General features: G+C 38.4%; 1 protein-coding gene across 1 annotated transcript; it reads right to left on the reverse strand.

Annotated features, from left to right (window-relative positions):
* Window positions 1-9,414: 9,414 nt before the first annotated feature.
* SPINT1 (serine peptidase inhibitor, Kunitz type 1) lies at window positions 9,415-40,208 on the reverse strand. The gene is made up of 10 exons (XM_014061460.2): window positions 39,216-40,208; window positions 20,759-20,913; window positions 19,040-19,175; window positions 17,602-17,772; window positions 16,861-16,887; window positions 15,802-15,927; window positions 14,133-14,180; window positions 11,975-12,145; window positions 10,692-10,748; window positions 9,415-10,034 (listed from the first exon to the last, which is right to left on the reverse strand). The coding sequence occupies exons 1-10, from the start codon at window positions 39,655-39,657 to the stop codon at window positions 9,826-9,828; spliced, it is 1,542 nt and encodes a 513-aa protein (XP_013916935.1). The 5' UTR covers window positions 39,658-40,208; the 3' UTR covers window positions 9,415-9,825.
* Window positions 40,209-72,089: the final 31,881 nt, after the last annotated feature.

Here is a 72,089-nt window from a genome sequence, read left to right on the forward strand (position 1 = left end):
ATAAGACCCTGTCTTATTTTGGGGAAAATACAGTAAGAAATGCGCTGTTCCTCAGAAAAGCTGAGAAGAATCATTTATAAAGAATCAATTATAAACCAATCCATTACCCTCCACTTAGAGACAAACAACCTAATCTCTAACATGCAGTTTGGTTTCAGAAAAAAAATGGTCCTGTAATCTGCAACTCCTACACTGCGGAAACATTTGGACTACATAACTCTACCAGGGTAAAGCAATAGATGTAATTTACATAGACTTCTGCAAAGTCTTTGACTTAGTGGTACACAACAAACTTGTCAGGCCTGCAGGTGGTTCCTTTTAGGATCTTTGGCCTGCCACACTAATATTCTTTTTACTATGCTGTTTCATTAGTAGGGAATTGGGAGGGGGAATAAAATGTGTTGTTGTCAAAATAAATTCCTTTCTCAAAACCGAAGGTCATCTTTTGTTCTCCACACCTCTGAGCCTGATCGGAACTGGACGGCATGGCAGTGGAAGATTGGACCATGTGATGGACTTGTAGGTGTGGGGGCAAGATCATGAACTTTCAACTGGATGAGGAAACCCAGGAAGCTTTCAGATTCGGGTTTCCACAGATGTGTCAACATGTCATTCTTAATAAATTGGAACTTTGAGGAAAGCTCTACCTTGGACTCTGATTTGATTTTGGATGATATTCGGAACGCTGACAAAACTACTGCTAAAACTAAGCTCTTACGGTATTTCCAGATCCCTGCATAAGTGGACAGCTGTATTCCTGTCAAACAGGCAACAAGTAGCCAAAATAGGGAATGCCCTATCAAACCCTGCATCAGTTAACATCAGTGTCTCTCAAAGTAGAGTTTTAGGACCCACACTCTTTCTGCTTTACATAAATGACCTTTGTGATTATATTATAAGCAGCTGCGTCCTCTTCGCTGATGATGTAAAACTATGTAATACCACCTACAAAGTGACCTTGACTATGTGTCAGAATGGTAGAACAATTGGCAACTCCAAATCTCAACCAACAAATGCTCTGTCTTACACATTGGCAACAAAAATCAGAACACCAAGTACAAGCTACGCGGATATGACCTTGTAGATGACTCTCACTCTGTCAAGGACCTCGGAGTACTTATCTCAAAAAATCTAAGCCCCAGAGTTCACTGTAACAGCATTCCTAAAATGGCATTAAGAGTTGCTAACCTAATTTTGTGAAGCTTCTTCTTGGGTAACATTGTACTGCAAATTAGGGTATACAAACCATTGGCAAGCCAATTCTCGAATACAGCTTGTCTGCCTGGAATCCACACTGTATATTGGACATGCAATTGAGCAAGTCCAGAGGTATTTCACGAGAAGAGTACTCCACTCCTCTGCTCACAATAGAATACCTTATGCCACCAGGCTTGAAATTTTGGGTTTGGACAACCTAGAACTATGCTACATTCTGACCTAAGCCTAGTACACAAAATTGTCTGCTACAAAGTCCTATCTGTCAATGACTACTTCAGCTTCAACCGCAATAATACACAGGCAAACAATAGGTACAAACTCAAGGTAAACCTCTCCAAACTCGATTGCAGAAAATACCACTTCAGCAACAGAGTGGTCAATGCCTGGAATGCACTATCTGACTCTGTTGTTACATCCTCAAACCCCCAAAACTTTAACCTTAAAGCATCTACCATGGACCTCACCCCCTTTCCTAAGAGGTCTGTAAGGGAACATACATAAGCACACTAGTGTGCCTACTGTCTCTGTCCTACTGTCCCCATTTATTCGTACTCATTTCCTGTGTTCATGTCCATGTGTATACCTATACCTGTTATCTCACACATGTTTGACAAACTAAAGAAAGAAAGAAAGAAAGAAAGAATGAAAGAAAGAGAGAAAGAAAGAAAGAAAGAAAAAAAGAAAGAGAAATAAATAAACAAACAAATAAATAAATAAATAAATAAATAAATAAATAATGGAGACATCTAGTAATGTGAATACAAGAAGGAAGAAGCAACCTCATATGACCCAAGGTTTCCATTATCCTGTGCAAATGCACAGAGCATGGGGAACTAATAGGAAAAATTAGAAATTTCATTGGAGGAAAACAAATTATTTTTATGCATTTTTTATTTATCAAATTTCTGTGCCACGCATGTCCCTTACAAGATGACTGTGGCGGCTTATAAATTACGAATGCAATTTAGTAGGCATTATATGAATCTGGTAGGATGAAATCAATGAGTTGTATGAAGAACTGAAAAGTATTGCATATTCAAAATCTGAACAATAATATTTGTTTTATTAAATTTGTTGTGACTGTCCACTTCAGCAGACTCTGGATGGCTCATAAAAATCCAAATACACATTAAAAAATACAAAAAAGCATCATGCAGAATATTTCCGCATGAACTAAAACAGCTGTAACAATAAAAACATAATAGAGATCCCACAAACAGATTAACCCTAGACCTGAAAGCAAAGCCAAGTCTTAAGGGCTTCCTGGAAAGGATCAGGACCATATGTTAAGTCATAGTTCATAGATTTACAGCTCAAGTCTGTACTCACAGGAATCTAGTTAACTGAAGTTCAATGCAAAATTGGCATCAGAGAAGGATCAAGAGGATGCAAGAGGGGTTGGGCTTGAACTGTTTGTGACAATGTAATGATTCCAAGCCGATGATATACTTAACTGTCTGTGTCCCCCCCCTCCCCAAACTCCCACCAGCTATGCCTGTTCTCCTACAGGAACAGACTGCCTTGATGGATTCTTCTTTGTTGCCAATACTTCATCAGAGGATGGAAGATGATTTGACAGGCTATATTCTTGTACAGGTAGTCCTTATTTAGCAACTGCCTCATTTAGCAACCATTCACAGTTTTGACAGTGATGAAAAAGTAACTTTAACCCAATCCTCATATTTGTGATCTTCAAAGATCTGTAAAGCAAGGAAAACTAAAACAAGATAATAAGCACAGTCGTGGCTTAGTTAATGACCATGTAATTGAACAACTGAGTTGCTGGTCCCAATTTTGGTTGCTAAATGAGGACTTCCTGTATCGACATAGGGTTGGTATACATGATTTCTAAGATACAAGCCAACCTTACATTATATGATTTTTTCCTATTATTGGCTTTTTCACTAAACAGTGATTTATTTTAGTCAAAAGCTACAACTGGATAGGTTTGCACAGCATACTAACCCACAAACTACAGTTAATAAAATGCAATGGCTGGGTTTATGAAAATAAGATTTTCCCAAGGTAAAATTGTCCAGCTATTTTGGACTCCAATGTCCATAATAGTCATTTAGTATGGCATGTAGGTCACTTGAGAAAGAAGGCTGATCTGAGAGCAGTAAATGATTGGCATCAATGGAGAGAATGTGTCTTTCAATCCTTAGGCTACAAATAATTTGTGTTACCACCAAACATCCAGTTTCCCCACAAGCTTTGAAACTTCACTAGTACTTCTGAACATAAAATACATTTATGGAATAATTCACAAGTACTACTTTCATCCTTTTAAAAGCAAACTTCAACACATGATAACAATAAGGGGATGGACTGACAATTAAGTGAATTAGAGAAATTGCTGATACATAGTATTGATATAGGGTTGGACCAATTCATAGATGTCATGGGGATTAATGACTATTGGCTTTGATGGTATTAGAACCAATTCTGAAGGACAGCAGATTAAAGGGCTCCTTTGTGCAGTTGTGAGAACAGATTACTAGACTAGATGAGTAGGACTCTGATTCAGCAGCGCACAACATATTCATCTATTTTTAAGAGAAACAAGATCTGAGCAGGCAGCACAACAGAATAACAGAACAATTTTTACTAGGAAAACTGGATTAATCTCATTTTGCAAACGATCAAGGTATATAGTAGGATGACATGCAAATTGTGAACTGCCTTGGCTACTATGAGTTTTACGTATAAGACATTCAGAAAGCAGATACTTGAGATGGGTGACTTATATAAATCTATTAAATAAATGTTAAAAGTGGTAGTTATTGTGGGGTCAATGAAAGTGGGATTCAGTTCACAATTGTTTGTGCCACAATGATTTGGTTTAGTCTTTGAGGTGCTACAATTATCTTTAATAGCTTTTAAATTAAGGAACCACAGCCCACTAGTGACACTCTGTGGCCTGTTTGAACATTTGAACCTCTACTTCTTTGTACAGACTGAAAATAACATTGCCTCATCCCAAGTGACACTTGGAGAAATTGACCTATTTAGGACAACTCAACTCTTGACAACATGAGACAGGTCACTGGATCAAACTCGACTTTTTAAGCCTTGGTTTCTTTACTGTTTCCAAGCAGAATTCACACAGCCCTGAAACAAAACAACATAAAATATTGCAGTGTATCTTTTCTTCCTCAAGGGAGTGCTCTTGTCACAATTTTTCTCAAACAAAAAGATTCAATTTTTCTCTGCTACCAATCTTCCCTCTCAATGTTCACACCCCTGCTTTTTCCAAGTGTTATTCAACTGTTTCAGGGGTGGGTTGCTACTGGCATTACTGGCAGCTCCGTGTGTGTGCACATTTGCACCTAAAAAGGTCTGCGCATGTGCACGTTAGAAAAGGGGGGGGATTATAAATTTTTGCAAATAAGATTGTTCGGCGCATGCGCATAACTGAAAATCAAGATCGCTCAATCGATAGAACCGGTGGAGGGGCGTGGCAGGCCAAGTTATTACCTACTTGGCCGAACTGGTCTGAACTGGTAGGAACCCACCGCTGAACTGTTTCACCCCCTGCTGACCTATTTGGTCCTCAATGGAATATTTGGAGTATTTGTGTTTATTGTCCCATTAAATTTGTTTTCTTGCATGCTCTCCTTTCAACTTCCTTGGACCTGAGGGCAGGGGGCAGCACTGGAATCTCTCAGACATAGTAATATTTTCCTTTTATTTCTCAGTTATTTTGTGTCAGTTCCATTCTTTCATAACTCTACAAGTTTGTTATTAGGCAGAATCTCTTATCTCTAATAACAAGCCTTCATAGAAGGGAAACACTTCCTCAAACTCAGCTCCTCCAGATGATGATGTGGATACACCCATGCAGTTTCTTCCTAACATTAAGGAAATTGTTTGCTATTGCTTTTCCATTCTACATTCTACAAAATGTAGCAATATCATACTAACTATATTTTATCTTCTTATCTGCCACAATCCCACTCTTTTTTCTCTCATCACTTGTTGAATAGGAAAGGTATAGGACAGTGATGGCCATGCCAAAATTGTGTGCACGTGCTATTGCGTGCATGCCCACCCACCTGTGCATGTGCACATAAACCCCTCCCCATATGCACATGACATGCTGGGGAGGGAAACTCCCAGAACCTGGGGAGGGAGAAAAACGGCCCAATGGCAAGTTTGGGAATGAACATCCGGTTTGCCCGTTGGGCCATTTTTTGCCCTCCCCAGGCTTCAGGAAAGCCTCCGGAGGCTTGGGCAATAAAAGAAGCTTTTGCTTGGCTACCCCATTGAATCTTATCATTTCCATTTTGCTAACAACAGATTGGGAACTAACGTGCAAGCTCCCTTCTACTGTACACAAATAAGCCACCAGGTCAGTGGTGAAATTCAAACATTTTCCCTACCGGTTCTGTAGGTGTGGTTTGGTGGGTGTGGCTTGGTGGTCATGTGACTGAGTGGGTGTGGCTGCACAACTGACTCACACACAATGCAAAAGCAGCTGGACTTTACCCAAAATGGCCCCTGCAAGAAGCAGGAACCTCACAGACAATCAGGCACAGCTGATTGTTGCACAGCTGATTGGTAGTAAAAGAAAATGCTTTTTAAAAAGTTTTTAAAAAATTCTGATGATTGCCCAGCACAGCTGATTGTCACACAACTGATCATCAGAACTTTTTTTTTATTTTTTTACTACCAGTTCGGGCGAACAGTAGCATTTCACCCCTGCACCAGGTTATCATATTTAGAGATATACGTACCGTAATCTTCTGCTCTAGCACACTGCTGGCAGGTAAAGATCATAATCTACCGATACTATCCCTCAAAATTGTAACTTAATATTTGTTCATTTCTATTTTTTGGTCAAGTGACATTGACAAGCTATTGAGAGCCAAGTGTCCCTGCATTAACTTTTTATGAACAAAGATGGATAATGCCTATACTTCTCAATGAGCACACTGATTTAAAGGTTCAAAGACTAGGCTATAGAAAAACATACACGAGGATGGCAGGGAAGATAGAAATATGCACAACAACTCTATTATTCTTTCACTGCACTCATACATCGCAGTAAACTGCAATGTAACTTGCTTGATTTCAGCTTAATATATGAAGCCATCCAGTGTGCTTTACAAATAACATCTATGATAATTATGGGTGAACCCAGACTTAAACTGATACAGCAAATTATTGCCACTAATATACTGTAACTAATATACCATATGTGCACAACTTGAAGTATATTTTATTAGCTATGGTTTACTAAAGTTTGTTAAAGTGGTTAAAGCATTAAACTAGAAACCGGAGGACCATGAGTTCTAGTCCTGCCTTAGGTATAATGCCTGCTGGGCCAATAACTTTCTCTCAGCCATAGGTAAGAGGCAATGGCAAACCACTTCTTAAATCTTGCCAAACTGCAGGGACTTGACCAAGCTGTTCCCAGGACTCAAAACTGACTTAAACCACCACTCCCTTCCAAAAGTCAAAATCAAGCCCAATATATTATGGCTTTACATGTTGTAATAATCAGGAGAGTCTGAATTCTTCAGGACATTTCCACTAGTGGTTCAATACAATATGTGAAGTCTTTTATTTTACTATTAATATAATGTCACCGTAGCTGTATATTTTAAACTGCAATCCTATTCAAATTCAGCTTTATACTAGTTGAGTAAACTATGGTTCCAGTCTTGGGGGAGGGTCATTTCTCAAAAATATCCAACTGGCCATTGCAACAATAGAAGAATAAACCAAATACAACTTTTCTTTTAATCAACCAAGTTGTTATTATCACAATAATCTATATTAACTGGTGCTTACTTCTCAGTAGTTCCAAATAAGATTGCACTGAACTTACATGTTTATAATACATCAAGGCCCCGAAGCCATGGTTAATTCCTCAAAAAGTACAATAGTCAAAAAAATACTAAAGGATGTTTATGATGGAAGTAAAATGTGTCAATTTTTATCCACTAGGTACTGATTAATATAATCTGTATTATAATTATCTGTGGACAGCCATTTCTTTAGTAGTGAATGCTTTCTGCTTCTTATGCTCCTAATTCCAAACTAGTCCAACCAGCTGAAATCATGTGTGCCCTTCCCTTCTTCAGTATTTTGTCCCAATGTACAGGAAATGCTCTCCAACCCACAGCCTTTCGAGCCTAATTTCAACCTATTGATATTGACATGCCATTGTACCATAGAGTTACTAAAATGCTTGTTTCTTGAATTATGATAATTTTGGAGCTTCTTCCTTTCTCAGAGCACAAAGATACCAGCAAGATCCTAAGCCTTTCTCAAGCTGGCAATAAATACCCTGGAGCCGAGGGGGGTAAAAACTGATCAAGCAAGCAAGTTGTAAAGAAAATATTTTATTAAAAATTTTACCGTCAGAGAAGAAATTCAGAAGTTGAGGGCTCAGAAAGCAGTAAAGAGGTACAGAAAGGGAGGGAGAAGGTAAGAGTTAACAGCTGTAGCAATGTGGAATAATCAAGTCAACTGCAAAGCACAATGAGTAATCTCTCGTCTCCTCCCCGCAAGGCACAATGACCAGCTCTGTCATTTCCTTCCCCACCCCAATTTGCGATTTCTCATAGATGTTCAGCCAGTTCTATGCTTGAGGTGGTTTGGCCCTTGGAGCAATTAACAGCTGTCTTCCCTTCAGATAATTCCCTATTAATCATTTATCCTGTTCACTTTGCTGCGGACTCTTCACCTTAGCCAGCAGAGGTTTTACATCCAAGCAAAGAATCCTTATGTACAGTACAATAAAACAAAATCTCATGACATCTACAAAAAAAAAGGATATAAACAAAATAATCATCTCATTTGCATCATAGAGTATGTCCAAAGTTATGTACAACTTCACACAGAGTGGATAGGAGTATCCTCACTGGCTTCACACGCTAACCTCCTGTGCTATATAGACAGAGAGGAAGATGATTCAAATTCAAAAGCAAGATTTGGATTTAAAAGTAATATTCAGCTTTGCTATTGGATTCTCAAGAAAGTCAGACAAGAGCTGGGCAATCCACTATAATACAAGCCAACTACAGGTCAATCTGTCATATATTCTTCCACCACTGTGAAATACTTCCTCCCTTTTAGTTCCTGGGAAGATTCAGTGTCCTCAGAAATGTTTGACGTCACGTGTAAACTTGCCAGATGATGGGAATGATCCAAAGTGACCCCAAAGCATAAGCCCTTTATCAAAACAGCCTTCCTTCCACGCATAAGCAAGTTCAGAGGAGTTTTCTATTCATCCTCAAATGATCAGAAATCAAGAAGTGTAGCCTGATCAACTATTTTGTTTTGAGGATGTTTTTGAAAAGAGATGGAGAATTTATTCCAAGCATCTCTATCCATAAAGTGAACCAGTATTCAGGCATAACTGTAAATTATCAGATGCCATAAAATGTAAGACAATAATTTACAAACTGGGATGTAGGTCAAAGTGGGAAGAGGAAAGAGATTAAAATATCTTACCTCAAACAAACAGGAAGGTAAATGAAAACATCACAGGCATCAACCTATATATTTCATACAACATATTTGTGAAAAATTAGGACAAATCTGTATTCTATCTCTATACCTGCTACTTTCTCTATATTTAAGGATGGCTGTGCAAGAAGCAGAGTCTGTCAACTTTCATGACTTTCCTTTTGTCCAAGGATCTTGTGAAAATTAGCTCTGAAGAAAAGCTAATTTTGAAACTGCCCCTATATAAGTATGCTATTTAACTACTTAATGAAATTGTATAGTTGGAGACAAATTAGAGAATGAGAAATGTCCTCTTTTCTGTCACAATTTCATTCTAAAAATAAATAGATATGAAGAAATCAAAACAGTAATATTGAACTAGAAATGATAACTAGAAGGTAGGGGAAATCCAGAAGAGAAAGGCAGGGCCAGATTTTCGGCCATGACCTAATTTCTGTTTCCTCTTATATGCATTCAGATCAAATCACAACGTTGTCTGTCTTCCATTTAACAATAACCTAGATATTTGGAATAGATGAGATGAGCTCAGGCCTCAGCACAGACATTAATAAATTTGTGAAAAGGATTCCACTTTTACTTAATTAGTCCATCAAAGTATTCCATCAAAATACAAGTCTCAAAACTGCAAAACTTTTTGTACCAGTTAAAACCCACAGAGGGTGGCTTTAAGGCAACATAGGTTTCCGCTCCCCCCCCCTCTCTCTCTCCCTCCCTCCCTCCCCCCCCCTCTCTCTCTCACACATACACACACACACTAATGAGTTTTGTGGGAAGAAGAATCTCATTCACTAGATTAAATTATGGTTCCTTCAATAGATATAACAAGTCCTTAAATTTAAAATAACCTTCATTATAAAACTCAGGGAAACATGAATGCAAAATGCCATCCATGTAGTATCAGAGCGGGCTAATCTTCTGGTCACTCCTTGTAACCTTAGAAACTATCACAGGATCAGGACAGGTAGAGCTTGTAAGCAGCTAATTGATAGTCTAAGGAAACATGGAAAAAAAGGAAGGAAAAATCCTTCAATAGATCCCCTCACCGCTCCCCCACCCCACCCCACAAACAAGTATTACAAGCAGTTGGTACGATTGTCCTTCCCAAAAATGGAGGGTAGCTCTACAGAATCAGATGGGCTTTGTGGTGCTGTTGTACACCAGATGTTCTGTGTCTTCAGCAGTTGATAAGACGGAAGAAAGAGTGGAATTAGCCACAGTAGGGGACTGACGACGTCTTCGATAGGTTTTTCGATTCTTTAGGAAGAAGTAGGCAAGGACAGCCAGCACTATCATAATGCAGACACCGAGGAGCACAGCGACGGCCACTTCAAAAGCACCTATGAGAGATGGAGCAGGAGTGGGAGATGGACAGAGAAAATCATGATTATACTGAAATTGTTAGAATGCTTTATTATGCAAAAAATTTAAGATACGTTTTTGCTTTATGCAGGCTGCCCAATCCATTCAAAAACAGATTAAATACTATGTTTGTAGGACGCTTCCTTAAAAAAAATGACAGTATAGGATCAGTCTAAATCCAGCTCTAGGTCACCTTAAGGAAACTATAATTATCACGTAACATTCTTAGATGTGCACACCTGCTGATGTGATATATACAAACAAACTGGGGGTGGAAAGGGAAATGCTGGTCTTAATACAGTTCCTAAAAATTGCTGCGCTTTGATATCTAAATTATACCATACTCCACAAAAACAAAAATGTTTTTAGAGGGGGAAGGTTATAAAGAATTCTTGAGCCAATATTTTTTGTGGGAGCAAAAGTGCAAGTTATGTAACATCTTATTTCCCCATTTTCCATAGTTTTTATTCTTTAGTGGTATATGCTTTGTTGTCAGTAAAATAAATCATTTTATTTAGAAGGACGTCATACTTCTTTCCACCACCCAAAAATTCCAGGCAAGTTGCTGTTAAAAATAAAAATCGTAACAAGAAGAAAACAGGGACTCAAGAGTTATTTGGAATGCTGTTACATACTTAAACTAGCTTGTTGATATTCGTATGCTCTCCATCTCTCACCAATCATATCTTCTTCTATATTAAAAGAAAATACAAGATTATGTAACAATGTTCAGAATAATGGAGACAACAATGTACTTATAATATTATGTTACTAGTAGTTGCTTAATAGTTACTATTAAGTAACCATCCTCAGGAGGGCAGGGGAGACCCAAGGATGCCATTGTGCCCAGAGAAGGTTATTTATTAGTTAGTTAGTATTTATTTGTATCCCACCTTTATTATTCTTACAGGTAACTCAAGGCAGCAAACACATCCAATATACCTCCCTCCTCCTATTTTCCTCAAAACTCCCACCCTATGAGGGGAGTTGGGCTGAGTATGTATAATTGGCCCAAGGTCACCCAGCTGGCTTTCATGCCTAAGGCAGGACTTGAACTCATGTTGTCCAGCTTTCTAGCTGGTACCTTTGCCACAAGACCAGATTATCATAATAATCAAATTCATATAGGCACGTATTTCCCCAAAAGGGTATTATGGACAACAGGCAACAATAAATAAAGCATCCAACATAAAAATGATAAAATCTAAATGCTCACAGTAATAAATAGCATAAAAACAAAAATAGTAATCCTGGGTGGATAAAATTGGCATTCTTAGTAGTTGAGACAAGACAGATCTCTGCCCCCCAGCAAACCCCAGGCCTGCCAGGATCACCAGATCTTGACAGCTTTATGGAAAGTCAAAATGGAGACATCATTTCTCCTGATGTCTACCACTCTCCTGGCCCACTTGACCTTTTAAATAATTTTTTAAATTAATGTAATTAAATAAAAACTAGCATAAGATAAAAGTAAAGGTTCCCTGGACATGCATGCTAGTCATTCCTGGCTCTAGGGGGCGATGCTCATCTGTTTCCATTCCGAAGAGCCAGCACTGTCTGAAGATGTCTCCGTGGTCATATGGCCGGTATGACTAGATGCCGAAGACGCACTGAGTGCGGTTACCATCCCAGAACTTTTTACATGCATTCAAATTGCTAGGCTGGCAGAAGCTGGGACATATAACAGGGTGCTCACTCCGTTACACGGTGCTTGGGATTCGAACCACTGAACCACCAAAATGCTGATCTTCTGATCGACAAGCTCAGCATCTTAGCCACTGAGCCACCGTGTCCCTTAAAAACGAAAAACTAGCATACTGCAAAGCAAAACACCAGCTTCTAGCAACAATACTACAGAGTGCTGTAGAAGTCTCACTACACTGATTAAAAAAAAACTTTTAAAAGATTTTCTTCTTACTTGTGATACCGCTACATGCTTTCAAACACGTTTCTTCCTGTTCGAAATTATTTTTGTTGCCTTCACAGCCTCCATAGGTGAAGCGACCACACTTCTCAGTGATAGGGTTGTAGTACCAGCGAGGTATACTTTCTTCACATCGTCCAGTGTCGGGCTTATTCACACAATAAGCTACCAGAAAGAAACAAGAAATATTGTTAGCTATTAATTAACTGTACTCCCAATTCTATGGACCTATCATGATTAAGTATTTGACAAAGCCATTAGCGCTCAGAGAATTGGCCTACTACCTGTGTAGCACAACTAGCTTTAAAACTTAAAATGTATGACAGGTAAACCTTGACCTATAACCAGTTGTTCAGTGATCTTTTAAAGTTACAATGGTGCTGAACAAATGGTAGCTTTGACCAGTTCTTGGAGTTCTGTTTGTCCCAGTCAGGTGATTAAGATTTGGGTGCCTGACAACAGGTTCGCACGTTCGACCAGTTGCTTTTGACCCTGCAATCACATGAACATCATTTGTAACCTTCTCTACAGGCTTCCCCAGAAAGTCAATGGGAAAGCTGGCAGGGTAGGTAGCAAGTCACTGGGGAAAGTCTTCCCAACCGGGCACCATCCTCTAACCCCTCTGCCTTTGTGCCATGCTGACCAATAGTGCATCCCTACACACCCATCTTGACATGTCGTACTTGTCACAACTACCCCGATCAATGCTTCTTGCACACATCTTTGCACCCTTCCAGTCCCAGGTCTTTTGCACATCCTTGCACACCATTTCCAAACTCCTACACTCACACTCTCTCTCACCTGACACCAATCATTCACCTGCCTGCTGACTTTCCCACTGACTTTGGTTGTAGTAAGCCAGCAGTAAATTTCTTGCCTTAACAATGACCACGGGATTCAGTTAACGATGGCAACCAGGAATGCAAAAATCGCTGTTGCTAAGCAATGCAGTTGCATTTTATGCACTGCTTGGCAACAGATGTTCCAGTCCCAATTGCTATCATAAGTCAAGGTCTATTTGTATTAATTATAATAGAAATATTAAACATACTAAATTTATATGCTGCTTGACCCTCGATGACTCTAAAATTTAAATTTTAGAGAAATACTATACCTTGCATCATTGTTATAATAGTTATTGTTCTTTTGCAACAGTTAGCTAATCCTAAACATTACAGGATGAAGGACAGTTAACAAACATTCAGAGAAGGTTTCATCTTTTTATGCAACTTATCAAAAATTCTAAAAAATATATAACAACGATTAACACTATTACAAAATGACATAGTTTCATGATTTCATTCATTGTGCTTATGTGACAAACTCTGCACTCCCCCTCTGGCAAGGATGATGTGCCCCAGGTGGCCTTTGGGGCTTATGAACTAGAAAAGAGGCTATGGAAGATCTCAGGGCTACCAAGTCCTTCTCAGGCGCTAGGAAGACCTCTCTAACACCAGATTTGCACTTGAGGCTTCACACAGGTTATTTGAAGTCTTGGCTAGGACGCATCCTGATTACAACTAACAAAGCCAACTAAAGCGAGTATAAGCTTAACTGTAACAATGAATTGCTATTGTTACTTTTTTGTAACAAGTTCTACTTATTACAGCTTACTTAAGACTTTGCGATAGTGGGGAATATCTGTAGTTTGGGTGTAGATGGGAGTGAAAGTTCATTCTCCAAGTTTGTGGGTTAGTTTCCAAACATTTAGTTACCAGGCGAGAACGAACCTTCACCCTCATTACACAAGACTGCCACAAGCAAATTTACTACATGTCCATATTTATACTATATTTGACTTTACAGTTCCACAATTTTTTTGCCTTTAGCTATTTTAACTATCAAATTGTGCTGCTTAAAGCAGATCTGTGTTTATAGAAACATGATGCTTTAAAACACTTGACTGTTGGACAATAGCCAATTGAGCATATCTATTAATGTGAGAGATTTCCCAATAATAAAAGTTATTCAAGATTACACTCAAATATGTCCAGAGTAGTTAATTCCTTAACAGAATCCAGTTCAAATTCTACATAAATACAGTCATCTTCTTCAATTATATTTGGAGTGATGCAAACATAGATTTTTAAAATGTGTTAAAATTTCTTTCAAATGTAATTCAAATATAAAATGTATTTTATAACATACTTACTTCTGTTAGAAGGATTGATTTTCTGTAACTTATTGAATCCTTGAATATCTAAAAGAGACAAAGAACAGACCTCAGAATGATTTACAGACATGCATTTTATTTGAAAATGGAAATCATTCTTATGAAGTGACATATTTTAAAATCATTTTTGTCTGGTCATTTTGTTAATTCCACTCTGCCTCTATTTCTTTACCTCATTTGCTAATCTGCTTTAGACAGAACTAGGTATATTTAATACTAAATTTTAAAACAATATTAAAACAATATTTGAGGCCAATCAATCCAAGGATGATGTAAGAAAAGAGAGGTTTTATAATAATAATAAATGATGCAAATATTCTACTTTATTTTGCACAACATTAATTTGCTGTTTTGTTTCGCATAATAAATAATTACATTTTTCTTTCTTAGAATAGAAAGCTATGCATGCAATTAAATGCACATTAAAAACAGCCATTTTAAATTCAAAATAAGCTATTCTGACCTTTTAGGAAGCTCTCCAATCTTACCAGAATTGTTTTAAGTTAAAAACAATCCTATTTCAATCTCATACCCGAGCCAGAAAAGCTTCTCTTCAACATAACTTCAAACTTATACCCACATACACACACACATATGTGCACATTAAGAGGTGCACTATATATATTATTTTCTCCCAGGAAAATTAAGAGGCCAGATCACACTAAAGGTCTATCCAACAGCTCGACTACATTTTCACAGTAACCTTTAGATGCCCATCAAAAATTGAACAGAAAAAAATGTAAGTCATATGTTTGGAATATACCGTATTTTTCAGAGTATAAGACGCACGAGTATAAAATGCATCAAGGTTTTGAAGAGGCAAATTTTAAAAAAAGTAGGTAGGTAGATAGAGGGATACAGAGAGAGAGAAAGAGAGAGAAATACTGTAAGTACTTAGGGAGGGAGAAAGAGAGAGTAGGTAGGTTGGTAGGTAGAGGAAGAGAGAGAGAAATTCAGTAGATACGTAGGTAGGGAGAGAGAGAGAGTAGGTAGTAGGTACGTAGGTAGATAGAGGGGGAGAGAGAGAAATACAGTAGGTAGGTAGGGAGAGAGAGTAGGTAGGTAGGTAGGTAGGTAGGTAGATGTTTCCAGGTGTATTTATCCATGTACTGGAGAAGGAAATCGCTGACAATCTGCAGACTTTGTTTCTGCTGGCACAGCACTTGATCAATGTAATTCTCATCAATCAATTAAAGAGCTTTCCAAAAGGGGAAAAAAACTTTTTGCACTCTGCAAACCTTCCCAAAACGGCCATTTTTTCACGAAAATGCCCCCCCCTTTTAAAGGCATGAATAGCCTTGGGGAGGGCTTACAGAATGCTCCTGGGGGATGGAAGGCAAAAAGCGGCCCATGTTTTGCTCATTTCTATCCTCCCCAGCCGCCAGGAGCGCTTTGAAAGCCTCCATAAGGGTATGCAGTGATTTTGGTGAAGGGGCGGGGCTTCAGGAGGCAAAAAAAATGCTGTATTCAGTGTATAAGACGCACACAGATTTTCAGCCTCTTTTTTGAGGAAAAAAGGTGCGTCTTATACTCCGAAAAATACGGTACTTAAATTTAATTTCTTGTAGTGAGCAGTGTTGGACTCAGTGGCCTTCAATTCCATTTCTATTGTTATTATTCCAAGACAGTTAAGGGGTCACCAACTTACATGAATCACAAGATTTCTCATCTGACCCATCTCGGCAATCTAGTCTCTCATCACATTCCAGAATTTTTTCAATGCAGCAGCCATCTTCACATTTGAAATAGTCTGGTAGGCAGTTTCCATTGCATGCTGTATGAGAAACATGGGTTAGTTCACAAGAGTTCTCAGCAAAGATGATTTATCTTTGTGACATTCTGGTAAAAAGATCTCTTTCTTCTTTGGGCACAGCAGAAATAGAGTACAGGTAGGCCTCGAGTTACAACATTTTGTTTAATGACGGTTGCAACAGCACTGAAAAAAGTGGCCCATGACTGTTTTTCACACTTGCTTGGCAACTGACTCATATTTTACAATGGTTGGAGTGTTCCAGGATCATATTGAATCTTTTGTGACCTTCTAACAAGTAAAGTTAAGGTGTGGCTCAATGGGTAAGACCTTAAGCTTGTTGATCAGAAAGGTAAGCAGTTCGAATCCCTAGCTCCACATAATGGAGTTAGCTCCTGTTACTTGTCCCAGGTTCTGCCAACCTAGCAGTTCGAAAGCAGGTAAAAATGCAAGTAAAAAAAATAGGAACCATCTTTGGGGGGAAGGTAATAGCATTCCGTGCACCTTTGGCATTTAGTCATGCTAGCCACATGACTACGGTGATGTCTTCAGGCAGTGCTGTTTTTTTGGTTTTGAAATGAAGATGACCACCGCCCCCTAGAGCCAGGAACGACTAGCACATATGTGCAAGGGGAATCTTTACCTTTACCTTAGATTTACTTAACAACTGTGTTACTAACTTAACAACTGCAATGATTCACTTAACCTCCGGTGAGAAAGATCATAAGATGGGGCAAAACTCACTTAACAATTGTCTCACCTAGCAACAGAAATTCTGGCTTCAATTGTGCTTGTAAATTGAGGAATAATTCTAGAAAAGTATTTGCAAGTGCTTCACTGCAGTGCTACAAAAACACAGAGTATGATATCAACCAAAGATATACCACTAAAGCTCATGTCAGTAAGGAAGTTCAAAAGAAGTTGAATGCTATCATGGAAAAGTACAGAAGAACTTACTTGGTTTTTGGGGTTTTTCAACAGCACCTGAAAAGAAGGAAATTAGAGTGAGAATATTGTCCTTTCAATTTTTCAACTAGCTCTCATCGAAACATTCAATCCAACCACTTTACCAATTTAGTTTAAAAAACAAAACAAAACAAAACAATAGGGATTAGAGATCTGCCAATCCAGGAAATACAAACCACGTCCTTTATGTACTTTTCTGGTATGCATAGAAGCATACCAGAAGCATACATCTAATGCATAGAAGCCACTTCCAATTATTTCTCCACACATAGAAACATAGTGGAGGCAATACTTTTCATTCAATCAAATGCCAATCGTATGCTTCCCTGTACTGGTATAAATAGAAAGTATCCCTGATTTTATAGCCTCGCTCAGCCTTCTTCAACCTGATAATGTCCTCCAGATATTGAGTGATAGTTAATAGTTGCGGCCCAGCCTTGCTAATTGGGAATTTATGTGGGTTTTAGCCCAGCAAACCCTAAAAGTTCCAGTTTGGAAAAGTTTGGAACCTAATAACTATGTATTGAAAAGCATCTTTTTTTGTTATGTGTGATTTGCGGCACTATGGTTTACTAAATAAATCATGATTAAAACATTAGAATGAAGCCAGCCAAATCAGCCTAACTCGATTAAAAGTTATAAGATTCAGTAGTGTCAAAATAATTCTGAATTGGTTAGGTTTCCCCACTTAAATCTTTAAAATAGAGAAACAATATCTTCTAATATACGAACCTTGAACATTCTTGCAGGCAAGATCACATTCCTCTTTTCTTACATAATTGTTCTTGTTGGGATTGCAGCCACCAAAAATGAACTGCTGACACTGCTCTATTTCCGGATTGTAGTACCAGCGAGGGAAGGAGCCTCGGCAGCGTCCCACTTTATAAGGAACCAAGCAATGATCTAGAAAGAACAAGGAAAGTGAATTCTCACAGTAAGGGTAAGAGAAGGCATAAATTCTATTCTAGCCGATTTCTCCAGATTTTATGGTGTGGCCAGTTGGAAGAAAGAGGAGAGCAGGCAGCTGTCAAGGAGTATATTCTTCCAGCAGAATCAGTAAATATATTTTAATAGCAAATATGAGATATCAGTGCCCCCAGGGATTTCTTAAGGTTACCTTACAACAGAATATTAAAAAGCCTAAAGTATATCAATATGTCTAGCTATCCCCAAATAAAAGTTTTGGGTCTTTCTTGCCATTTGGTGGGGAAGGGCTAGCATTGGCTTTAAACTATCACATAGTACAAGCATTATTGGGTAAAATATTCATGCTCCATTTTTCTTTTTATATATATTTTGTAATACCCACACACATATATAAATGAAAGTTTATATTCATATTCTTCTTACAAATAAAAAATAAAGAAAGAAGCAATAGATTTCATGGGGAAAACAAGGAAGAGCTTTTTGTTGTTTTAAAATGATGGTGGGAGGAACTTTAACAATTCTAAGAAGTAATTGCATTTTTCTTTGTGTACAAAGGCTCCTGACCTAAGATACCACTCCAATCAACACCATTTCAAGAGCAGACTATTTGGCTATTCATCTGCCTATCTGCCTGTCTAACACTATTCCATATGTGGCTACGCTGGAGTCAGTAAAGGAGAGAACAAAGCAGGAAATAATTACATACATCAGAATCACTATCAGCATGACTGAATATTTTCCTGAAAGAGAAGCTCAGAGACTGAAAATCCATATGTCTTTGGCAGTCATTAATAGGTTATTGCATAGAGTGCTGCCTGGACATTGTTCACAACTACCAATTCCATATTTTAAGGACACATAATGTTTTAGGCTTCTTAAAAATGGCCTTAAACATATTTTAGGAATTAATGTACAGTCTACATATTTTCTACCTCAAAATGTGGGCAATCTATGGCACCAATTTTTAGTAAAATGTTATTAGCACCAAAAATCAGATATATCATAGTTAAAACTATGAATAGCTTTGGGGCTATTTCATTGTGTTCCAAAACATTGAAAAGCTAAAGAGAATATTAACTTTTTAAAAAAAGAAAAGTTTACTATCCTTCTTAAAAGCTTACTTTTATTGTTTTCATACTTGTACCCTATATGACTCCTGAGTGTGATCTTGGCTGGCAATCTGCAAAAGCTAAATTGACACGTTTTGATTCCAGGCTAAAAAGTGCATCTACAAATGACTTACCTACAGTCTGATCAGAATTAAGTACAGTGACAGTGATGTTGATGGAGTGTTGCTGATCCGCAGTGTCTGTTACAGTGAATTGGAAGATGTAAATCCCTTCATTCAGATTTGAAAGCATCATAATATCATTCTGTTTCTGAAAGTACAAGGGGAAAAAAAAATCAGAAATAAAAATGACCTAAGCAAAAATAGGTCTCCTTAGTTCCCCTCATTTTAGAGTTTATCTATGCAACTCTGAGGGTTGATCATCAAAGATGGTATTTAGCCAGTTCGAACTAGCTTGCCCGAACCAGTAGTGCTGAACTGCGGGTGGGTGCACTCACCCACCCCCGGCTTGAAAACGTCCTATGTAGCCTCATTTTCAACACTGCATACATGCATGATTTATTTGAAAAAATGCTCTAATATTTTTGGGTAAATAGTTTCAATGTCCTTTGATTTACAGTTTAGATGAGCACTTCCCCTAACACTGAGATTGTGTAGGGAATAAATGTATGTGAAAGAAAGAAAAGAAAAGGAGAAGAGAGGGAAAGAAAAGAGAGAGAAAGAGAGAGAGAGAGAGGGAGGGAGGGAGGACTATCGTATTCCTCATCCCATCTTTGTACTTTGAATCTCTCTCAGTTATGTAACATACTTGCTTACATGGGAAAGGGACTAAAACATTGCTTTGATGGGGAGCACTTGTCAGGCATGGAGATGCCCAATATAATTATAATTAATTATTCATGCATGAGTCTTGATGTGTTTCAGTCATATGAGAACTCTTCATGTACATACATCATACTGTTCTATCCATGAACTCTCAGAAATAAGAATCTGTATTTAGATTAGATTTGACTACATTAAATCATGTTTACAACTTTTTAAAGCTGATTTTTTTCAGAACTGAATACAGAAATAATCCATTGTTCAAGCTCACAGTGGTCATGATGATGGAATTGATAATGTTTACAAAAAACTTCAACAACAACTAAATTAGCCAGTCTATAAAAAGATCATCTTTGTTAAGTTGCAAAAATGTACATGATATGAGAAGCCGGCAGGAAATTTCAGCAGCTCTTTGCTGAAAGATATAAAAGCATCTAGAGGAGTAAAGATAGTTTTTTCTATTACATGGATGGAATGTATTATGGGACGCTGTGGCTCAGTGGCTAAGACGCTGAGTTTGTCGATCAGAAAGGTCGGCAGTTTGGCGGTTCAAATCCCTAGCGCCATGTAATGGAGTGAGCTCATGTTACTTTTTCCAGCTTCTGCCAACCTAACAGTTAGAAAGCATGTAAACATGCAAGTATTAAAACAGGGAACACTTTGGTGGGAAAGTAACAACGTTCCGTGTGCCTTTGACGTTTAGTCATACTGGCCACATCACCATGGAGACGTCTTCGGACAACGCTGGCTCTTCAGCTTTGAAACAGAGATGAGCACTGCTCCCAAGAGTCGGGAATGACTAGCACATATGTGCGAGGTGAACCTTTACCTTTAATGTATTATCAGAGGAAAAAAGTCTTCATATTAAGTGTATCACATTCTCTACTATATAGTCATGCTAATTCCAAGGAATTTTTAAAAAAATCAACAAGTATTTTATAATCTCTATATTATCTTAATAACAATGTGAAGTTTATTTTTTTCTTATACCCAATATGGCTACAGTGGCTTAAGTGGGAATTTTTAAAGTGCCATAGAAGGGAATCTTAGTAGAGTGTTGATATATCTTACCTCCATTACCACTGAGGAATCACCAGAAAGAAGTGTCCATTCATAATTCACAATGCCATTATCATCAGTACTTTCTGAGCCATTCAATATTACTGGTTCATCCTTGGACTGGACCCTCACATCCATCCAGGCTTTAGCTTTAGGCGGCTGATCATCTAGTTTAAAAACAACAATCAGAATGCATTAATTTTAAAAAATCTCATAGGACGTAAACATTCATGTTGACCAACTTGACCAAGAACAATACGTATTGCAATCCAAGGCAATTTTAGTGAAACCACATTAAACATCAGCCACATTCTTGAGTTTCTCATGTGCTGTAAAAATTCAAAACAATTTGGGGGCAGGGGGCTTTCAGTTAAAAACAAGCTGATAAAATATTCAAAGGTGTTCTTTAGTCAGTAGCTCCAAACAGAAAGATGCTTGCTGTCACTTAGTAAAATAAACATTTGAAATGTTCAGAAAACATATAGAAGGACTTGGTAAATCCCAAACATGGCTTCATGTTACATACTTTTTCTTTTTAAATATGCAGAAAACCTGACATAGTAATGTGTTCAAACCGAAGCCATAAATTATTACAGAGATGTAAGGGCTACTGCTCTATGATAATTCTATGGATAAAGAAATGATACAAGTAGTTCAGCAGAATCACTAAGTCTAGTCATTCAGAACTTGGCAAAACAGGTTTAAGAGGCTCAAAGTAGGAAGGTACAAAATCTGTGCATGGGAATAACTTTTTAGGATGATCCATGCCTAGACCAACAGCATGTCTCATCCAGGCAAGGACTCAAAAGATGTGTGTTCTGGGGGGGGCAGCATTCTAGGATGGGAATCCAGTGTGGAATGGATAAGGCTATCAGCAGTGGCTAGTGAGATAAAGAAAAGTATAGAAAGATTGGGGAAGGATGGTTGTGCTGGCTGTGTATGTGACTAACAGGAAGAGACTGATCAGAAGAAAGATGAAGAGAAGACAAAAATAAAGCTTTTCCCATTCAACTTATCTTATCTTGTAAGACCCTAAGATTTGCACTTTAGCTGAAACCTGAAACCAAAATGTTCTGAGCTTTGGCCCAGCTAAGCAGTAACCTGTCCAGATTAGTTTGCTTCAACAATGTTTTTGTTTTGTACACAAAACAAAACACACATTTTTTCAAAGCCTGAATTCAAAGCAAAATAAACCATTCACTCAACCGAATGTATTTGGCTAACAGTAGCAAGATGCATGACACTGGGCCAAAGATGCAAATTAAAACATAGGTAGGATAGACCAGGTGGATGTCGTCAGCTGTTTTCAAGTTGTCTCTAGGAAACACTTAGAGCGAACTTGGCTTCGGAAATAGTACTCTGGCTAGTACCCTTGTTCCATCTCTTGTCCTATGAAACACCCATGAGATCAATTAGTGGTGACCATCTGTTCTCAGTGTTCAATAGGTAAACTTGAACAAATTAAGTTCCCTTATGTAGGTGCTCAAAGTGCTATGAATCTGGAAGAGCTGTGACCAGAATAATGCCTGCCAGGTAAGAGCTTTTATGCATATGCACCTAACATCATTTAGCAGCATAAAGAAGAATGTAAGTATGCCCAATAAAATAGCATAATGTGATGAAACAGATGCAAGATCAGGTTTAATCAGATACTTCATTTTAATCATATCACTTCCATCCCTGCTTCCGGGAGACTGTCTCTTCCTTTTTCCTTGTTTCTATTAAAAACCAACTAAAGGTGATGAAGGATACCAATTTTAAAAACAGAGAGAGGCTAGATTCTTCAGCAATGCTATTATATCAAATCTATGTCTTTTCTTCTTTCATTTCGTTTGAGCATAGAAAAAAAGAAATAAGATACTGAAACATCAGTCTTAGATCCTATGAAGACAGATACTGTATATACAATGTGACGATATCACATGTGGTTATATCGCATATACTGTATATGAAGTCATGTACTTATCTATTTAAGACTGTTGAACCCATTTTTCTCCACTAAAAGGCATCATTCACAGAGATTGCAAGCTAATGCCTCTTACATCCAAATACCTTACTAAGGAATTTCTGTCTGTAGAGTAAGGCTGTTGTTTAATGACCAAATTCTCCCAGACTCATAAATGCCAACAGCTCAACTGGCTACTTCTGTAGCTGCTTTACCTCTTACAATACTGATCATACTGTGGAACATGTGGAAATACTGTACTCATTTTCTCCTCTACCACTGGTTTCTGCCACACCCATCCTCATTTTTTGCCTCCTACCTAGTTGACTTATACCAGTTGCAGAGATTGATGGGAAGTTCGACCTACAGAATTCAAGTATTGAGGCAATCTTGTTACTGCTTAACACAGAGTTGAAGCATTGTATTGATCATAAGTTTGAGGACCAGTCATAAGTCACTTTGTTCAGCATTGCTGTAACTTTGAACAGTCATTAAACAAATGGATGTAAGTTGAGGATTACCTAGAGATAATCATGTTTATGCTAATATAAATTACAATACAATACAATAGCAGAGTTGGAAGGGACCTTGGAGGTCTTCTAGTCCAACTAGCCTAGGCAGGAAACCCTATATCATTTCAGACAAATGGCTATCCAACATCTTCTTAAAGACTTCCAGTGTTGTGGCATTCACAACTTCTGGAGGCAAGCTGTTTCACTGATTAATTCTTCTAACTGTCAGGAATTTCTCCTCAGTTCTAAGTTGCTTCTCTTTTTGATTAGCTTCCACCCACTGCTTCATGTTCTACCCTCAGATGCCTTGGAGAATAGTTTGACTCCCTCTTCTTTCTGGCAACCCATGAGATATTGGAACACTGCTATCATGTCTCCCCTAGTCCTTCTTTTCATTAAACTAGACAGTTCCTGCAACTGTTGTTCATATGTTTTAGTCTCCAGTCCCGTAATCATCTTTGTTGCTCTTCTCTGCACTCTTTCTAGAGTCTCCACATTTTTTCTACATCATGGCGACCAAAACTGAATGCAGTATTCCAAGTGTGGCCTTACCAAAGCATTAAACAGTGGTATTAACACTTCATATGATCTTGATTCTATCCCTGTTTATGTAGCCTAGAACTGTGTTGGCTTTATTGGCAGCTGCTACACACTGCTGGCTCATATTTAAATGGTTGTCCACTAGGACTCCAAGGTCCCTCTCACAGTTACTACTATTGAGCAAGGTACCACCTATATTGTACCTGTGCATTTTGTTTTTCTTGCCTAAATATAGAAACTTACTCTTTTCACCATTGAATTTCATTTTATTAGAGAGTGCCCAATGTTCAAGTTTGTCAAGATCCTTCTGTATCTTAAGCCTGTCTTTTGGAGTGTTGGCTATTCCTGCCAGCTTGGTGTCATCTGCACATTTGATGAGTTCCCCATTTATTCCCTCATCCAAATCATTGATGAAGATGTAGAAGAGTACTGGGCCTAAAACAGAGCCTTGGGGTACTCCACTGCATACTTCCCTCCATGTAGATGCAGGTCCAGTGAGGACTATACGTCGAATGCGGTTGGTCAACCAGTTACGAATCCATCTGGTGGTGATGCTGTCCAACCCACATTCTTCTACTTTATCTAGTAGTAGGTTATGGTCTACCTTATCAAATGCCTTGCCAAGTAAGCTATATTGACGGCATTCCTCTGGTCCACTAATTTTGTCACTTTGTCAACGAATGCAATAAGATTAATCTGGCATGATCTGTTTTTGACAAACCCATGTTGGCTTTTGGCTATTACTTTGTTTACTTCTAGGTGTTCGCTAATTCGTTGCTTAATTATCTTTTCCAGTATCTTTCCTGGTATTGAATCTTCCCGTGGAGATTCGCACCCTCACCACCGTCCAGACCTTCCGCACAGCCCTCAAGATCTGGCTATCCCGTCAGGCCTGGGGATAAGACCCTAACCTCGCCCCACCCGAATGCTGAATGAATGTTGTGTTTTACTGGTTTATTTTTTTATTCACATTTTTCTTTTTTTCTTGTGTTCTGTCTTGCACTCCCTCCCTATTAATTGTAAGCCGCCCTGAGTCCCCTCAGGGAAAAGGGCGGCCTATAAATGTCAATAAACTATGAAACTATGAAACTATTGAGGTCTGGCTGATAGGTCTATAGTTTCCTGGATCTGTGGTTTTTTTTTCCTTTTTTGAAGATGGGAACCACATCAGCTCTTTTCCAGTCATCTGGCAGTTCCCTGGTGCTCCAGGGAAGATATAGTTCAGTGGTTCTGAGATCTCGTCTTGACAGTTCCTTCAGAACCCTGGGGTGTAATCCATCCGGTCCTGGTGATTTGAACTCGTCTAGGGTAGACAGGTGCTCACTTACCATTTTCTTCCCTATTTCAATTTGTGCTCCTAATCTGATTTTTGTGCTGCTGTTTTGATAGGTTGGACTGTTTTATCCCTTTGTGACAGATGCAAAAAATGACTTAAATAGTTCTGCTTTCACCCTGTTGCTTGTCACCTTCTTTCCACTTTCTCCCAGCAATGGACCAATTGTTTCCTTAACCTTTTTCTTGTCTTTAACTATTAACTTTTAACTATTACTATTAAACTGTAGGATAATTATTAATTTCCTATCAATCAAACTTGCCCAGATTGTTTCAAGAGATAAAACAGTACTTTGATCATATTTAGGGAAGGTTTTGGTAGGATTTATAATAAGGACAATAAGTTAGCATTTGTATTGATCCATTTCTCAGAGAACTGTTTACCAGAAACTTCCCAAAAGAGCTTTAACATGCTATAGGTAGGAGGTCCTTGACTGGAAAAATTGTGCAATTAATTATTTTCCCTAGCCAATCAGGAAATATGCTGTTGTCCAGACTTCAGTATATCTGACATCATCCATAAAATTTCCCTGACGACTGCCTGGAAATTTTAACTAGACAATTTTCTACTGTATTCTAACTTTCTACCAAGGAATGTCAAATATGACTCTTCTACCATAAGCAGCTAAAGGAAGTTGCTCATAACAAGTAATCTTAAAATCCTTTGCTTACTGTAAATGTTTTGTTCTAACTCTGCTAATAATTAAATGGCTTATCTGGCTATATAACTGTGGGGGTGAGGGATGGGGGAGATCTCTACCTTTTCAAGTATTTCAGAGATTCTTATAAAACATCATACACATATCAGCCCCAACTTCCATTTTTCCAGTTCAGTTCCCTATGCAATGAAAACAGCTGTTCTGAGGACAAGACTGTAGAACACTCAAGGTGGCAAACAACATTAAAAGCCAAATGAAACCCACTTCAAAACCTACAAATATTTAAATTGTAAATTTAAAATGGAAGCATTTAAAATCTTCAAGAGATGGAAAATTCTTGAGTTTTAGTCATTTCTGAACTGTTCTTATCCCAAACAGCTTCTGCTACATAATTCCACAAATCAAGCCATGTGGGATACCTATAAAACTTTTGTTCTATAAACAGAAAACAAATTACACTTTAGAATTATATCAGGTCTTTTATAAAAATGACCAATCTACAATAATTCACTGAGACCCATAATCATAAAGACCTGTTAAGTTCTTCACAGAGTTACATCTTTTCTCGATACCTGTATAAATGCTTCTTCCACCAAAACTAGGGTAGCACAAATTTTCTCTATGATAAATCAGAGAATGGTACCTTTGCCAACTGCGCACTTCAACTCATGTTAATGAATATCATAAATGCAGATCTAAGATTAGCTTTATGAAACTATCCAATTACTTCCTGCTTTGGTTCTTAGCAACAATAATTAATTCACAGAGGGTTTTAACCTTCATTAAGCACTTACAAGGTTAGCTTTGATTGAATGCTTTTAAGCACAAGGCTTTATTGTGCAGTTGACCTGTCTTCTGAAAAAAATTTATATATATATTTATGTAAATAAAAAAGCCTTCCAATGTTCACCCTAGTATATGTGTTACTTCATTCTTCTTCCAAAGAAAATTGATTTTTTAAGGCAAAATTGTTGACAGGTTTAATTAGGAGACTTCTTGGTTATTGCAAAAATTCTTCAGTAAATCCACCAGTGCCACATCATAGTAAAATATTGTAAAACGTGCATTAAGTGCTCTGAATTAGTGCCTTTTCCAAAACTCTTGTGATGTAATCAAATTAAATGGGCTGGGTGAAATGCAAAGGATTGCAAGTTCTGAAACAATAGTGACCAAAATCTGCAACCCTGAGGTATACCTATCAAAAGATAGTGAAAGCATTTGAGATTTTCCAAGTAGTTGGAGGATAAGTGAAAGAGATCAGTCCTTTGACAGTTGCATAAGGCAGTGTTTTTCAACCACTGTGCCGCGGCACACTAGTGTGCCGTGACATAGTGTAAGGTGTGCCATGGGAGAATTACTTTATATATAGTCAATATAGGCACAGAGTTAAAATTTTTTAACATTTTCTAATGGTGGTGTGCCTCGTGATTTTTTTCATGAAAAAAGTGTGCCTTTGCACAAAAAAGGTTGAAAAACACTGGCATAAGGCACTTCAAAGGTCCATCCATTTGATCTGAATGTGACACCATGGCTACCATGGTCTGACTTAACTGCATCATCTGAAAATGTTTGCAGTGAGACAACACAGGGAGTGTTTTGCTACCTCAAAGGGCTTACGCCTGACTCTGAAGAATGCGAACTTTCTTGCTCATTGTGCAAATATTCTTTTCTTGGGTAAAATATTTGTTTCACTAGCTGTAAGTGGAAAAATATATTATCTAGCCAATTTCATTCTGAAATTGATTGTGGTTGCACTGACTAACAATTTGATATAAAAGAGGAACAGGAGAAAAGTTCCCTTTTCTTTGAATTGTTACTGATATTCGATATAATTCTTCAGATCATTTGAAATAGCATTGTGGATTGGGATGGGTGATTCACAATGGTTCCCCTCCTATCTCCAGAGACGTTCCAGGTAGTGGTACTGGAGCAGTATTGCTGAGCCAAAAAGTAACCATAGAAGAATTTTACTTGGCAGCTGTGTGATATGATCCTATAGAAATCTATCCTGCTTCTCCAAGTTACTCAAAATGATGGGATGATGCGATGGCAACTGATCAGATGGTGTGTGTTTCCATGCGCCTACACTTTGAGTCAGTGTTCATTCCTGGCAACTGCTGGACAAGTCCATGAAGTTTTCTTGACCATATTTTCAGAAGTCACCTGCCATTGATTTTTTCCTATGGCTGAAAGAGAGTAACTTACCCAAAGTCACCTAGCTGGCTTCGTAGAAGTCATGCTCTCCCAATGGTTTAAGCAATACATTAAACTGGCTCCAGATGATTAAAGATCACATTTTCAGTATGTAAGTCTTCCTTTTTCAATCCAACTCAAGTGAACTATACAGCTGCTTGATAAATGCATGGGGATAGTGAAAGGAACCCCTTCCTCAATCTAAGCCCACTTTAATTGTGTGAACTTCCTCTCCCAGAATTTTCAGAAGTAGCTAAGTGTACTGGTTGAAGAATTTGGGAACTGAATCTCCTGCACATTCATGAGTGACTTTAAATAAACTATCACACTTCACTGTTTGTAAAAAAGAGGAAATTAGCAACTTGCCAGGAAGTTGTTGTCTATGAAAATCGGAAGAACAAAAAGAACCCACAAAATGACAAGCTCTGCCATACTTCAGAGTCAAAATCTTCTTCAAAATAAACCCCTAATTTAGCAGTTATATCAAACTGATGGCTTTTAGGGCAAAGATTGCTTGTAGGATGGTGTCAGTTTCAAGCATTTTTCCCAATAACCCCCCCTCCTCAAAAGGAAAAAAGTTCAGGGAGGTTATTGTTATAGTCACCGGGACCCCCAGTCTGACTAGATCCAGAACAAAACAATGAAGTCATAACTAAAACTCTGGGTTATACAGCAGTACTTCGCATAAAATTTTCTCATCCCTCCATTTCCCCTCCTTCCCATACAAGGAGGGGAAATCAATATTCATATTTTATGGGGAAAGTGCTAGAAGAAACATAATGGCCTATGATTAAGAATATCACTTATAATTCAGACTAAATTCATATATCACACTCATTATAGTTTGCTGAATAAGCTATTAAGGGCTAGATACACCCACAATAAACTGTAGTTTATAAACTACAATGGCTGGATTCATGCAGTATGCTAAGCCAAGACCAAATAAACACATGATGGCTTAAAATGACATATAAACCAAGCTTTGAATCTAGGAATCAAATGAGTGCTGTACTGCTCTCTTAGCAGGCTAGCACTGATAGCTACTTTAGGGGCCCCAGTAGCTCACGGAAAATTCCATTTACTGTGTCATGTTCCTGCTCCTGTTAAGGTTCTTAAATAGAGGGAGCTGCCAGTAGGTTGGTGTCATAGGCCCAGATTACCTTCTTCACTCAACAGCCCATAGATGAGACCCAAATCCATGCTTGCTATATCACCCCAGTAGAGGAACTGTAGTACTTTTTCCTCGTGGATGGATTAGAAAGAGGTAGAAGCAACACTTGGCATGAAAAGAAAAGAAAAAGATCAGCCCTGTTTCACTTTGAGCAGAAACTCTATTTTGCTTCCCTTTCTATTCTGTTTACATAGACTTGATCTTGCTTTTAAATTCTGTTTTTGCTTTGCTCTCACACATCCTCTTTAGACAAAAAAATGTGTAGAGATGGCTAAATACAAGTTTGTTTTGGGGGAGAAGAAGAGCACTATTTCTTTGAATCTATGTATAAAGCTCAATTCTGTCTTCTTCCCCACTCTTGGTCCATCAACTTTATTTTGATGCAACTGACATGAATTCCAATTTTATCCAGATACATAAATAATTATTGAGCAATGATATGAAAAACATGATGGTTTCATCTTTTATATTTGACAGCAGATATTAAAAAATATTTTGGATGAGGAAATGTTACCATTTACAATTAGGGCATACCAAGCGAGTGAAGGTTGCTACCACCAAAACAGGGCAGGGCTCAGAAATCACATTAAACATACCAGTTGGAACACTTGACCTATTAAGATAACTAAAGAGGAAGTAAAATGCCATCTCAGCCTATATGGATACATCCTTTTCCAATATCACTAAATCACAATCTAACCATTTTTAAGATTTACTAACCCACATCTAGACAAACTGCCCACTTCTATTTAGGTATTTTGTTTTATTCTCCCCTGCTTTTCTCCTACATTGTTTTCAGGACATGGTAAATGAGAAGAAATGCACTATTTAGGGAAAAAAATGCAGTTAAGAAATTAAGAGAGTTGACTGTTCACACAGATTAGTAGAAAGACATCAAGAGAGGGGCCAATGCATACTTACAAGCTGGAGTTTCTACATCAGTCTATATCAGACTACTTTTATCAATAATTCTTTTAAAATATTTGATGCCAGAAACATTTTCTAATCATTCTACTCATTTACTACATGATATAAACTGAGCTCTGGGGTCTCTCTTTGTTTCATCCCACTGTGATGGAAGCTGGTGGCACCACTTAAAATCAAGCCTCTTTACATATCATCCTTCCTCTTCCTTGACCAACAAAGCTGCTCCTCTGTTCATGGTTTGATCCTTGTAATGAGACATATAGAGACATACGTGTCATGGGGTTGGAGAGGGGCAACTGTTATTTTAAGGGGGCTGTTTTGAAAAGCAAGGAGATGAGTGAGGAGAAGGAAATACCTCACTAAAATCACCACCTATCCATCCTATATTGACACACAGATGAAACTTACCAAAATACCTTGCAACTTCTGATGCAATTTATATATTTTGCAATGTATTCTTTTTCTCTTTTCTTTTTATTTCTTTTCCTTTTTATTAAAATTACAATAGCAGAGTTGGAAAGGATCTTGGAGGTCTTCTAGTTCAACCCCCTGCCTAGGCAGGAAACCCTACACCACCTCAGACAAGTGGCTATCCAACATCTTAAAGACTTCCAATGTTGGAGCATTCACAGCTTCTGGAGGCAAGCGGTTCCACTAATTGTTCTAACTGTCAGGAAATTTCTCCTCAGTTCTAAGTTGCTTCTCTCCCTGATTAGTTTCCACCCATTGCTTCTTAGTCTACCCTCAGGTGCTTTGGAGAATAGTTTGTCTCTCTTTTCTTATCTCAGACAAGCCCTGAGATAGTGGAACACTGCTATCTTGTCTCCCTTAGTCCTTTTTTCATTAAACTAGACATACCCAGTTCCTGCAACTGTTCTTCATGTTTTAGCCTCCAGACCCCTAATAATCTTTGTTGCTCTTCTCTGCACGCTTTCTAGAGTCTCCACATAATTTTTACATAGTGGCAACCAAAACTGAATGCAGTATTCCAGGTGTGGCCTTACCAAGGCATTATAAAGTGGTATTAACATGTGATCTTGATTCTATCCCTGTTTATGTAACCTAGAACTGTGTTGGCTTTTTTGGCAGCTGGTGCACACTGCTGGTTCATATTTAAATGGTTGCCCACTAGGACTCCAAGACCCCTCTCACAGTTACTACTATTGAGCAAGGTACCACCTATACTGTACCTGTGCATTTTGTTTTTCTTGCCTAAATATAGAACCTTACTCTTTTCACCATTTAATTTCATTTTATTAGAGTGCCCAATGTTCAAGTTTGTCAAGATCCTTCTGTATCTTAAGCCTGTCTTTTGGAGTGTTGGCTATTCCTGCCAGCTTGGTGTCATCTGCACATTTGATGAGTTCCCCATTTATCCCCTCATCCAAATCATTGATGAAGATGTTGAAGAGTACTGGGCCTAAAACAGAGCCTTTGGGTACTTCACTGCATACTTCCCTCCATGTAGATGCAGTTTAATTGAGGACTACACATTGAGTGCGGTTGGTCAGCCAGTTACGAATCCATCTGGTGGTGATGCTGTCTAACCCACATTCTTCTACTTTATCTAGTTTTATTTTTATTTTATTTCTTTTTTCTTTTCTTTCTCACAATAAAAAAGAAACTCGAACTGTGGAGGTTGCTTAAGAGGACAGGCAATCAAAACCCTCTGGTTAACAGGGAATTAAATAAATGATCTCTTGGAGCAATTCCTTTTTTTAAAATCTGCTCTCTAATTTTTCTCCAACGTAATTTAATATAAAAAGGTTTTTTTTTACAGTTCTGTCACTAGTCTTTAGATGTTTATTTCTATGTTCCAATAGTCCACCCAGTTCACAGACACTTCCAGCCTAAGAAACCAGCAGTAAGAATGTTTCCTGTTTTTGCACTGACAGCAGAATTCAAGAAATACAATATTATTTATTTATCTTTTTATCTAACCAAAAGCCAGTCTGGGCAATAACAAATACTCCAACTGCAAAGAAATAAAACATCTAATTAAGTAGCATGGACCAGAGCATTAAAAACTTATTTTCCATCTTTGTGGGTTGGAATTACATACAAAATCAATCAGCCCCACTCTGGATTCTATTTGGAACAAAACATCCCAAACACATTCATGCACAAACCATCCAAAATCAGCTTCATTACATTCATGGAAGGTTTTGAACATCTGTAGACTTACTTTGAAATTGCTGGGACAAAATCTAAAGAGAAAAATGACTTGAAAGAAAATGATTCAACATTCTTTCCTTCTTCATATGGTGTGTCCCAATACGTACATATCAGAACTCTGCACAGTTACTTTATAATACAATCAAAAAAGGATGCACACACAATATAACTGATGTTAGATTATTCTGCAAGCTGGAATTCTCACAGCAGAAGCCCCTCCATGAAATGCAAATGTCTGTCTGTCTGTCTGTCTGTCTGTCTGTCTGTCTGTCTGTCTGTCTGTCTATCTATCTATCTATCTATCTATCTATCTATCTATCTATCTATCTATCATCTAGTAGGCATGAGACATAAAGTCAGCAAAGAATTTAGCTTGATATTTTCCCTCACAAGCTAATTTTTGAAATAGTGTAATAAGAAAGCTGCAGTCTAGGGCCCCAGGTTTCCAAATGGGGCCATCCGGAGATTCTGTACTACTCTTTCCCAAACTTGGATTATAACTCCCACCCAGATTACCAAGCAATGCCATACTCTGTCCCAATTTAATATTTTAAAATACATTGCTCATGTATGGCATTTTGACATTAATTTTATTTTATTTAGGTAGTTGGGGACAGTGCTTGATGGTAAGTGATGTTGGCACTGTCAGACACCCCTTGTTGCCACCTGCAAAAATTTAGCCCAATGCAAGCTGAATATTATATCTATCCTAGAAATGGACAGCACTCTATTGCAGCTAAAGGCAGCTAAGGGTTTTTCTAGGGACTGAGTCTATTTTACATATATTCTCATTTCCTTTGTATGTGGTTAGGTGGAGCAAAACCAGGAAGCAGATACAGTGGAATAGGAAGCAGAGAATATGTAAAATAGACTCAGTCCCTAAAATAGACTCAATCCACAGAAGCAGAAAAGTATCTAGATTGTGCTGGAAGGAATAGGGAACATTTAACCCTATTTTGTGTTACGATATTGACAAAAATGCCATTCTTCTGAGAGGCAATTGCTTTCAGTACCATGGCAAGAAGAGAACATTAAATGCCTCCAGCACATGTTATTCTGACTTCTAAAGCATCGGTACTACTCACATTTACACAACTGATGCCAAATTGCATTCAGGTAGTTGTTTTGGGATTGCTTGTGGTACTTGTTTGTATTCTAGGTAAATTGAGGACAAATACAATACTGGTCAAGCCTGGGGCCAGGGCTAAGGAAACCCAAGGTGAAATTCAACTCAAGTGAATAAATGATTTAGACTAGTCATGCTCTCAGTTCAACCTACTTTCCTGGGTTGTTGTTGTAGGGTGGGGGGAGGAATTGGATCAATTCTATATATCCTGCTTATGTTCCTGGAGGAAAGATTGCAATAAATAAACATAACAGAAGAATAAGCTCTTACCCAAGACCGATACAAAAGCTGTTGACATAGTGTCATGACTGCATCTCTCCTATTTCAGCTTCATGAGCAGACAGATTGACATTAGCCATGGGGGGAGGGGGGAGGGTGGAAAGTAAGTCCAGCTGAGCTGCGGGGGTGGGGGGGGAGCTTCAGACAGCCAAGATCAACTATTGATATGCAGAGATGGGAAGCGAGAAACACCATACTGGACATTTACAGATAACTGGGGGATGGCCAGAGGAGGGAGAGAGGAAAAGTTACTTTGTATTGTTTGCACAGAAAATGTCAAATTCAGATTATACTACTTCTGTAACCACTTAAGCTTTAATAAAATATATCCTTGGCAAAAATAAATGGGCAGGAGTCTTTCTTTGCTAGATGACTGTGTGATGGTTGACACATAGACTTTAACAATTTGTAGGCAGGAAATAAAAAAAAACTAACAATTTCACCTCCTGCCCATCCCAATTGTGGTCACTAAATAAGGATTACTTATATTCTCAAATACTGTTAGCTATGATTGTTAGAAAAAGCTGTAACTCAAAGTACACAAAGTTGTCCCCAACTTACCCCAAGCATTCCTAAGACAATTACCTGAATGCAATTTGTTATCTATTGATTAACACCTACTGTATGCTTTAAAACTTGGACCAGATCAGATGTCTCTAAAAGTTTCAGGAAAATCAGAAGAAGAAAAAAAACCTAATGCCAAAGTCTCAACTAGATAAATGAAATCACCTTACGGTTCAGAGGTTTTGTTAACCCTGTCTACAACAAATGAACTCATGATGCTCTCATTTATCCTGTTCAAACAAACCATCTACTTTCTACACTATTCCCCACCTCCTGACCCAGTTCACCATAAGTCAGAGCTAAAAAATTCATATATTCTTTGGCTACAATCCAAGAGCAATGCCTTGCCTTCTCAAATATGATTGATTCATCTTTCTTTCTTCTGCCATTCCAAGGCAACTAACGTAACTATAAAATTAAAACTGATGCAGACATAAATCCATGGTCTGCCTAGAAACTGATTAAAATGGGAAGCAGGCATCAAGCAGATCACCCTAGGAATAGCATTATTTCATCTAGATGCCACCAAACTGAGGGCCATGCCTCACATTATGTATGATTTTTGTATACGTAGCAGAGTCATTGAAAGCAAGAATATTACTTTAAACCAAGGAGAAAGTCGTGTATCACAGTTCTTTACCCAAACACCATTCTTCCCTGATTGGAGAGATCTTCCCCACTAACAAATTAGGTATTAAATTGATTTGGTTACAGAGAAAAGTATAAGACAATTATCTTTAAGCATGTCATTCTTGGGCTAAAGTATAGAAAACCATTTTTTTTTTTAATTGCCTGGCTAGTTATAATGTGATAATAGAGAAGCTTGCCTACAGGTAATAATGAAATTATTTACAATAGGAGAAAGTACATCTGAATATTAATTTTAAGGTTGACTAAATAACAATGAAGATTTTATGGAAATTTTGTTGACTGAATGTAACAAATACCGTTATCATGACATTTAATGGTAAGTTTATATACTTTATATGATTTAATGATTACCAAACCTCTGTTCTTTACATTTGTGTTGTGTGTAGAAATTGCATTTGTTTCAGGTTCTTTAATCCTCTAGAAATGTTCAAATAGCTAATGTTATGGCATTGAAAGGTGGAAACTTACGTACAAATGCACACATTTAAATGTGAAGAAAACAGAAGTTTGATGGATGTTCATCAAAAGTGCTACCATTTTTAGAAAGACTTAATATTCAACAAATAAATGTAATTTCAATTTTACCAGATCGAGCAATGTAGTGCTTAGCATAGAATTCTTGAAGAACCACAATTCACAGCAACTACAGGTTAGTAGTTGTAATTCTGGAGGACTACAGCATTGAGCTAGGTCTGTGATGGAGAACCTATGCCAGAGATGGCACGCAGAGCTCTCTCTGCGGGCACGCGCGCCATTTCCAGCTGCATTTCTGGTTTCCGGTACACACCTGTGTAGCTGGTCTTCATGGGTGCTGGAGCACCAGAAAATGGCCTGAAAACAAGCCAAAAAACAGCCAAAAAACCAGGCCGTTTTTCGGGTCATTTTCAGGCCAAAAATATCCCCCCAAATGGTCCAAAAAACAGGCATGTCCATGCCAGCCAGCTGGTCTTCGGGTTTCCACTTTGGGTTTTCTGCACTCAAAGACCAGTTGGCCGGCGCACATGCACTGTGCCAAAAACCTGAAGACAAGCTGGTCTTCAGGTTTCCGGCGCTGCAGTGCATGCACATGCACACACATGCACACACTTTCCGGATTGGGCACTCGGTGCTGAAAAGGTTTGTCATCACTGATCTAGGTCAAATATCACTCGTTATGACATTTTATGCCTTTCTGTAGGGAGAATATTCTCACTCAGCAATTAGCTGCTGGGGTGCTCACTTTTTAAAAAAAAATGAATATATTGGTATCACAAGCATAATGAAGAGTTTAGATCAAAATTAACCGAAGGATACTATTGTCCATTTCTATACCATGGCTACAATCAGATGCATTATTTGTGATGTGCAAAGGTATTTTCCTATGTCTGATCACCCATAGCAATCTTCTAGAGCACTGGCCTCAATACCTGTTCAGCTTGATTTTTAAAGCTGACATGTGACTGAGTGACCAACATTGAGTTAGCTTTGTGACAGTTTTTAAGAACACTTACAAGATCAGCAATTATTCGAAAGCATGCATGAGAACAAATGCAATCTGATGCAGGTATGCACATTTATTATTTTATGGGATCAATTATGCACACAAACTGTGCCACTTATGAAATGGACTAAAGAGCAACCAAATTACACCAACATATTCAAAATCTGAACAAAAAGAAAGGAGGCAAACATCCCTGGTTCAGGCCACCATCTAGCTAGCAGTTTCAGTACAGTATGTAGCATTTAAAAGAGAAAGAATGTCCCTAAAATTAGAAGCATACCACTACAGAATAATACTGCAATAATATAAAAATCATAGGATGGCTGAAGCAAAGACTACGGTGTGTAGATAATATTTCATTATTATTAGATTTTCACCGTTTATGTATACAGTACATACACCTACACATCCATCCATCCATCCATCCATCCATCCATCTATCTGCAGTGAATATACCTAATATTCCTGGTTTCTATTTTTCCTACAAATGCTGTGAGTTGGGTTGGACCAAGAGTGACTGGTCCAAAATTAACCAGCTGGCTTTCATGACTAAGGAAGCGTAGAATTCACAATCTCTTGAGTTCTTGGCCAACACCTTAACCACTACGCCAAATGACTCTGTTTAGAACCATTTGCCAACATAATACTTTTGTTCTATACCGTGATATATTCCTTCCTTGCACATGTCTTCAAGCAACATTGAAATAGCAGGTATAACTGGGAGATCGAAGACCTATCCTGTTTTAACATATGTTGTATGCATTGCACACAGAAAAAGGGGCAAGACTTCCACTGCCCAGATAATAACCACCATTTTGTTTTTGTTCACCCTTCTCTGCAGATACCCAAATGGAGATTTAAAATGGATTTTTACCAGTCTTCTACAACTTGGTATTCTACAGATGTTCTACAACTTTTAGAAATCCAGTTTTTACCCTGCAAATGACATCTATACATAGAAATGAGTGATTTGTATACTAAATGAAGCAAATTTGCACTATTGCCCTTTTTCAAGTAAAAAAGATTCTGTGCTAGTCTACAAATGATGTCTAACATACCTCCCCACCCAAATCAATTTCTGACAATAATTTCCTTTCTTCATTAGACCAAAGTCCATTAGGTTCATTATTCTACTTCCAATAGGATCAAAGGGACGCTTTTAATGTTCATGATCAAAATCCAAAAGGAAATAACATTCCCTAAAATTTGCTCCTAGTACCTGTTACGCAAAAATAGGATTACTCACTAGGTTTAATTCACATTGGCATATCAACCTATTACTCCATTAATTTGTCTTTTTAAAGAATCAAAAAGCATTTACTTACAATCCCAAAGATGGTTTTTCAAAAGGAAAACTGGTCTTTAGGGTTTTGGTTTTTTTTGAAAGTCCAGTTGCCTTTTGAAAAAGCATCTTTGGGACAACTATGACCTGGATGGCTAAGAATCATCATAGACATTTAATAACACCAACTGCAACCTATCACTCTATGTTGTGATTAGAAGACCATCCGTTTTTCATGATAGTCAGTGAAAAACTCAGATGTCATGCTGGCATATTGCTATTCATGTTACCCAACAACTGGTATCAGAAGTATCCTGTCTATCTAGAGCAGTGGGTCTCAAACTTCCTAATGCCGCGACCCTTTAATACAGCTCCTCATATTGTGGTGACCCCCAACCATAAAATTATTTTGTTTTCCATATTTTTTTGAAAACATGTTTTCCTATGGTCTTAGGCGACCCCTGTGAAAGGGTCGTTCGACCCCCAAAGGGGTCCCGACCCACAGGTTGAGAACCACTGATCTAGAGATAAAAAGGAAATCTCATTACTTACAGCCATTGATAATCTTATCATTTAATTGAGTCTAACACATTTTAGACATCCTGCTGACAAAATATCTTTACTCATATTTAACTGTTCCATAGTTTACTCATTTAACCCTTGTTTCTGATTTGCATTACATTGTTTCAACAAAACACCCTCACCGTTGTTGCCTTAGTGCCAAATGGTCAAATAATCATGCCAAGGCTACAATGTGGTTGGCAACCTTGTACTCCCAAGTACCATACCAGTGGCTAGGGTAGAGGTTCCTGGTTCATGGCATCCCTTTGCAGTTCCCAAACTATTTGTTATGGCACCCAGGACACTGTAGTCAACTAACAATTCCATTTATTATTTAGAAAAATATCCTGTGATACCCCTGTGAGTTCACTGTGATGTCCTCATGCATAGTTTGGGAACTGTGGGGCTGGGGTCACATTATGCCAAGGTTCAATTATTCTGTCATCAAAACAAGTTGTTAGATGATGTCCACATCAAGCCAAATAACCAAGAGATGCCCATAGTTTGGGGACCCTAAAGACCAATTCAGTTTATTCATGCATGCAAATAGAGTTTGATTTGAGGTTAAACTGTAGCCATGGGAATCCATAGCATGGCTTATAATGTTGTACAAATCTTTACACAAATGATGCAACTTACATACTTGTGTCTGATGTTCTTTTTTTTCCCCTCAAGGACATTATGACCCACCAGTTGTCATTTTGATATTGCTTTTTAGAGCTAATGATTAAGGCAAGTATTAATTTTTTTAGTGAAGAATGCTTATGGTTTTGTCTTATACTTTCATTCTCATGTTTCCAAATGGAAATTTGTGTGAAACTGCCCTAGCATTTTTCAGCTATCATGGTCAGCAGTGGTGCCCAGAGCCACCAACATTGACAGGTAACATGAGGCCTTAAGATCTTGAGAAGGCCTGCTGTTCTAAGCCAGAAGCTGCCAGAGCAGGCAGGTTCAACACGACAGACCAAGGCAAAGCAAACCCAACCAGATCGGACCGGGCATAACTGCAGGACAGAGAAGGAAGCCAGCGTGGGCACCCTTGCCTGAAAGAAGCGGGCTCTGGTCTCCTTACCGCGGTTGTCTCGGTTTCGCATAGTTGCGTAAGCGTTGTAAACCTCCCGTCTGATATAGTTCAGGAAGCCGTCCTTCTTGGCAAACCTGCAGACCAAGGCCTGGTCGTAAAGGCAGTCCAGGAGGAAACAGCTCTGAATGCCGTCGGAGTCCTCCCCGGGGCTCTGCTCCACCAGGGCCAAGTTGCAATTGGGGTTCTTGCAACAGGCGCGGACGCAATCGCGGTTGCTTTCCACCGGCGGCGAACCCAGGAAAGTGGCGCCGTTCTCCACCGAGGCATTCGTGTCCAGCACAAACTCCGGAAACCCGGCCGTAAATTGAGCAAGGCACATTTCTCCAAACGAGACTCCTTCCCCATTGTGTTCCTCACCAAGAACCAGGCCAGTTAAAAAAAACCAAGTCACCAAGAGTCCGGCCTGAAGCCGGCTCCTACTTCGGCCCATCTCAGCCCAAACGAACCAAATGGCGCAGTTCCCCGAGCCGAGGGCTTTCCGAGGTCGAAAACAACGGAAGGCCGCCAAGCAGAGAGCCGAGAAAAGGCTCCGGACGCGCAGGAGCCTTAGCCTCCGTCCCCTCCGAGGGTCCTTTTCTCCAGTTGGGGTCCCTGGGTGGACTCGAGCGCTTCTGCCAGCAAGGATTCCCCGAGTTGCCTTCTTCCTCTTCTTCGGGGCGAGATCGCCGCCCTTAAGAGTCTCTGCCCCCACGTCTGGAAGGCACCCTTCGCCCCTCTTTGCAGACGGTCAAAGGCTGGGGAACCCGCCGCCTCGGCCCGAAGCTGTCGGGGCAGCCCCTGCGATGTAGTGGGGCGGCTCTCTCGCTCTGAGCCTTGGGCCCTCTTCTTTCCGGATCTTGGCTCCCGGTTCCTTTTCCTTTTTTTCCCCCTTCGTTTTTGCTTCCTTTACTCACCTGTAAAGTTTCAGGTGAAACTGACTCAGACTACTCCACCGTCAAAGAGGGTGGCGCCCTTTCCGAGTCAATCTCCAGTTAACTCTTAATTCGCTGCTCGGCCGGCAGCTGCGTCCTGCCCTTAAATAGCATTCAAGAACAGACAAAGGGCTTCTGCCAGGTGACAGGAAGTGAAATTCGACGCCCTCGCCTCAGTCTTTCTTAGTTTTGACTGCAGGAGAGAAGCAGGGGGACGGAGAAGCAGGGGGATGGAAGAGCCAGGTTTCTTTCCCCCCCAAAAAAAGCAGAAGGGCCAGAGTTCATAAATTAGTTCACCCAAGGGGGAGGGAACGACCCGGGAGCTCTATTTATTTCTGCTTTTGCGATTGCTTATGCAGGATGTAGGGAATAGGTTTTTGTGTAAGAAGGCATAAAGATTGCCCAATATGCCTTTTAGGTATATAGGACAATCTTTATTAGAAACAAAGGACGGGGGTAATAAAGGCATCACCTTTATCATCATCATCACAGATAAAAAATAAACTCACGTGTTTTTAATTCTAGTTCAATGTAAAAACAGAAACATCAAAATCTATCTGAATGTGTTCATGAAAAGGCAGGATGCAAATGTCACATACGAGCAAGTTCACCAAACAAATATAGAAAGCCGCCAATTTAATCCTAAATCTTTACACAAAGTCGATATGCTTGCCTGACCACTACAATCACAATCCTATTTAAAGGATATAATTCTCATTTATGTATTTATTTAAATTTGTTACAGCCATATTTTCCATGTTGCTGGAGGAAAAGAGCCCATTAAACAAACTAGCAATTCATTTTGAGTAGGTCAATATGTATTAGAAGAACGGAGCTATCTAAGGTGTGATAAAAATTGAGTCCAAGGCAGATAGATGCTCAGTTTAGCAGATCTAAAAGCGTTATACACTACCTGAGTCTGTGTTATGAAATATTCTTTCAGCATTTCTTTTATTTCTTAATTCAAATTTTCTATATTGTGATCCATGCATTTTTTTCACCAGACATATCAACTACAGTATTATCACAAATGAATGGCTTAAATATACTTGAAACTGTCCCTGATAGATTACATTTTCTTTGTTTGGGAAAAAACATATTTATATGTTGTTTCTCTGGTTAGTTTACAAATTCAAATCTTCCAGGAAAGAAATAGTAAAATATCATAAAGCAGTAAAATATCATCTCCCACCAATACAATTTCCCCCCAAATTCAATTACACTAAACCAGGACATGATGAGAAATTAAAATTGGACTGATATTGTTTTACATTTCTCACCTGAGATGTTAAACAAGTATCCTGTCTTGAATAACTGCCACGTGAGATAAATTAAAAAGAAATATTGTCTGTTGGAATTAAGCAATTGCCCTATATTCACCAAATTATGCTGCTGAATGTATTATAAATAGCATTACAACTTTCACGATACATTTTCTTTTTAGAAATCTTATTGTCTCTAATAATGGTTTTAATACTGAGTTAAAGTATTATCAAACCTATTTTTACACACACCCCATATGCAAAAACAGTGTAATTTTAGCTGGGCTATAAGCATTTTCAATCTAATGTGGTTTCCATATGTGACAATAATTCTATAGTGATCTTTAGAATCTAAAATTTTATTGTAAAAATCTTTCATGTTAGCAGTGGTGGGTTTCAAAAATTTTTAGAACCTGTTCTGTAGGTGTGGTCTGCTTTGTGGGAGTGGCTTGCTGGCCATGTGACCAGGTGGGAGTGACTTGTCAGCCATGTAGCCGAGTGGGAGTGGCTTGGCAGTCATGTGACTGGGTGGGCGTGGCCAACTTGTAAAATGTGGTCAAACTCACTTAACAACGCTCTGGCTTAGCTAGCAATGTTGGCTCAGAAACTCTGGCATTTGAAGCACGCAAGTCTTAAAGCTGTCAAGTTACAAGACCCTTGCACCCCTAACCCTTTAGAAAAAAAAAAACCCAGGGGTGTTCAAATTTGACAGCTTTAAGACTTGTGGACTTCAACTCCCAGAATTCCTCCTCTCGCTCTTCATCTTGATGATGTGTGGACGGGTGGGGGAAGGGAGCTGGAACCGGTTCTAAATGGCACTGTAGATTTGTGGAACCTCTTCTTTAAAGGAGGTTAGAACTGGCAGGAACCCATCCCTGCATGTTAGAAAACGTTTTCACTAAAATTGTCATTCCTTTATCATATTTTGAATTTGTACATAGAAATCTATTCAGGTTGGGGTTTTTTTTTTGCTAAAACTTTCTTTCATTCAAAACTTTGTTTCTTGCAGAAAAAAATCTATTTAATCAGTGTCAAAAGATAAAAGGATCTAGCGTTCCCTTTCAATGGCACAAACATTTGCTTTCATTTTAAAGAAAATCTGAGTATCGTATTATTTTGGAGTGGCAAGCAGGCTAGAATCCATGTACAAAGTAAAATAGCCACTATTTTTAAAACCTGAATATTCTTCAATTTTATATGATACGTTATTGCTGAAAACAACAACAGAACTACTTTCGGCAATGAATAAAAGACATGTAATAAGAATCCAGCATGGGAAAGAAGAATTAAACATATAAGTAATCCTCTATCCCACTGAATCATTTCTGATTGAGCTATTATGGCACTTCTATGTTACCGTGACCCGTCATAACCGCGTTCCACAAAAGCGCGGTCGACAAAAGCGCGTATGTGACGTCATCACAGCGCGATGAAAAAGATCGAAAAATTGAAATAAAAATTAAATTACAGCAAGCCGATTCACATAAAGGTAAGGGTTAGGGTTAGGGTTAGGGTTAGGGTTAGGGTTAGGTTAAGGGTTAGGGTTAGGGTTAGAGCGTTAGCGTTACGTTTAGCGTTAGGTTAAGGGTTAGCGTTAGGTTTTTCGTTAGGTTAAGGGTTAGGTTTAGGGTTAGGTTTAGGGTTAGGTTAAGGGTTAGGTTTAGGGTTAGGTTTAGGGTTAGGTTTAGGGTTAGGTTTGGGGGGGTTAGGGTAAGGTTTTCGCTTTATTTTTACATTTTTCTATCTTTTTCGTCGCGCTGTGATGACGTCACATACGCGCTTTCGTCGACCGCGCTTTTGTCTACCGCGGTTTTGTGGTGGAACCCTATGTTACAGCCATCTGTTGTTTATAATTAACAGTTATTTTGATTCATTAAATTTCCCCTTCCCAGTTTGTATCCATAAGCAAATACTGTTAGAAATAAAAAGAATGTTTTTAATCCCTTGTTGTCTGGCCATTTGAGGATCTTAGTGGAATTCTCTATACTTCTGTATCTTTGTGAAAGATAAATCTGGAAATAGCTCGCTTCTTTGCCTCATAGTCCAAATATGTTGACATTCCAGCTCAGTGGTTCTCAACCTTCCCAATGCCGTGACCCTTTAATACAGTTCCTCATGTTGTGGTGACCCCCAACCATAAAATTGGTGTCTCGGTTCCTAAGACCATCGAAAATTTGTGTTCTCTGATGGTCTTAGGCAACCCCTGTAAAAGGGTCGTTCGACTCCTAAAGGGGTCCCAACCCACAGGTTGAGAACCACTGATCTAGCTGCTTGCAGTATGTTGCCTCAATAATCTTTGTGAAAAAAGTTCATAAGGATCAATGGATTGTGAAGAATTGTATCTCAATAAGCTACCTCCACAGATTCAGCCATAACTATTTGAAATAAATCCAAAAATACTTTTGAAAGTTTCTCTTAAAGGTTTGTTGTGTCATACATAAGAGAATCTGAGTAAAGTTCTCCCTCTTTTCTTGATTTTGGATATGTTCTTGACAAGATACCTTCAAGCTACCAGTACCTTTCAAGTATTGAAATGCTGGAGTTAATTTTTTGTTTGCTTCACTCCTTTAGGTTTTTGTTCTTTTAATTGCTTTTTGATCTCACTCAATCTCCTCCTGATCATTTCAAGTTGATCTTGAAAAACTGAAAAATGATGATTCAGCCAATTTAAAATAAAAAAAACCTCAAAATTTAATGAGGAATCACATCAGATGAAATTTCTGAAGTAAGCAGTAACTTTTTGTGTTATCTCCCATCTTAGCTTCTGAAGAGGGGAGAAAAGCTTCAAGTGAAAGATTATTTGTTCCTGCTGCAAGATGGAAATTTTGGCTGGGGTAGCAACCAAAATTTCCATCTTCAAGCAGGAACAAATAATCTTTCACTTGAAGCTTTTCTCCCCTCTTCAGAAGCTAAGACTGGAAAAGGCTAAGCAATCTATACTGTATAAGAAGAGAGAAAGAAACTATTGCTTCCTAGGTTTTCAAGGCATTATTATCTTTTCAATATATTAAAAGCAACAGAAGCCATTTGATTAAATTTCAGCTAATCAGCTTTGTAGTGTCTTGTTGAAAAGAAAAGCTTTAAAAAATCTGAGAAGTCCAAAATTAATCTACATTTTTATTTCTATAGAAATTTATATTCTATAGATGTAAGTAGATGTAAGTAAGCAAATAAATACTTTTTTTAAAAAAAAACCTGGATATGTATTAAGGCAGGCTGGCTGCAGTATTAGCTTTACAAGAAATTTATGATTCTATCAGGAAGATGAAATCTGGAAAGATTCCTGCATCACATGGAACAACTACAGAATGGTATAAAAATTAATTACCGCCTATATTTTTGGAGATATTTCAGACATCTTGTTATGCTTTGAAGTCTCTATTATAGTAATTTAAAAGTTTGGTAAGATTCCTACCTAGTGTACATTTATTGCCTGATATCTTTATTAGATATTGGAGCCAAGGTTCTTAAAGCTGCATTGGCTAGAAGATATTACCTACAATATTTTGTCTTCTACAATCTATTTCACAAAAAAGCATCATTCACCTAATATCAGATTTGTTGATACAATAGCATTTTACACACTCCGCTGATGTCCGCTGATGCACATAAATCCATAGAGTTGGTATTACTGGATGCAGACTAAGCTTTTGATGTGGTTCAAACCAAGTTTTTGATTCATTGATTGCAGAACTTTACTGCCCCCATAAAATTTACTTGGATTATAATTTATTATTTTAGTTTTGTAAAATCAAAGGAATGTTATTTAGTGGGCTTTTAATATAAAATTTATTATACAGAGATTATGCTGTTGCTTTTTAATAGCTGTCAAGAATCTCACCACATTAATACAGTTACATGGTAAATATTCTGCTCTGTATAGAATAAGGAGGTCCAAAGGAGTAAAAGAAATGAATTAGGTTGGGAACCTCTGTCTTAAATGCTAAATAATGACTTAGTAAAATTGTATAATTCTCAGCCTTTGAATCAGCTTTGCACCAATAGAGAGGTAAAACTGGGCAATATGATAAAACACATCTATTCTAGAGAATTTAGTATAGGATTTCCCTCCCCTCTTCAACATATGGGTTTTGAAAATCATTAACTAGGTATCTTTTCCAAGCAATATAGTTTATTTAACAGTACTATTATAGTGTTACATTGCTATTTAGTTGATATATAATATCACAACCTTCTTAAGAAATGCTAAATACAAAGTTTTTGAGCTTACATTATTTTTTCTATAGAAAGGATTAGGCAATTGGACCTTAACTTCACCATTCATTCTTGTTGCAAATCCTTCAAAACCATTACAATATAACTGTGGATATCTACAGAATTTGCACAAGTTATTCTGTTTTTTTTTAAAGATTAATACTGAAGAGAACATGGGAGTTTATAAGCAGAGACTTATGCTGATCTTGATTTGATAAAAGCAGAGACTGTGATGATCATATATTTAGTCTTTGCTTCATTGTGCTATTATTCTCACCAAAATCCCTCTCCATAAGTTGTTCCTTTGTTCTCCAAAGCTGCAGTAGATAGTGCCTTGGGAAGTCAATAGGAGCCATTTTCTATGGGAAAGAGCCAAGGAGATAGTCCAGCTTCACTCCTGATTTTCATCAGAGCAGATGGTAAATTGAATTGGCAGGTATTCCCTCAGATGTGAATGAGACCCTTGATTTCCCAGTGACCTGAATGACTAGTGGCCAGCTCATGTGTGTTGTTTAAATATAGCTATTGTTTTTCTAGTGCTTGTTGCACAGCCTCTATTGTATGGTAGTAAGTGAATCAGGACTATTTTAAAATTCTTGCTTGTCTGAGAGATTTAAGCAACGAGGACTGGTTTCTCATATTGCACTGAGCTATAACCCATTTATTCCTGGTTTATAATATATACAAAACTGTAAACCACAGTTTAAAAACAACAATGGTTGAGTTTGCTCAACATATTAAAGCAAAATAAAATATCAAACAAACACATTGTGGTCTCCATAATGAATGAAGTCAGCCAAGATAATTAAATAATTTTTTATGATAAATGTTTCTGATGCTCTTAGTAAGCATGAAGTGTCTTTCTCACATTATAATTTACCTGGCATATAGGAAATACCAAATTGTCTTATCACATTCATGTTGGTCCATAGTCAGTACTTTCTCATGCTGTGTCCCTCAGAAAAAGCTGCCTACTTCTTCCACTATCTCCAATCAGCATGACCAGTAATGAAGCATAGAAAGAATTATAGCTTGTCAATACTTGGAGGTCTACAGGTTTCTTGTGTTGGATGTCGTACTGTGCTTGACAATTTCTCTAAACAAAGCATGAATCTTTTTTCAATTAACTGAATTATTTAATAGCTGACGCCAGAGACATAGAACATATGTCCTGGCCTTGCTTAGTGGCGGCATTAAAAAAAATCAGTGCTATTCTTATGTTTTTATCTAATTCATTTCAGTACCACCTTAACTGAATAAGAAAGGGGCAAGTAATTATAATTAGGAATATGGATACAACAGATTTCCTCTCACTTCACAAGGGAAAAAAGATTGCACTGAGTAAGGTAATTACTTATTTATTTTCTATTAGATGTATACTATCTCTTTCTCCAAAGAATTCAGGGAGACACATGATTCTTTCCCCTTTCCACTGATGACGAGATTAACCTGTGATTTAAGTTAAACTGATTCTCATCCTGTACAGACCATATTTTGTTCCACACATAACACTAAGCCAGGGGTGTTAAACTCAAGACCCGGGGACTAGATCCAGCCCATGGGATGCTTAGATCTGACCTGTGGGGCCACCCTGGAAACAGTGAAGGACCTGCCTTTGGTGCCTCTGCTCTGTTTTGCTGACAGATAGTTTAGGAGGCCCTCACAACCAAAAATGGAGCTTGTGAGGGCCGCAGGCAGCACTCCCAAGCTCCATTTTCTCTGGCAGAGGGTTGCAAGAGGCCATTTTCGCTGGCAGAGTGCTCGTGCAATTACCAGCACCCCCCACATGAGTGATGTTGAGCTGGCCATGCCCACCCTGGCCCCCCGAGGTCAAACACAACCTTGATGTGGCCTTCAATGAAATCGAGTGTGACCCTCCTGCACTAAGCCATTAAATCATTTTTAACCATTTTCTTGCTGCAAAGCCATACTGTCTAAAACTAAATAGTCAAATAATAGTCTAAATAACTAACCATAAATAACTAATAGTAAAGCTGTGCTTCCCAAAATGTGATCTGTGATCCAATTAAAAGTTCTTTTGAAGAAAAAAAAAGTACAGGTCCTTGGAAAAATTCAGAATAAGTCATTTCTTTGCCCTCTGACCAGAACAATGTAGTCACAATCTTGCCAACATAGTGATTGGAAGAAAGGTTGGAAGAGCACTGGCAGGATTGCACTGGGTATTCCTCCAATAAAAACTTTTATTAGCTCCATATAAAGTTTGAAAATTAATAGCCAAGATAGATTAGCTGCATATTATTGGCAAAGATACAATCATTCTTTTGTTGAACATTGTTGTAGCCCAGGTTTATGGACAAAAGCAAACAAATTAGTTGCATTTATTGTATTTATTCAACAATTCAATGAAAGAGAATTGAAAATATTGAGGAAACTCTTGTACATCAAATACACAATAGTCAAGTGTTTCGTATTACAAATAGATGAAAGTAGAGACTGAAAGTAGAGATTAGGAGGTTGATGGAGGGAAAAAAACATCTGCCTGGGAATTTGCAGTAGGCTGTGCGGGGGAAGTTCCAAATAATTCCAATAATCACAGAAAGCAGAAGTTCTTAGTAATCTGCCAAATATGAGCTGGTGGTGGGTTCCTACCGGTTCGGACCAGTTCAGCCGAATCAGTGGTGGTTTGGTGGCCTGGGTCGCTGTAACCGGCAGCAACCCAGGCCTGCCAAACCCCTGAATCGGTTCTCCGGGCGGCACCATGTTGGCACCACTATCTTGTTTTTGCTTCTGTGCATGCGAAGAACAATTTTTATTGCACTGTGCATGTGCTCGTAGCGTGCATGTGCATTTTTGCACTGTGCATGTGCCCGCAGCGTGCTCACAAGCAAACCAGCAGTGTTGCCTGCAGTAACTCACCCCTGCTATGAGCAATATGAACCCTTCTACCTGAAAATGTGGAGACTCTAGAAAGAATGCAGAGAAAAGCAACAAAGATGGTTAAGGGACTCAAGGATAAAACATAAGGAACAGTTTCTGGAACTGGATATGTCTAGTCTTATGAAAAGAAGAACTAGGAGTGCCACGATAGCAGTGTTCCAATATCTCAGGGGTTGCCAGAAAGAAGAGGGTATCAAACTATTCTCCAAAGCACCTGAGGGTAGAACAAGAAGCAATGGGTGGAAACTAATCAAGGAGAGAAGCAACTTAGAACTGAGGAGAAATTTCCTGACAGTTAGAACAATTAATCAGGGGAACACCTTGCCTCCAGAAGTTGTAAATGCTTCAACACTAAAAGTTTTTAAGAAGAGATTAGATAACCATTTATTCTGAAGTGGTGTAGTGTTTCCTGCCTAAGCAGGAGATTGGACTAGATCTCCAAGGTCCCTTCCAACTCTCTTAGTGTATTCTATTTATTTAAGATAACTCAAATGACATCTTTTGCAAATGCAGGTAATCCTGCATTTAATGTCCGTTCGAAGTTACAACAGCACTGAAAAAAGTGATTTTTGACTGTTACAACATTCATTTAGCAACCATGTTACTAACTTAATAACAGCAGCGATTTACTTAACAACTGGGGCAAATTCAATTTTTTTCAAAATTTTTTACTACCAGTTGTGTGGGCATGGCTTGGTGGGTGTGGCATGGCTTGGTGGGCGTGGCATGCTTGGTGGGCGTGGCTTGGTGGGCGTGGCTTGGTGGGCGTGGCAGGAGAAGGACATTTTAAAATCTCCATTCCCTTCCCACTCAAGGGGAAGGATACTACAAAATCCCCATTTCCTCCTGATCATCTGGGACTCAGGAGGCAGAGAATAGATGAGGTTGGAGCCAGTCAGAGGTAGTGTCTAACGGTTCTCTGAACTACTCAGAATTTCCGCTACCAGTTCTCTAGAACTGGTCAGAACCTGCTGAATACCACCTCTGAACTGGGGCACACAGTCATAAAATGGGGGGAAATTCACCTAACAAATGTTTCACTTAGTGACGAAAAATTGGATTGAATTGTGGTTGTTAGTCGAGGACTACCTGTATAGATTTGTACATTTGTTGCAGGAGAAAGCAACAGGCTTGGGGACAAAGTCGCTGCACTGCAATTGGCCATGGAAAAGGAGAAGTGAAGTGAAGGAGAAGTTCTCTGCTCCTTGGGAAGAGCAGAGAAGGGAAGTGAACACCAGAAAACAAAAGGAGGAAGACAAGGGAAGCTTATGACCTAAAGACAAAAGAGAAACTAGGAAGTACTCAGTGCAAACAGAACTTAACAACAAATACCAGTCTCTTGCTCTAGTCTAGAACATAACTCAAAATCAACAAACTGAGACTTGCTAAACCTGGATTCACAGAACATGTGGAAGACACACAAGAAGGCCATGTAAGTCAAAGAAACCCAGGAACCATTTCGAGGGAGAAGATACATGGTGGAAAATGTGCTGCTGAGAGGAACCAAAATCACAGTATAGAACCCTGATAAGAAGCATCCAAGGCAGGGACAGAAAGGCTGCTGAGACTCTTGAAAACCACTAAAAATTGTGAAGCTTTGGGCAGGGAGGTGAAGGAAGGGAGTGCACAGATTGTCTTTCCTCAATCATTTCATTGATTGGGTGTAAGAAGAGAGAACCACAGAGACCCATCTCCACCAACACTGGCAAAACTGGTAGAAAGGAAAATGGAAGACTCTAAAGATCCAGTGTGGATATAGACATCTTTATAAAATGATGAAAAGGAAAAAAGAAAGGACATGTATGAGAAATGGAAGGAGAATTGTATTAGCAAAGAAGCAGTTGCCAAAAACTGTAGCGAATGTGTCAGAAAGGCCAAAGCTCAAAGGGTATACCAAAACAATAGCAATAAAAGCTTTTTTATATATAATTCAAAAGGGAAAGGGAAAGAGGCTGTAGCTTAGCAGAAAGGAGTGAAAGGGCAACAAGCATGGGTAAAAATGCCAAATGCTTCTGTAGGAAGTTAGCACCCAGCCCTTTCCTAGAAAAAATGAAATATCCTGGGAAATATTGAAAAGGCAGAATATGACATTTCAGAAATGTCATCATTTCTGGATCAGAAATGGAGAAACATGTTTTTAGGCAGGAAACAGACTCACTTTGAATAGCCCCCACTTTCTTAATGGCCCATTAAAATGCCCAAGCCAGTCTATTCTACATGGTTCCACCACAAAACCGCGAAGCCCTTATCCGCGCCGACATAAGTGCGGAGGCAAATCCGCGGCGTCCGAAGCGCTAAACCTAACCCTAAACCTAACCCTAACCCTAACCCTAACCCTAACCCTAACCCTAACCCTAACCCTAACCCTAACCCTAACCCTAACCCTAACCCTAACCCTAACCCCAAACATAACCCTAAACCTAATCCTAACCCTTACCTTAATTTAAATCAGCTTTCTGCCGCCGCGCTATTTTAAAGCACCCTTCTGTCGCCGCGCTGTTGTCGCGGCGGTGATGACGTCGCGGCTTTAGCGATGCGGTTTTATCACCGCTATTTGACGAGCGCGGTTTTGTCGTGCCATGATTCTACATAATGAAAAGTTCTCCCCTTCAGCTCCAGGGTGATGGGCTTAAGACATGATAGTATTAGCCCTTTACCCAACTCACCACATGGCATCTGAGAACCAAACCTGGATTCAAAACACAGCCTAGATAGTTGCCCCTGCATGGTCCCATGGGAGTCTGACAACTAATCAGAATACATTTCTTACAGAGGAACAGGAAACGGAGAGGTGGGGCCGAACAGAGAGTATAAAGCCAGGAATTTTCAGTCCTTCATCCTCTTCTCTTCTTCTTCACCCAACATTGAAGCATTTGATCACCTTTTCTGTTCAGGAATCAAGCCATGTGGTCTTGTCCACCATTAAAACATCTTTCCAAGCAACTTCCATGTCTCCAGTGTCTTTTTCCCCACTTGGAGCTAAACCCAGAAAGACATTCCTCCCAACACTTCAACTTGTATATTTCGATTCTCTAAAAAAATATTTCATAGCTGGCCTTCTTTTGCATGTGCTCTGAGGGAAAATTTACCTAATCTAAATGAATTCTTCAAAGTCAGAGAAATTATATACCAGGGTACCGAAAGGGCTAGTGAATATGCTCATAAAACTGCTAATTGTAATCTTTGAGAACAACTGGCCCAGTACTCTTCAACATCTTCATCAATGATTTGGATGAGGGAATAAATGGGGAACTCATCAAAGTTGCAGATGCACCAAGCTGGCAGGAATAGCCAACACTCTGGAAGATAGGCTTAAGATACAGAAGGATCTTGACAAACTTGAATATTGGGCACTATCTAACAAAATGAAATTCAATGGTGAAAAGAGTAAGATTATACATTTAGGCAAGAAAAACGAAATGCACAGGTATAGTATAGGTGGTACCTTGCTCAATAGTAGTAACCGTGAGAGGGATCTTGGAGTCCTAGTGGACAACCATTTAAACCATTTAACCAGCAACATGCAGCAGCTGCCAAAAAAGCCAATACAGTTCTAGGCTACATAAACAGAGGGATAGAATCAAGATCACATGAAGTGTTAATACCACTTTATAATGCCTTGGTAAGGCCACACTTGGAATATTGCATTCAATTTTGGTCGTCACAATGTAGAAAAGGTATGGAGACTCTAGAAAAAGTGCAGAGAAGAGCAATAAAGATGATTAGGGGACTGGAGACTAAAACATATGATGAACGGTTTCTGGAACTGGGTATATCTAGCTTAATGAAAAGAAGGACTGGGAAGACATGATAGCAGTGTTCCAATATCTCAGGGGTTGCCACAAAGAAGAAGGAGTCAAACTATTCTCCAAGGCATCTGAGGATAGAACAAGAAGCAATGGGTGGAAACTAATCAAGGAGAGAAGCAACTTAGAACTAAGGAGAAATTTCATGACAGTTAGAACAATTAATCAGTGAAACAGCTTGCCTCCAGGGGTTGTGAATGCCCCAACATTGGAAGTCTTTAAGAAGATGTTGGATAGCCATTTGTCTGGAATGCTATAGGGTTTCCTGCGTAGGCAGGGGCTTGGACTAGAAGACCTCCAAGGTCCCTTCCAACTCTGCTATTGTATTGTATTGTATTGTATTGTATTGTATTGTATTGTATTGTATTGTATTGTATTGTATTGTATTGTATTGTATTGTATTGTATTGTATTAACTGACAAGATTCCAAAAGTCCAAAGGAGAACAATATTATTATTTTTTTAAAAAGGAAGGAAGGAAGGAAGGAAGGAAGGAAGGAAGGAAGGAAGGAAGGAAGGAAGGAAGGAAGGAGAGAGATCTGGGAAATTACAGAATTCTCAATCTGGCATCTCCACTGGGCAAGATCCTCAGGCAGATTATTAAACAGCATGTTCATGAGCACTTTGATAGGAATGCAACAACTAACAAAGCCAAAATGATTACAAACTAGTCATGCCAGTCTAATATTATCTTCTTTGATAGATTTACTAGATTAATAAATCAGAGAAATGCCACAGACAAAGAGTACTTTATTTCAACAAAGCCTGACGTAATATTAATGACATGATAAAATACGGGCTAACTGAGACAATGGTTAAATGGATTTTAAAGCTGGAGAAACCTCATAAATTCTTCATCATCATCATTCTGGAGAATAGTATTAAATCACAGAATTCTTGGGAACTTCCATGAGGATATTGATGTCTTTTGCAAAGCATCTTCTTACAATAAGTGGTTATTCACTTTCAGGAATTAGAAATTTCCAGACAAGTCTTTACTAGAATGTGAGACATTCCACTGTTCATGAACTGCAAAGAGGGGACCACACATGAATTGACTATCTAACTTATGTGTCATGTTCCTCTTTGAAAGAAATGTCTGCTTTCAGTATTATAGCATCAAAATGATCACTTTTGTAGAATGTGCTATAAATTTTGCATTATTAAAGATAAGATAAGGAACCAATTATTTTTCCAGATGCTGAGTTATCAGCATCCTGCATGTTAGCCTGAGTTACCTGGAATTTCAGGCTGACAGAATCCAGAAAACTGCAGGCCTTTCATTCCTGTCATTAGATTATGTCATCTTGGGTCAAGATAAGATGCAGCTGGTGTCATAGTGTTATTAGGAATGAAAGGAATGAAAATCTAATAACAGAGACAGACAGATTGGCTGGTTGCATCCATAAGGAAGTTTTCTGAATAGCTAAAGACTCCTTGAAAGTCGTATGCCTCTTTTCTTATCCCAACAAGGAGGTTCCTGGCTGAGTTCTTACATTTTGTGCTGAAGCACAGGCCTTGTAGTGCTATTTTGTTCCCAAGGACTCCTATCATCATATTAGCAAATCTCAAACAACAATGGTCCAAATTTCCAGCAGGTTTTTTTTTGCAACTATGTCTCTAAAAAAGTGTTAACACTCCAAAAATTAATAAGAAGGTTTTTTTAAAAAAAATCAATGCATATTCTTACTGTTGTGAGATTACTATGTCGTTGCCTTATCCTGCTCAGGCATCTCAAAAACAAATTAACAAGAACCTGGTCCATAACTGTAAAAGACTTATCCACCCTTGTAGCAAGCCATTTTTTAACCATAGTGTGTTCAATTTATTGATAATATTAAGCAAAACATGTAAGACTAAGCCAAATATTTTTAAAAATCTGATTATTGTATATATAATGTCCAAATCCCATCTAGATTGTGAAAAGAAACCAAGTCATATAGACAAAAACAAAGATACATGAACCTATGTACCACAAAAAAGTAAAGCGTTGTGGATATGCTAGCTGTTTCTCCTGATATGGATGCTAAAGTGTGCCAATCCATTGTACAGGTAGTCCTCGACTTACAACAGTTGATTTAGTGACTGTTCAAAATTACAACGGCACCGAAAAAAGTTATTTATGATCATTTTACACACTTGCAACCATTACAGCATCCCCATGGTCCCATGATCAAAATTCAGATGCTTGGCAACTGGTTCACATTTATGATGATTGCAGTGGCCCAGAGTCATGTGATCACCTTTTGTGACCTTCTGACAAGCAAAGTCAATGAGGAACTGTGGCAAGAAAGGTTGTAAAATGGGGCAAAACTCACTTAACAAATGTCTCATTTAGCAATATAAATTTTGGGCTCAATTGTGGTGGTAATTCAGAACTACCCATATAACTATCACAGTTGCATTCAAGTTTCGCAAGATACCAACCTTCTCATAGTTCCATGGTTCCAGAAGTTGCATAAGTATAACACTGTTTTGAAATCCTTTTGCTTATTTAGTTTGCTTTGATATCATTTCTGTTATTGCACTTCTACTCAAAAAAGGCAAAGTTACTTCCAACTTAGATATCATTCCACCCTTGGAAGTCTGTTTTTACAATATGTATGGTAACTCCAGCAAGGTTATTATTTGCGGAGATGGAAAAGTTTGGAAATACCAACAGTGAAGGAACAGTAAGTGAAGATGATAGAATTTGCAGAAATGGCAAAATTGACTTGTTTGGGGAAAAGACAATGAGTACATCTATTACTAACTGGAGACCCTTTATAGACTTTTGTTCAAAATATTTAAAAAACCGAACTAGTGATTTATGGATTTGATTATCAGAAATAGTAAAATAAGGGAAGAAAAAATCATGATGTAACTATAAAGTGGGAGGAAAGATGATAAACTTATTTGTAATTGCTGTAAAGAAGGTCAGAAACCACTTTTTAATATTTTTTCTTTTTCTTTCCTTTAGTCACCACTTTCCTGTATTTTTTTAAAAATTTTATATTGTTTTTTTAACTATGTATAAAATTCTTCAATAAAAAGTTATATATATATCCACCCTGTTGGAGTTTTTTTGTGTAGTCACCCTTTATACTTCTTCAACTTTGCTTTTAAAGAAGAGATGAAAAATATACCGGCTTTCTTGTTTTGCAGCTCTACTGTTTCCACCCACCAGATTAATTACCTTGGTGTGTGGTGGCTTTCAAATCACTAGGGCAAAAGGAAGAGGTGTGGAGGACATAAGTGAAGACATAGAGGTGGCACAGGAAAGGATTGGGTGAGGAATTACAGAGTTCAGTGGATAATAATGAGTCACACTCAAGCAGTAATGTAAAGAGAGGCAAAGGAAGGGATGACAGATATCTGAATACACAAGGAAGTATTTTACCATGGAATTTTGCAATGCATTTCTGTAGTGTGCCCTTAAGATTTGTTTTCTAATAAGCAGACAGCTTGAAAGATCTTCTGTAGGTGTTATAACAGCCATAAGCCCCTGTATCCAGTCATCTTAATTTTAATAATTTCCAAAGAATGAGTCAGGTCTAAGAATGGATGGATCTGCCTGTTTTCAGGAGACCTCTAGTTTTGCATATGCTTATTCCCATTTTGTTTCTGTAAGACTCTATCTTGAAAGTAAATAAACATATACTTCTTAATGTTTTTTCCTCAAACAATGAATATTAATGTCCAGCTTATTATTGTCCAGCTTATGAAAACTAATTTCATTTTCATTTCAATTTAACTTTTGAGCTGAGAATGTTATGTGATGTTATAAAGGAAGAAAAAAAATAGAAAGACAATGGTATTTTAATTTGTATATCAATCTAGGAGATGCAGATTAAGTTGGTTTATTTAAAATGTGGAATAAAAGGAAATTCTCAAAGATTATTCAGGACATAGCAGGTATCCATGGAAACTATGTGCCAGAGATTCTTAGATTGTAGGAATAACCAACAAATACTTATTTCGGTTCTTTCGTGTTTTTTTTTAAAATTAATATATTCAACTTTCTGATTCTATGCACATTTTCTGGAAAAGAAAGCCTATTTGACCCCAGGTGACGTAACTATGACTAAACAGGATTGTACTATTGCTGTTTCAACAAAATTCTTTGTGTTTTTGTTTAATTCATGTGTTTTTGCCTTTTTGTGTTGAGGCAAGTATATTCTGCCCAAATGATCCTTATGGAATCTTTTTGTTTCTAAACTCTTTCAAAATGAGTGATCAAGAGAGTTATTAAATAGGACAGCAGGAAGCGACCTCCGAACTCAGGGTTCAAATGTAGTCCCCATTTAGCATTTCCAGATCATAAACAAACATTACATTCAACTATAAAAAGAATGTCATGGTCTGCAAATAAGAGACTGAGAAGTTATAATTTCAGGAATAAATTTCAGCAGGGAGACAACATTATCTAAATTTGCCATTAAAAGAGAGCTGCCATGTTTATTTTCATTTGCATAATGTTAAACCATGCTGTGTATATGTATGAGAGAGAATAAACATTACCAATGGCTTCTTATTTTGCTTCCTTCATGCCTTATGCAAATACTATAACCAACCATCTTGTTTTTGGTTTTTTTTTAAAAAGAAGTAGCAACCTGTCTAAAGTATGGAAGAATCTTTAAGAAACGAATCGACATTTAAAATATGACTTTCCACTCATCAGTATGGTGTGAGGCAATTTCAGTGACATGGATTTTTCTTCTTTTTAGGAATGTTTTCTATTTATGTATATGTGAGGGGGGGGGGACAAAGATAGATAGATGATAGATAGATAGATAGATAGATAGATAGATAGATAGATAGATAGATAGATAGATAGATAGATAGATGATAGATTGATAGATAGATAGATAGATAGATAGATAGATAGATAGATAGATAGATGATAAATAGATAGATAGATAGATAGATAGATAGATAGATAGATAGATAGATAGATAGATAGATAGATAAAAAGTGCATATCCTCGTACTTATTTTAATAGAATTTAATAGTAAGCTATAGTATTCTGCTCTTTCAAAATAATCACTGGAGATTTTAAGAAGAAATAAGAAGAAAAAACAGCAGAGGTAACAAGATGCTGAATGAGAGAACAGGGCTCCCAGATGCTATAGAGAAAGTCAGAAAGTTTGGCCTTGAAAGTAAGATGGGTGGCATATAAAATAAATAAATAATATTTGGGAGCCTGTTTCAAGGGCCGTGTACATTCACACTCCAAACAGTAGCTTGTGCCCTAAAGTTAGTACCTGAACATAGAAAACTCTACAGATTAATCTACCAAATATACAGTAACTGAAATCGATTTCAGAGATGATGGACCTGGAGGACTGGATAGACACTGGTTGCAGAAACTGTCAGTACCAAGTGGGTAAAGAGGTGAAATAGTGGTTCTGTGCAAGATCCAAAGGACCCATGCCATATAATGTTCACAGTCCACATTCAGAGAAACGAACAATGTCTCTTCGGATGGCAGGCAAGGCAGCTTTCCACAACTGGTTTCTGAATGTATTACAGTAGTCAGAATTTCCAGCACATTGCAGCTGCAAGAGTCCTCTTTAGGCTGCCACCTGGGGAAAACAGGGGAAAAGAATGTGCTCATTAAAGATCTTGTTTTACTCCCATTCAGAATGTTTAGTGTTTGTGATTAAGTCCAAGGAGCAGCCCTTTGCCCTAAGGCAAAGGCTCCTAAATCTAAAGCATTCCTGGAAGATATCCTTCTTCCTGTGCCTTGGAAATTTCCAGCCAGGAGTTTACTACTTCTTAAGTAGCTTATTAGCCTCTGGCATTGCTCTCACAACCAGAAACTGTTTTCTAATCTTCAACTGAAATCTACTTCTTAGTAACTCAAAGCCTTCCCTTGTCTTCCCCTTTTTGTTGTTATTAGTTGGGAAGTCCTGTCCGACCCATCACAACAGCATGGTCCCTCCAGGCCTTCCTGTCCTCTACCATCCTCTGGAGTCCATTTAAACTCACACCTACTGCTTCAGTGACTATCCAGACTATCCTCCTTCTCGTTGTCCCCTTCTTCTTTTGCTCTCAATCTTTCCCAGCATTAGGCTCTTCTCCAGTGAGTCTTTCCTCCCCTTTTTAGATCTAGAAAAATATTTACAGCATGTTGATGAATTATCACATTATTTCAACTCTCCTAAAATTTCTGATTCTTTTGGTATGGTTCATGGAGTTTGCTTTATTTCTTTAAAATATGTGTGCATTACAAACTCAGAAGCCTTTCCAGGAGTTTCCCACCTGCTATGGTATAGTAGTTAAGTCACTGGAGTAAGAACAGAGATACTCGGGTTCAAATTTACCTTGAGCTGAAGCTCACTGGTTAATTCTGGGATAGTTATTATAGTAATTCTCTGCCCAACCCACCTTACAGATTTGTTGTTGTAGGGCAGGGGTGTCAAACTTGCAGACTGGGGGCAGGATGCATCATGCGCTGTCCACACACCCATGCCCAGTTTAGCGAAGGGGGGAAAAATCATGATAAATCACGTGACGCCACTATGACGATGCACGTTTGACACTGATGAAAGAAATGTCCTTCTGGGTTCCAAGTGGGGAAAAAGACACTGGAAACATGGAAGCTGCTTGGAAAGATGGTTTATTGGTGGACAGGACCACATGGCTTGAGCCCTGAACAGAAAAGGTGATCACATGCTTCAATGTTGGGTGGAGAAAAGAGAAGGAAGGACTGAGATGCTGAGTCCCCGGTTTTATGCCCTCTCTGGCCTTTGATCTTGAGCTTGTATTCTGATTGGATGTCAGACTCCCATGGGGCCATGCAGGGGCAACTCTCTGGGCTGCGTTTTGAATCCAGGTTTGGTTGAGTTCTCAGATGCCATGTGGCGAGTTGGGTAAAGGGCCAATATTATCATTCCTTAATCCCATTATTCTGGAGCTGAAGGGGAGAACTCTTTATTATGTAAAGTGGACTAGCTTGGCCTTCTTAATGGCTCATTGACAAAGGGGGATGGGAAAGAAGCTGCAGGCAGCTATTCTGTCTTTTAAAACATGTTTCTTTCTTTTCACATCCAGAGAAATATTCTGCCTTTTCAATATTTCCTAGGATATTTCATTTTTCTGGGAGAGGGCTGGGTGATAACTTCCTACAACACCCCTGTTGCAGGTGAAATTAGATGAAGTTCTATCTACAGCTCCTTAAGCTGTTATATGAAAGTCAGGATAAAAATCTAATTAATTAATTAAAGGTAGTTACAATAGTGTGCAGCACAATGGCTCCTAGTGGTGAAGACATTGAGCTTGTCAATGAAAAGCTGATGGTTCAAGACCCAAGTGCCACGTGATCTCCCGTTCTCACCCAAGCTCCTGCCAACATAGCAGTTTGAAAGCATGTAAATGCGAGTAGATAGGGAATGGAAAAACTTGCCATGGCCAACTCACCACAGGACGACTCTCTGCAGGACAATTTAACAATTTGATTTAATTATTTAATATAAATTTAAAAATTAATTTTTGCCATTCACATTTCATTCTCTCCCTCCTCTTGCATCCTTTATTTAACAATCCTATTCAACAATTTATTTGATATTAGTGTAACTATTGTCCTGCAGCAAGTTGTCCTGTGGCAATTTGGCCGTGGCAGGTTGTCCCACAATGAGTTGGCTGTGCAAGTTGGTTGTGGTGAACTGTCATAGAACCGAATAGATAAATAGATACCACTTGGGCAGGAAAGGTTAATGTTTTTTTTACTTTCATGCTGTCCACATAATGACAGAAGCATCTTTCAGACAACGCAGGATTCCTAGGCTGAGTATCGGAGATGAACAGCACTCAATGGAGTGGGTTAAGACTGGACAAGAGAAACCTTTAAAATTACAATAGTGAGGATAATCAAGGAGAGAAGCAACTAATCAAGGAGAGAAGCAGCTTAGAACTAAGGAAAAATTTTCTGACTGTTAGAACAATTAATCAGTGGAACAACTTGCCTCCAGGGGTTGTGAATGCTCCAACATGGAAGTTTTAAAGAAGAGATTGGACAACCATTTGTCTGAAGTGGTGTAGGGTTTCCTGCCTAAGCAGGGAGTTGGACTAGAAGACCTCCAAGGTCTCTTCCAACTCTGTTATTCTATATTCTATAAGCGTCTGATATGTACATCAGTTTGTCTAGTAAGAGAGTGACAGAACTTCTACCCTCCTGCTTCCATGTTGCCACTGTATTTTCCAAGACTTTTAGTAATTTTGGGGTAAACTGAAGAGACTGGAGAAGAGTTAAATGAAGCAAGGTGGATGCTTCACTTCACTCTTAGAAGCGAGGAAGTTATGTTTGACTTTGAAATCAAAACAATTTCAAAAGAGTGCTTTGCTCAGACCAAGGAAAACACTTTCTCAAAGATCTGCACAGCTCTATTAAGTGCAGACAATGCCACACCTGATCCATGAGAAATTCATCAAAACCTTTTTCTCTGGGAAGAAAAATCAATATGATTTTTCATCAGATTGAGTTGAGAACTGGAAGAAGAGATGCAGAGATCTTTCCTGATGAAGTGAACTGTGATTCACAATGTTGTTAACGTTTAAAAAGACACAAGGCTTTTAAGCTATGATAGACCAATAACTTATCCTTTTTAATGCTCTTCACATTTATGGATAAGATGCATATACAATTGCTGATTACAGTAACAAATGATAAAAAAATTCAGAAAATATGCATTCGTTCACAAAGATATATAGTACGTAAAAAAGAATTTTTATTAGCTAATGCAAAGTCTACTATTTGGAATGTCATACATCAGGTTCATCATAGTAACTCATAAAAAAATAGAGCTCTTAAAGACTAAAGTAGAATTGAAACCAGAGGTTTTCCTTTTGGTATTAAGGGACAAGCAAATAGGAAAAAAGTCATGGAACTTTGTTTTTAGATATTACAACTACAGCATGTGTCCAAAAGTAGAAAGGTTCAACAGTATCCACAATGGAAGAATGTTTGAAGAAGATGATAATATTTGCAGAGATAACTAAATTAATTTCTTTGATTGGAGTAAAGAAAGTTATTTATGGCTGACTGGGACCCCCCTATAATCTTTGCACATTTTATAAAAATGTGTTTGATTTGTGGTTTTGGGGATCAGAAAAAAATGGACAACAAAAAAAGTAAGCTTTATTTTTGCAATCATAGGGTAAGAGATAACTTTGTAATCTCTTTGTCGCATTTGCAAGATTCTTTTTAATGTTTCTTTTAATCCTTTAATCCTTTCTTTCTTCACTATTGTCTTCCTTCCTTCCTTCCTCCATTGAGGACCTGTACACTGCCATGAAAATATTTACAGACCCTTCGCATCTTGGACATAAATTGTTTCAACTCCTACCCTCAAAACGACATTACAGAGCACTGCACAACAAGGCAACTAGACACAAGAACAGTTTTTTCCCAAACGCTATCACTCTGCTAAACAAATAATTCCCTCAATACTCTCAAATTATTCACTAAGGCTGCTTTACAATTACTATTAGTCTTCTCATCATTCCTATCACCCATCTTCTCCCACTTACGAATGCAGGGCTGTAACTTTGTTGCTTGTATCCTTTCAATTTATATTGATATTGTTTCCTGATTGCTTATTTGTATCCTATGACTACCATTAAGTGTTGTACTCTATGATTCTTGACGAATGTACCCTTGATGAATGTACCATATATATATATATATATATATACTTAAAGTCACAACCCCTGGTATGCCCAAGTGTGGGATATATATATGGCTCAGAAGCTTTACTTTGGGATAGCCAAAAAGTATTTGTTGTTTATAGCCAATTGTGGGGCATAAGGCTGCTGAGATCCTTGGAATGTGGCAAAGGAATGTTAATTGACCACAGATTAATGGTTTAGGGATTGGTGGAATAGATGGTAACCAAGGGTTCCTGCCTGAGGACACTGCATGTTTTCCATCTGCCTGAAAAAATAAAGCACAGAAGAGCTGGCAATCAGATCTTAAAGGCATCAAGTCATAAAGAAAGAGCTGGAGGAAACCCTAGATGGAAGCAGTAGAGCTTGAACAGAGGCATGGAAACAAAGCATGCCTCAATGAGACCTAGAAACAATAGCTATGGAGCATGGAGAAGATCAGAAAGTAATCTTTCTCACTTGAGCACTAATAATTGCAGGAGATTACAGAATCTGTAGTGCCTCAGAGCTAGAGATTAAAAATAAAGATCTTAAAAGGTTTAGGAAAGAACAAAAAAAATCAAACCTGGGGATTGAACAGACAAGGTAAGATGTTCAGCTATTAAAATAATTTGCAGAAGCAAGGGGCATTCCTAAGCAGCACCAATCAGCACAGCAACACCAGATTCACCTGTTTCAGGTGCACTGAAATAATATGAACTGTTCCATGTGATTGTAATTGCTTGTCTTGAGAGAAACAAAAATTGCCATTTGTTTTTTCTCAGATAGGTATCTGGAACTGGGGCGGCATGTTTATTTGACCCTAAAATACTTTCAGCCAGGTAACTGAAAGCATATGGGAAAATCCCAAATACTGAAATAACTCTTGAGATTATATTGTACTATTTTGAATTAACCAGTTGTACCAGGTGATTATTTCAAACAATAACTTTGGAAGGGAGGGCCAGAGCACTTGCTTGTTTGGCTCCGTTTTTCAAGCTCTTAACAAACCATGTCCTTTTATAAGTTTAATTGAAAGTGAGATCAATAGCTAAGTGACTACTCTAAATTAGGTGCAGTGACATGAAATGCACTCTTTTGGGTCATTCTATCTGATGGAGTAGCACCAGTGTGTAGCTTTTGCTTGGGGGTATTTTAAAGAAACACGGTGGCTCAGTTGCTAAGACGCTGAGCTTGTCAATCAGAAAATGTCCGCAGTTCAGCAGTTCGAGTCCCTAGTGCCGCATAATGGGGTGAGCTCCCATTACTTGACCCAGCTTCTACCAACCTAGCAGTTCAAAAGCATATAAAAATGCAAGTAGAAAAATAAGAACCACCTTCGGTGGAAAGGTAGCATGTTCTGTGCGCTTGGCATTTAGTCATGTTGGCCACATGACCACGGAGACGTCTTCGGACAACGCTGGCTCTTTGAAATGGAGATGAGCACTGCCCCCTAGAATCGGGAACAACTAACATATTTTCGCAAAAAACAGACTGTTTTGGGGAGGTTTGCACAGTGCAAAAACTTTTTTTTTTAATTTGCCTCTTCAAAACCTTAAACTCCTGTGCGTCTTATACTCCGAAAAATACAGTATCTACCACTTCTCGAATGCAATCCTTTTTGCTCCAACTAGGAGCCAAGCTAATCTGAAAGTTGTTGTCCCTCTTGTCAAGACCCACATTCCATCAGCACAACTTCTGTCTTCCAATGAAAGTTTTCCTGCACTTTACCACTTGTTGTATTGTCATAATGGCACTGACTTAAGCAGGACATTGCAACTGCTGGTACAGAAGAGATAGTCCTCCCTGATATTCAAGTCAGGGATACTTTCAGCTATTTCTTTCCTTACATTCTATCTCAGTTCTTTCTAGAGAAATAGATTACCAGCATTAACAATTCAATTAATCCTGTATAAATCATGGCAGTTTTAACATATTTTTGTTAAGGATTGTTGTTTGGTTGACTGAAAAATACAATTTTTAAAGTTCTTTAAAATGAGACACAAGTGTCAACTTCGAACTGAACCTGGCTGCAGCCATCTTTCTGTTCCTCTGGGTGACAAGTGATGGTACCCCAATTCAGGGGGAGGGAAACAGACTGCGATTACAAAGTATATAAGACAGAAAAGGGGAGAGCCAAGAAAAAGAAATGTATCTGTTCACATGTCAACTTTCTCTTTCTGAAAACAATATATATCCACATTGCAAATATGTAATTGCCACCCCATCTTTTGATTCATGACATATTTTTGCGAATGACTTTGTGTCTGTCTTTGGCAGTTGTTTTGCAATCCTGTGGCTCATGCATCCCCAACCCCCAGACCATGGACTGGCACCGCACTGTGGCATATCAGAAACCTGACCACGCAAACAAGTGAAGCCCCATTCATGGGATGCAGACAGCATGCAAACCCATCAAGCGGAATTGGTCTACTGGTCTACATCTCTCCAGAGAACTGTCCCAGGTGCCCAAAAGGTTGAGGGACACTGCTGTGGATGATCTACACCTTGTAGCTAAGCGTGGGACAACACAGGGAAACAGGAACTGCAACATAATTTAAGTGCTGTGTTGAAAGATCAATGGTTATGGAAATCTTCTCCCTCCTATTTCTCCTTCCAAGACAATGAAAGGTTATTCATATGTCCATCAATAAATGTTCCAAATTCATGCCTACCAATCATTTTGTACAGGTATCACCCTCCTAGTACAATCTAGAAATGTTGGGACTATTTCCTCCAGAATTCAAGATAAACAAGACAATTTATCATGTGTTGAAATGAAAGCCCATGAACACCCTAGCTCCCTCTTCCTTCTCAGCTGTTTTTAATAGCAAGATTCAAACCGGTCCTTGTATCTGCTAAGTCAGAATCACAAACCCTGTATTCAGCCTTTAAAACACGTTGCCATCACATGATGTTTGCAACTTTTTTCCCTTCATAGAGCTGAGGTGGGCTTGGTCTGTGACTGTGAGTGATGCATCCGGCCCGTGGGCCACCAGTTTGACACCCCTGCAAAATAATGTATTATTTCACATGGCCTGCTCAGTCACATAAAGGACACTTCAACAATGCTCCTCCCACTGTCAAATACAAGCTATATCTACTTTTCAGGAACAACGAGACTCGAATGACATTATTAGTTACAAGGTAAGTATCAAGCACCCACACTCAAAGATACAGATGAAGTCATGGTAAGATAAGCACACATATTAGAAATGCTTAGTAGAGTATCTTTACTGTGTGAGGTGTCAGGTTGCATCAAGTGCACAAGCTACTGTTTTTTCCTACTTATGCTAGATATAGATGTTAGGAATTGTAGTCTCAATACTACAGAAAGACAATATAAGAGTAGGAAGGGCGATTGAGTTATATTAACATACCAACCACCAACCTTAATATATTTGGAAGAGGTTTGTGTATCAATTATTATTAGCATGTTAAAGCTTTAACATTCTAATGTACAGATTAAAATACATTTCACTAACAATCCTATTTGCACTTAGCAGAAACTGAGCTTCTTTGAATTCTATGGAACTTGTTCAGAAGTTTACATTTATGGATTTGGTGCCAGAAATTGCATATCAAATGATGCAAACCTATTTAAGAGTTAATCCTCTGGAATTTAATGAAGATGATAGTTTATATTTATATCTTAAGGCTGTAGAACAATATATTGAGCATAGTAGCACTCCCTGTTGAAGAAACGGGCACAGATTACTTAGTGAAGAAGGTCCCTGCTATTGAGCTGTATGTAACCACGGAAAACTGGGTAGATGCTAATTCTGGACAATTACAGTAAGTGGAAGTTCAAACCAATTCATTTCCTAGGAAACATTATAGTGTTCTGAAAATATATTGTGTATAGTATGTGACAGCCGAACAGCAGGAAGTATCTGAAAAGGGAAAGTGCGGTATTACCCCTACATATATTGTTTTCTCTTGCAGAAAATTCTCTTGAGAGTCCCAGAGAAACAGAGATATTACATTTTGACAAATGATTGTCATGTGTAGGAAGAGAGCTGAATGGTTAGTTTTCTACTACAGATATTTCAAAGTGTACAGAATCATGTCTATTCTAGGAATAGTACTTACAGGTCTTTGTCCAAGCTGCATAGGAATAGTACTTACAGGTCTTTGTCCAAGCTGCATTGACAGGGGACTGTCAATGAAACTGAACAAAGTTAACTGATATATTTTAAAAATGTATTTATGTTTTGAATGCAGATGAATGGCTGTCAGTGCAAACTTCCCTTCCCTTTCATTTCAGTGGCTTTTTACTTCCAGAAAGGTATAAGATAAAAATCCAGAGTTTTCTTTCTCTACCTCTTGCTACCACCAATCAACAATTTTCTCTTTCCTATCAGTTGTCCCTTTCTTCCTTATGTAGAGCTGTACATGAACTGTGTGAGTGAAATACTACATACGGGTAGTCCTCGACTTAAAAGAGCCAAGGTGGCGCAGTGGTTAGGGTGCAGTACTGCAGGCTACTTCAGCTGACTGTTATCTGCAGTTCAGCGGTTCAAATCTCACCGGCTCAAGGTTGACTCAGCCTTCCATCCGAGGTGGGTGAAATGAGGACCCAGACTGTGGGGGCGATATGCTGACTCTGTAAACCGCTTAGAGAGGGCTGAAAGCCCTATGAAGCGGTATATAAGTCTAACTGCTATTGCTATTGCTATTACAACAGTTCATTTAGTGACTTTTCAAAGTTGTAACAGCACTGAAAAATGACTTCTGACCATTTGTTACAGTTACGACCTTTGCAGCATCCCCATGATCATGTGATCAAAATTCAGATGCTTGGCAACAGGTTCTTACTTATGACTTTTACTGAATCCTAAGGTCATGTGATCACCTTTTGTGACCTTCTGACAAGCAAAGTCAATGGGGAAGCCAGATTCGTTTAACTTATCAACTGCAGTGATTCACTTAACAACTGTCATAAATTTATGAAAGGTCATAAAATGGGGCAAAACTCACTTAACAAATGTCTCACTTAACAGCAGAAATGTTGGGCTCATTTGTGATCATAAGTCGAGCACTGCCTGTATAAGGAGCTGACTGGATTCTGATTATTTTGCTACAATCTTAGAAATAAAAGAAATACCTGGATTGTTATGTTTATAAGATAAACAAATCATGTTAACTATCTATTTCTAATTGTATTATAGGCTATAACTAGGATAGACAACACACACACACACACACACATACACGTTTATAACTACAGGTTTTTCTATAGTTGTTTTTATGGCAACCAAAATTCGTGACACAGCATCATTTATTTCCATGGTGACATACCCAACTCTTATAAAACATGTGCAAAGGTTATTTCACAATGAAGATCTGATTAATGATTGACATATGAATAACAATTAGTACATATCTTTGCATAGAAAATTACCTTTAATACATTTATGCTCTAGAAATATTAAGCAGAAGATTTCTATCAAATCATGCAGAGATTTCAGTCACATAAAAACAGGCTAATTTGTGTGACAATATATGACATAGTACATTCAATCTTCTCTTAATGTTTCTTCTGTACCTAAAACCATTTTTCTCCTAATAATCTGCTAGCAGATCCTTCAGAAATCCAGACTTCCCTGAGAGCTTCAAAGGGATGGTCTTTTGGTAGGGTGAAGTCTGGTGAGTCTTGGTGTTCTTCAACTTCCTCCACAGATTCACAATGTCTTGGCTCCATTTTAAATCTCCACTGAAATAATTCCTCGTATTTGGGCAAAGCTGTTTACTTTTTTCATTTTCACTTCTCTTATTCACAAAGATCAGCTCTAACAACCAAAGGATTTGCAGTCTCCTCTCCGCCTATCCAGGCAGGTTGCCCTGCTTGCAAAAGATGTAAGTTGCAGAGTCCTCTGAACTTGGTTATTTGCTTGCAGATCTTTCATTACCTAAAGAGGTAACATCACCAGTGGCATTGATGATGATAAATAGTTGGGGAACGAAATGTATGCAAGCAAATATCCAAGCTCAGAGAGCCCCAAAGACTTCACAATTCAACTCCGAACTACAAATATAATATAATAAATATTTGCAGTTGACAAACAAATGACGAGCAGGTGTTCTATGCCAGTGTTTCCCAACCTTGGCAACTTGAAGATGTCCGGACTTCAACTCCCAGAATTCCCCAGCCAGCATTTGCTGGCTGGGGAATTCTGGGAGTTGAAGTCCGGACATCTTCAAGTTGCCAAGGTTGGGAAACACTGTTCTATGCAAACACAAAATACTGGTTCTCCTAGCTCAGTCCCACATTATTTTAAAACAACTTTGCAAAAAGCTAGCTACAAAGGTACACATTTGTACTTTTCTATATACTAAAAAATGGACATAAAATGTAGTATGTATAATAAACTGCTTGAATTGACATCATGCCTGATGATTTTTTGAGAGCAAAAAACTTGCTAATTCTTGAGTCTAATGAAGGTATTACTGAGCTTTGGATTTTCTCTGAATTACAACTTATTTTTAAATACATAACTTTGTTACATAACTACATGATTGACTGAGAGGTTTCAGGAAACTTATTAGTCCTCCAAAGAAGTGAGTCATAAAGACAATTACACAAATTGTGCGCTCCTGCAGCATGGAACTGTCAGGAGAAGTGGATTCTAGCAGTGGCAACTTCTGACAAACCTCAAAGCATCAACCCTCACACTATTAAGGGGATTTCTGCCTATAGATAACAAGTGTGTAAAGAGACCCTAAATATATGATTGGTCAATGCTTGACTTATTAAGAATTGTAGGTTGCTGTCTTGACATTCCTACATGAAGGAGTTCATAAAGAAAACGGGAAGGATGTCTTCCTTAGACAACTGGAGAAACTTTTTTCAGGTGGGTAGACCAATTGGATCTGGTATGAAATCAAACTAATCAGTAGAAGCTTCTAGGTTGTCAATAGCCTTCCCCAGACTGGTGCTCTGGGAATCAGAAGAGCCAAAGTTTTGAGTCAATATAGGACAGGGGTGTCAAACGCATGTCATCTCATTGTCATCATGTGACATATTGTGACTTTCCCACCCTTTCCTAAAATGGGGGTGGCTGTGGCCAGCATGTGACACATCTGGCCTGCAAGCTGTGAGTTTGGCACTCCTGGTATAGGAGGACTATGTCCAACAAGGTGGCTATTTTCAGGCTGAAAAAGACATGTAGAAGAGTTTTTGAACCTATTTTATTCGTGCCTCAAATTCCACTTGAATAACTTACCTTACTTACTTTCTCACAAAGAAAATGATTGACGGTTATTATATAATAAAAGGATGAAAGAGTTGAGAACATAATTGGAGGGAGGGCTCATTACCTCACTTCCCACTTCTGGATTTCAAATTATTGCCCTCCTTTACACCTGCTAGATCCGCCCTCTTAAAAATACAACTATTATGTAATATCTAGGTTAGAGAAGCTTTGTGTTCTACTTGACAATGAGCAGTCCTATACTGGTTCATTTTCATTGACAAAAGCAGTATATGTTTTAACATAAAAATATGTGTTGGAAAGTATAAAGATTAATGATGAAGTGGAAGGGGGTAGAAATTGTCCATCAAGAGTCATTAGTTGGAAAACAATTTGCCACTCACAATGTTGCTATTATAAGGAGAGATATTTCAATTTCTATGTAAATCATTGTAATTACCTTTACATGTGCATCTAGAGTTAAAATCAGAATATTCTAATATATATATTATCATTTTTCAGTGTTGTATTTCTTTTTTGTGGCAGTGATGACCACCAATTGAATACTGTCCATTTACTTCTCTAGCTTGAAACTAAACTTCTTCGGTAAAAATGGAATTTTATATTTCTATCGATTAATAGCAACAGAGCCTTTTCTTCAATTTATCTTCATCTTAATTTCTAACTTACCTCATTATTCTTAATCTTTATTTGTCTTGCATATTTTTGTTGAGCACTCTATAATGAAAGTATCTTTTTTACACTTGAAATGTCCCTTATGGGTAAGAGACAGAAATATAATTTAGACCAATGTTCTTCAAATTTGGCAGCTATGGACTTCTACTTCCAGAATTCCTCAGTCAACATATTATTAAACATACTATTAAGGAATAATAGTTTGATCAGGTTTCTGAGGCCTGATGATATTCTCATCCTCAGATTTTACCCAGTTTAAATTTCACACTTGATGCTAAAATCAATGAGAGTCAATGGGGAAACCAGCTTCACCTAACTGTTTAACTGTTTATTTCATTTGTATGCCGCCCTTTTCCCCCGAGGGGGACTCAGGGCGGCTCACAACTCAAAACAAGGGAAGGGGGGATACACACAATTTGACAACAAGACAAAACAATACATAATTTAAAAGCACAACAATCATACCATTCGAGATAGGGGCACGGTTCTTTAGCCCCAGGCCTGTCGGAACAGCCAGGTTTTAAGGGCTTTGCGGAAGGCCTGGAGGGTGGTGAGGGTGCGAATCTCCACGGGGAGTTCGTTCCAGAGGGTCGGAGCAGCCACAGAGAAGGCTCTCCTCTGGGTAGTCGCCAGTCGACACTGGCCAGCGGATGGAATTCGGAGGAGGCCTAGTCTGTGGGATCTAATCGGTCTGGTGGAGGTAATTGGCAGCAGGCGGTCTCTCAACAACTGTGTTACTAATTTAAGAACTGCAGTGATTCACTTAACCACCATGGTAAGAAATGTCGTAAAATGGGGCAAAACTCACTTAACAAATGCCTCATTTAACAACAGAAATTTGGGGTTCAATTGTGGCCATAAGTCGAGGTCTACTGGTATTTAAAACCCACATTAAGCTATTTCAAGAAGGTTGGTAGTTGATTGATAAAAATATTGCTAAAATCTGCGGGTTTTGTAGCAGATCTAGAAAAATATTTACATGTGCTTGAATTTTTACACCTAGAGTTCAAAAGCATTATGCAGTAGCAGTTCCTAACAGCAAAAAATGAAAAACAAAGAGTAACGAAAGCAAGGTATAGAACTGTGAATTTCCTTTAGCTATGCATGTCTCTTCATGTAAATTATAGGGTGAGGCTTCCGGTCCCTTTTTCCTATCAAAGGGACCTGGTGATGAATTCTTTTGAGCAGTAGGAATGACTTCACCTAAAAACCATGTTTCATCTCACTTCAGTTCAGGGTCTTCCAATTGCTCTTTCAATCTCCACTAAGGAGGCATATGATAATTCAGCCTTTAAAATTCAATCTCTGATATCTCACTGGAATAATTTCTCATAATCACAAATTTAAATCTTTCCACCAGAGATTATTCAAAAGGCAAGTGCCCTCTCCAGATTAATGATTACCTTCAATAAATTATTATTATTTTTTTGCTCTGTCCCCAAACCAGCATAAGCACAGGCCATTTGAACAGGGATGATTCCATATTTTTTGTGACATGGTTGATAAGAGCAGGAGGACATGTGCATCAACTTTTGTTATGAGAACATAAGCAGTACACTGCTGGATTGGATCCCTGGCCATTCCAGTCCAGCAGCCTGTCCTCATAATGACCAACTGGACAAGAAACCCAGTTGGTCATTACAGGCAATCAAGGCTTATAGGATTGATTCTCATGATTGTAATGAACTGGTCCAATCCATTGCATTAACCGCTAGACCAAACTAGTTCTCTTGGGAGTGGATCTCTTTGTCATATCTTTCTAAATCACTCTCCCAGTAGAGATGCTTGGTACTGATGTTACATATTGTTTTGCAGCCCAGAAAAATGGTTTTTATCATCTTAGGTCTTTTAATATAATCATTAACCATGTTATATGCTTTGTTCTGGCTTTTCTTTGATGAAAGATCAGATTAAAAAGGTAAACATGCATGCTAGTTGTTTCCATCTCTAGGGGCGGTGCTCATATCCATTTCAAAGCCAAAGAGTCAGCGCTGTCCGAAGATGTCTCTGTGGCCATGTGGCTGGCATGACTAAATGCCAAAGGCGCACGGAACGCTGTTACTTCTCCACCAAGTGGTCCCTATTTTTTTAACTTGCATTTTTTACATCCTTTCAAACTGCTAGGTTGGCAGAAACTGGGACAAGTAACGGGAACTCACTCCATTACGTGGCTCCAGGGATTCGAACCGCTGAACTGCCAACCTTCTGATCAACAAGCTCAGTGTCTTAGCCACTGAGCCACCGCATCCACAGATCAG

The sequence above is a fragment of the Thamnophis sirtalis genome, unplaced genomic scaffold (genome assembly GCF_051295495.1).
Source record: "Thamnophis sirtalis isolate CommonGarterSnake01/CBP01778 unplaced genomic scaffold, rThaSir2_p1.2 scaffold_1, whole genome shotgun sequence".
Lineage (NCBI taxonomy): Eukaryota > Metazoa > Chordata > Lepidosauria > Squamata > Natricidae > Thamnophis > Thamnophis sirtalis.

What these genes read in the sequence shown, in the direction of transcription:
- SPINT1 (XM_014061460.2), bottom strand. Translation starts at nt 39,657, where the DNA reads ATGGGCCGAAGTAGGAGCCGGCTTCAGGCCGGACTCTTGGTGACTTGG. An exon ending in TGAAAAACCCCAAAAACCAA is followed by an intron (nt 15,928 to 16,860) that starts GTAAGTTCTTCT and finishes TTTCTCATACAG; the next exon opens with CATGCAATGGAAACTGCCTA. An exon ending in TGAGAAATCTTGTGATTCAT is followed by an intron (nt 14,181 to 15,801) that starts GTAAGTTGGTGA and finishes TGTCTCTTTTAG; the next exon opens with ATATTCAAGGATTCAATAAG.